The sequence below is a fragment of the Oncorhynchus mykiss genome, chromosome 2 (assembly GCF_013265735.2).
Source record: "Oncorhynchus mykiss isolate Arlee chromosome 2, USDA_OmykA_1.1, whole genome shotgun sequence".
Taxonomy (NCBI): Eukaryota; Metazoa; Chordata; class Actinopteri; order Salmoniformes; family Salmonidae; genus Oncorhynchus; species Oncorhynchus mykiss.
The window spans coordinates 18,901,672-18,962,619 of NC_048566.1; the positions used below are offsets into that span (position 1 = coordinate 18,901,672).

At 44.6% G+C, this 60,948-nt stretch overlaps 4 protein-coding genes across 10 annotated transcripts in view; all 4 read left to right on the forward strand.

Annotated features, from left to right (window-relative positions):
* Positions 1-28,886, forward strand: part of si:dkeyp-69b9.3 (myocardin) — a 57,074-nt gene extending 28,188 nt beyond the window's left edge. For 2 of the 3 annotated variants that reach the window (XM_036940756.1, XM_036940751.1), the window contains exons 6-15: positions 19,618-19,743; positions 19,861-20,048; positions 20,665-20,805; positions 24,280-24,448; positions 24,605-24,776; positions 24,935-25,079; positions 25,273-25,917; positions 27,619-27,762; positions 27,886-27,940; positions 28,058-28,886. In XM_036940756.1, the coding sequence (XP_036796651.1) occupies positions 19,618-19,743; positions 19,861-20,048; positions 20,665-20,805; positions 24,280-24,448; positions 24,605-24,776; positions 24,935-25,079; positions 25,273-25,917; positions 27,619-27,762; positions 27,886-27,940; positions 28,058-28,485 (2,213 nt within the window). In that variant the 3' untranslated portion in view covers positions 28,486-28,886. The remainder of the gene's footprint in view (positions 1-19,617; positions 19,744-19,860; positions 20,049-20,664; positions 20,806-24,279; positions 24,449-24,604; positions 24,777-24,934; positions 25,080-25,272; positions 25,918-27,618; positions 27,763-27,885; positions 27,941-28,057) is intronic. The other variant, XM_036940757.1, reaches the window with a different exon arrangement.
* A 3,652-nt stretch (positions 28,887-32,538) lies between these two features.
* On the forward strand, positions 32,539-37,732 carry LOC110514612 (L-rhamnose-binding lectin CSL2). 2 transcript variants are annotated; one of them, XM_036940783.1, is made up of 9 exons: positions 32,539-32,716; positions 33,374-33,409; positions 33,807-33,860; positions 33,944-34,079; positions 34,358-34,467; positions 34,604-34,648; positions 36,759-36,897; positions 37,094-37,221; positions 37,308-37,732. In XM_036940783.1, exons 1-8 carry the CDS (start codon positions 32,686-32,688, stop codon positions 37,197-37,199), a joined length of 657 nt encoding a protein of 218 aa, XP_036796678.1. In that variant the 5' UTR covers positions 32,539-32,685; the 3' UTR covers positions 37,200-37,221; positions 37,308-37,732. The 2 variants fall into 2 exon arrangements, with proteins under 2 accessions (XP_036796678.1, XP_036796685.1); XM_036940790.1 differs by lacking the exon at positions 33,374-33,409.
* Positions 37,733-44,806: 7,074 nt separating this feature from the next.
* On the forward strand, positions 44,807-50,481 carry LOC110508936 (L-rhamnose-binding lectin CSL2-like). Of its 2 annotated transcripts, none has more exons than XM_036940776.1 (10): positions 44,807-45,001; positions 46,393-46,495; positions 46,823-46,858; positions 47,038-47,091; positions 47,175-47,310; positions 47,532-47,641; positions 47,778-47,822; positions 49,757-49,895; positions 50,000-50,107; positions 50,195-50,481. In XM_036940776.1, the coding sequence occupies exons 2-9, from the start codon at positions 46,465-46,467 to the stop codon at positions 50,103-50,105; spliced, it is 657 nt and encodes a 218-aa protein (XP_036796671.1). In that variant the 5' UTR covers positions 44,807-45,001; positions 46,393-46,464; the 3' UTR covers positions 50,106-50,107; positions 50,195-50,481. The 2 variants fall into 2 exon arrangements, with proteins under 2 accessions (XP_036796671.1, XP_036796664.1); XM_036940769.1 differs by having other exon boundaries at positions 44,808-45,001; positions 50,000-50,127.
* Positions 50,482-54,393: 3,912 nt separating this feature from the next.
* Positions 54,394-59,724, forward strand: LOC110517769 (L-rhamnose-binding lectin CSL2-like). Of its 3 annotated transcripts, none has more exons than XM_036940762.1 (10): positions 54,394-54,517; positions 55,475-55,577; positions 55,905-55,940; positions 56,120-56,173; positions 56,257-56,392; positions 56,614-56,723; positions 56,860-56,904; positions 58,842-58,980; positions 59,117-59,244; positions 59,308-59,595. In XM_036940762.1, exons 2-9 carry the CDS (start codon positions 55,547-55,549, stop codon positions 59,220-59,222), a joined length of 657 nt encoding a protein of 218 aa, XP_036796657.1. In that variant the 5' UTR covers positions 54,394-54,517; positions 55,475-55,546; the 3' UTR covers positions 59,223-59,244; positions 59,308-59,595. The 3 variants fall into 3 exon arrangements, with proteins under 3 accessions (XP_036796657.1, XP_036796660.1, XP_036796662.1); XM_036940765.1 differs by having other exon boundaries at positions 59,117-59,224; XM_036940767.1 differs by lacking the exon at positions 54,394-54,517 and adding an exon at positions 54,784-54,832 and having other exon boundaries at positions 59,308-59,724.
* Positions 59,725-60,948: the final 1,224 nt, after the last annotated feature.

Sequence of the window (60,948 nt, forward strand, 5' to 3'; positions counted from 1 at the left end):
TCTCTATCCTCTCCTTCTCTCTTCTGCTCTCTATCCTCTCCTCCTCTCTCTTCTCCTCTCTATCTGCTCCTCTTCTCTCTTCTGCTCTCTATCCTCTCCTCCTCTCTCATCTCTCTATCCTGTCCTCCTCTCTCTTCTCTTCTCTATCCTCTCCTTCTCTATTCTGCTCTCTATCCTCTCCTCCTCACTCGTCGGCTCTCTATCCTCTCCTCCCCTCTCTTCTTCTCTCTATCCTCTCCTCTTCTCTCTTCTCCTATCCTCCTCTCTCTTCTCCTGTATATCCAGTCCTCCTCTCTCTTCTCTCTCTATCCTCTCCTCCTCTCTCATCTCTCTATCCTCTCCTCCTCTCTCTTCTACTCTCTATCCTCTCTTCCTCTCTCTTCTCCTCTAAATCCATCCTCTCCTCATCTCTCTTCTTCTCTCTATCCTCTTCTCCTCTCTCTTCTGCTCTCTCTTCTCATATCCTCCTCTCTCTTCTCCCTTCCATCCTCTCCTCCTCTCTCTTCTACTCTCTATCCTCTCCTCCTCTCTCTTCTACTCTCTATCCTCTCCCCCTCTCTCTTCTTCTCTCTATCCTCTCCTCCTCTCTCTTCTACTCTCTATCCTCTCCTCCTCTCTCTTCTTCTCTCTAACCTCTCCTCCCCTATCTTCTTCTCTCTATCCTCACCTCCTGTCTCTTCTCCTCTCTCTCCTCTCCTCCTGTCTCTTCTACTCTCTATCCTCTCCTCCTCTCTCTTCTACTCTCTATCTTCTCCTCCTCTCTCTTCTACTCTCTATCCTCTCCTCCTCTCTCTTCTACTCTCTATCCTCTCCTCCTCTCTCTTCTACTCTCTATCCTCTCCTCCTCTGTCTTCTACTCTCTATCCTCTCCTCCTGTCTCTTCTACTCTCTATCCTATCCTCCTCTCTCTTCTACTCTCTATCTTCTCCTCCTCTCTCTTCTACTCTCTATCCTCTCCTCCTCTCTCTTCTACTCTCTGTCCTCTCCTCCTCTCTCTTCTCCCCTCCATCCTCTCCTCCTCTCTCTTCTTCTCTCTATCCTCTTCTCCTCTCTCTTCTCCCCTCTCTTCTCATATCCTCCTCTCTCTTCTCCCTTCCATCCTCTCCTCCTCTCTCTTTTACTCTCTATCCTGTCCTCCTCTCTCTTCGGCTCTCTATCCTCTCCTCCTCTCTCTTCTTCTCTCTATCCTCTCCTCCTCACTCTTCTTCTCTCTATCCTCTCCTCCTCTCTCTTCTGCTCTCTATCCTTTCCTTCTCTCTCTTCTACTCTCTATCCCCTCCTTCTCTCTCTTCTACTCTCTATCCTCTCTTCCTCGCTCTTCTTCTCTCTATCCTCTCCTCCTCTCTCTTCTTCTCTCTATCCTCTCCTCATCTCTCTTCTACTCTCTATCCTCTCCTCCTCTCTCTTCTCTCTATCCTCTCCTCCGCTCTTCTGCTCTCTATCCTCTCCTCCTCTCTCTTCTACTCTCTATCCTCTCCTCCTCTCTCATCTGCTCCATATCCTCTCCTCCTCTCTCTTCTACTCTCCATCCTCTCCTCCTGTCTCTTCTACTCTCTATCCTCTCCTCCTCTCTCTTCTACTCTCTATATTCTCCTCCTCTCTCTTCTACTCTCTATCCTCTCATATCTCTTCTACTTTATATCCTCTCCTCCTATCTCCTCTTCTCTCTATCCTCTCCTCCATCTCCTCTCCTCATCTCTCTTCTTCTCTCAATCCTCTCCTCCTCTCTCTTCTACTCTCTATCCTCTCATCCTCTTTCCTTTCTCCTCTATCCTCTCCTCCTCTCTCTTCTTCTCTCTATCCTCTCCTCCTCTCTCTTCTACTCTCTATCCTCTCCTCCTCTCTCTTCTTCTCTTTATCCTCTCCTCCTCTCTCTTCTACTCTCTATCCTCTCCTCCTCTCTCTTCTTCTCTCTAACCTCTCCTCCCCTCTCTTCTCCTCTCACTCCTCTCCCCCTCTCTCTTCTACTCTCTAACCTCTCCTCCCCTCTCCTCTTCTCTCTATCCTCTCCTCCTCTGTCTTCTACTCTCTATCCTCTCCTCCTGTCTCTTCTACTCTCTATCCTCTCCTCCTCTCTCTTCTACTCTCTATCTTCTCCTCCTCCCTCTTCTACTCTCTGTCCTCTCCTCCCCTCTCCTCTTCTCTCTATCCTCTCCTCCTCTGTCTTCTACTCTCTATCCTCTCCTCCTGTCTCTTCTACTCTCTATCCTCTCCTCCTCTCTCTTCTACTCTCTATCTTCTCCTCCTCCCTCTTCTACTCTCTGTCCTCTCCTCCTCTCTCTTCTACTCTCTATCCTCTCCTCCTCTCTCTTCTCCTCTCTATCCTCTCCTCCTCTCTCATCACTCTATCCTGTCCTCCTCTCTCTTCTCCTCTCTATCCTCTCCTTCTCTCTTCTGCTCTCTATCCTCTCCTCCTCTCTCTTCTCCTCTCTATCTGCTCCTCTTCTCTCTTCTGCTCTCTATCCTCTCCTCCTCTCTCATCTCTCTATCCTGTCCTCCTCTCTCTTCTCTTCTCTATCCTCTCCTTCTCTATTCTGCTCTCTATCCTCTCCTCCTCTCTCGTCTGCTCTCTATCCTCTCCTCCCCTCTCTTCTTCTCTCTATCCTCTCCTCTTCTCTCTTCTCCTATCCTCCTCTCTCTTCTCCTGTATATCCAGTCCTCCTCTCTCTTCTCTCTCTATCCTCTCCTCCTCTCTCATCTCTCTATCCTCTCCTCCTCTCTCTTCTACTCTCTATCCTCTCCTCCTCTCTCTTCTCCTCTAAATCCATCCTCTCCTCATCTCTCTTCTTCTCTCTATCCTCTTCTCCTCTCTCTTCTGCTCTCTCTTCTCATATCCTCCTCTCTCTTCTCCCTTCCATCCTCTCCTCCTCTCTCTTCTACTCTCTATCCTCTCCTCCTCTCTCTTCTACTCTCTATCCTCTCCCCCTCTCTCTTCTTCTCTCTCTCCTCTCCTCCTCTCTCTTCTACTCTCTATCCTCTCCTCCTCTCTCTTCTTCTCTCTAACCTCTCCTCCCCTATCTTCTTCTCTCTATCCTCACCTCCTGTCTCTTCTCCTCTCTCTCCTCTCCCCCTCTCTCTTCTACTCTCTAACCTCTCCTCCCCTCTCTTCTTCTCTCTATCCTCTCCTCCTCTGTCTTCTACTCTCTATCCTCTCCTCCTGTCTCTTCTACTCTCTATCCTCTCCTCCTCTCTCTTCTACTCTCTATCTTCTCCTCCTCTCTCTTCTACTCTCTATCCTCTCCTCCTCTCTCTTCTACTCTCTATCCTCTCCTCCTCTGTCTTCTACTCTCTATCCTCTCCTCCTGTCTCTTCTACTCTCTATCCTATCCTCCTCTCTCTTCTACTCTCTATCTTCTCCTCCTCTCTCTTCTACTCTCTATCCTCTCCTCCTCTCTCTTCTACTCTCTGTCCTCTCCTCCTCTCTCTTCTCCCCTCCATCCTCTCCTCCTCTCTCTTCTTCTCTCTATCCTCTTCTCCTCTCTCTTCTCCCCTCTCTTCTCATATCCTCCTCTCTCTTCTCCCTTCCATCCTCTCCTCCTCTCTCTTTTACTCTCTATCCTGTCCTCCTCTCTCTTCGGCTCTCTATCCTCTCCTCCTCTCTCTTCTTCTCTCTATCCTCTCCTCCTCACTCTTCTTCTCTCTATCCTCTCCTCCTCTCTCTTCTGCTCTCTATCCTTTCCTTCTCTCTCTTCTACTCTCTATCCCCTCCTTCTCTCTCTTCTACTCTCTATCCTCTCTTCCTCGCTCTTCTTCTCTCTATCCTCTCCTCCTCTCTCTTCTTCTCTCTATCCTCTCCTCATCTCTCTTCTACTCTCTATCCTCTCCTCCTCTCTCTTCTCTCTATCCTCTCCTCCGCTCTTCTGCTCTCTATCCTCTCCTCCTCTCTCTTCTACTCTCTATCCTCTCCTCCTCTCTCATCTGCTCCATATCCTCTCCTCCTCTCTCTTCTACTCTCCATCCTCTCCTCCTGTCTCTTCTACTCTGTATCCTCTCCTCCTCTCTCTTCTACTCTCTATATTCTCCTCCTCTCTCTTCTACTCTCTATCCTCTCCTATCTCTTCTACTTTATATCCTCTCCTCCTATCTCTTCTTCTCTCTATCCTCTCCTCCATCTCCTCTCCTCATCTCTCTTCTTCTCTCAATCCTCTCCTCCTCTCTCTTCTACTCTCTATCCTCTCATCCTCTTTCCTTTCTCCTCTATCCTCTCCTCCTCTCTCTTCTTCTCTCTATCCTCTCCTCCTCTCTCTTCTACTCTCTATCCTCTCCTCCTCTCTCTTCTTCTCTTTATCCTCTCCTCCTCTCTCTTCTACTCTCTATCCTCTCCTCCTCTCTCTTCTTCTCTCTAACCTCTCCTCCCCTCTCTTCTTCTCTCTATCCTCTCCACCTCTCTCTTCTCCTCTCACTCCTCTCCCCCTCTCTCTTCTACTCTCTAACCTCTCCTCCTCTCCTCTTCTCTCTATCCTCTCCTCCTCTGTCTTCTACTCTCTATCCTCTCCTCCTGTCTCTTCTACTCTCTATCCTCTCCTCCTCTCTCTTCTACTCTCTATCTTCTCCTCCTCCCTCTTCTACTCTCTGTCCTCTCCTCCTCTCTCTTCTACTCTCTATCCTCTCCTCCTCTCTCTTCTTCTCTCTATCCTCTCCTCCTCTCTCTTCTACTCTCTATCCTCTCCTCCTCTCTCTTCTACTCTCTATCCTCTCCTCCTCTCTCTTCTACTCTCTATCCTCTCCTCTCTCTTCTACTTTATATCCTCTCCTCCTCTCTCTTCTTCTCTCTATCCTCTCCTCCCTCTCCTCTCCTCTTCTCTCTTCTTCTCTCTATACTCTCTATCCTCTCCTCCTCTCTCTTCTACTCTCTATATTCTCCTCCTCTCTCTTCTACTCTCTATCCTCTCCTATCTCTTCTACTTTATATCCTCTCCTCCTATCTCTTCTTCTCTCTATCCTCTCCTCCATCTCCTCTCCTCATCTCTCTTCTTCTCTCAATCCTCTCCTCCTCTCTCTTCTACTCTCTATCCTCTCATCCTCTTTCCTTTCTCCTCTATCCTCTCCTCCTCTCTCTTCTTCTCTCTATCCTCTCCTCCTCTCTCTTCTACTCTCTATCCTCTCCTCCTCTCTCTTCTTCTCTTTATCCTCTCCTCCTCTCTCTTCTACTCTCTATCCTCTCCTCCTCTCTCTTCTTCTCTCTAACCTCTCCTCCCCTCTCTTCTTCTCTCTATCCTCTCCACCTCTCTCTTCTCCTCTCACTCCTCTCCCCCTCTCTCTTCTACTCTCTAACCTCTCCTCCCCTCTCCTCTTCTCTCTATCCTCTCCTCCTCTGTCTTCTACTCTCTATCCTCTCCTCCTGTCTCTTCTACTCTCTATCCTCTCCTCCTCTCTCTTCTACTCTCTATCTTCTCCTCCTCCCTCTTCTACTCTCTGTCCTCTCCTCCTCTCTCTTCTACTCTCTATCCTCTCCTCCTCTCTCTTCTTCTCTCTATCCTCTCCTCCTCTCTCTTCTACTCTCTATCCTCTCCTCTCTCTTCTACTCTCTATCCTCTCCTCCTCTCTCTTCTACTCTCTATCCTCTCCTCTCTCTTCTACTTTATATCCTCTCCTCCTCTCTCTTCTTCTCTCTATCCTCTCCTCCCTCTCCTCTCCTCTTCTCTCTTCTTCTCTCTATACTCTCCTCATCTCTCTTCTACTCTCTATCCTCTCCTCTTTCCTTTCTCCTCTATCCTCTCCTCCTCTCTCTTCTGCTCTCTATCCTCTCCTCCCCTCTCTTCTTCTCTCTATCCTCTCCTCCTGTCTCTTCTTCTCTCTATCCCCTCCTCCTCTCTCTTCTACTCTCTATCCTCTCCTCCTCTCTCTTCTTCTCTCTTTCCTATCCTCCTCTCTCTTCTACTCTCTATCCTCTCCTCCTCTTTCCTTTCTCCTCTATCCTCTCCTCCTCTCTCCTCCTCTCTCTCCTCTGTACTCTCTCCTCTCTCTTCTATTATCCTCCCCTCTCTCTTCTTGTCCTACTCTCTCTTCTACTCTCTATCCTCTCCTCCTCTCTCGTCTACACTCTATCCTCTCCTCCAGTCTCTTCTCCTGTCAGCTTCTCTCTTCTCCTCTCTATCATCTCCTCCGCTCTCTTATTATATCCTGTCCTCCTCCCTTTTCTACTCTCTATCCTCTCCTCCTCTCTCTTCTCCTCTCTATCCTCTCCTCCTCTCTCTTCTACTCTCTAGCCTGTCCTCCTCTCTCTTCTACTCTATCCTCTCCTCCTCTCTCCTCTCCTCTCTAACCTCTCCTCCTCTTTCTCTACTGTATCCTCTCCTCTTCTCTCTTCTCCTCTAAATCCAGCCCTCCTCTCTATTATCTCTATCCTCTCCTCCTCTCTCTTGTACTCTCTATCCTCTCCTCCTCTCTCTTCTCCTCTCTATCCTCTCCTCCTCTCTCATCTCTCTATCCTCTCCTCCTCTCTATTCTCCTCTCTATCCTCTCCTCTCTTCTGCTCTCTATTCTCTCCTCGACTCTCTTCTCCTCTCTATCTGCTCCTCTTCTCTCTTCTGCTCTCTATCCTCTCCTCCTCTCTATCCTCTCCTCCTCTCTCATCTCTCTATCCTGTTCTCCTCTCTCTTCTCCTCTCTATCCTCTCCTTCTCTATTCTGCTCTCTATCCTCTCCTCCTCTCTCGTCTGCTCTCTATCCTCTCCTCCCCTCTCTTCTTCTCTCTATCCTCTCATCTTCTCTCTTCTCCTATCCTCCTTTCTCTTCTCCTGTATCTCCTGTCCTCCTCTCTCTTCTCTCTCTATCCTCTCCTCCTCTCTCATCTCTCTACCCTCTCCTCCTCTCTCTTCTACTCTCTATCCTCGCCTCCTCTCTCTTCTCCCCTACATCCTCTCCTCCTCTCTCTTCTTCTCTCTATCCTCTTCTCCTCTCTCTTCTCCTCTCTCTTCTCATATCCTCCTCTCTCTTCTCCCTTCCATCCTCTCCTCCTCTCTCTTTTACTCTCTATCCTGTCCTCCTCTCTCTTCGGCTCTCTATCCTCTCCTCCTCTCTCTTCTTCTCTCTATCCCATCCTTCTCTCTCTTCTACTCTCTATCCTCTCCTCTTTGCTCTTCTTCTCTCTATCCTCTCCTCCTCTCTCTTATTCTCTCTATCCTCTCCTCCTCTCTCTTCTACTCTCTATCCTCTCCTCCTCTCTCTTCTCTCTGTCCTCTCCTCCTCTCTCTTATTCTCTCTATCCTCTCCTCCTCTCTCTTCTACTCTCTATCCTCTCCTCCTCTCTCTCCTCTCTGTCCTCTCCTCCTCTCTTCTGCTCTCTATCCTCTCCTCCTCTCTCTTCTACTCTCTATCCTCTCCTCCTCTCTCATCTGCTCCATATCCTCTCCTCCTCTCTCTTCTACTCTCCATCCTCTCCTCCTGTCTCTTCTACTCTCTATCATCTCCTCCTCTCTCTTCTACTCGCTATCTTCTCCTCCTCTCTCTTCTACTCTCTATCCTCTCCTCCTCTCTCTTCTACTCTCTATCCTTTCCTCTCTCATCTACTTTATATCCTCTCCTCCTCTCTCTTCTTCTCTCTATCCTCTCCTCCATCTCCTCTCCTCATCTCTCTTCTTCTCTCTATCCTCTCCTCCTCTCTCTTCTACTCTCTATCCTCTCCTCCTCTTTCCTTTCTCCCCTATCCTCTCCTCCTCTTTCCTTTCTCCTCTATCCTCTCCTCCTCTCTCTTCTTCTCTCTATCCTCTCCTCCTCTCTCCTCTCCTCTCTATCAAAGCCTCCTCTCTCCTCTCCTCTCTAACCTCTCCTCCTCTCTCTCTCTACTGTATCCTCTCCTCCTCGCTCTTCTTCTCTCTTCTCCTATCCTCCTCTCTCTTCTCCTGTATCTCCAGTCCTCCTCTCTCTTCTCTCTCTATCCTCTACTCCTCTGTACTCTCTCCTCTCTCTTCTATTATCCTTCCCTCTCTCTTCTTGTCCTACTCTCTCTTCTACTCTCTATCCTCTCCTCCTCTCTCTTCTACTCTCTATCCTCTCCTCCAGTCTCTTCTCCTGTCAGCTTCTCTCTTCTCCTCTCTATCATCTCCTCCACTCTCTTATTCTATCCTGTCCTCCTCCCTTTTCTACTCTCTATCCTCTCCTCCTCTCTCTTCTCCTCTCTATCCTCTCCTTCTCTCTCTCCTCTACTCTCTATCCTGTCCTCCTCTCTCTTCCACTCTCCATCCTCTCCTCCTCTCTCCTCTCCTCTCTCTCTACTGTATCCTCTCCTCCTCGCTCTTCTTCTCTCTATCCTCTCCTCCTCTCTCCTCTGCTCTCTATCCTCTCCTCTTCTCACTACTCATCTTTATCCTCTCCTCTCTCTTCTCCTCTCTATCCTCTCCTCCTCTCTCTTCTATTCTCTAGCCTGTCCTCCTCTCTCTTCTACTCTATCCTCTCCTCCTCTCTCCTCTCCTCTCTAACCTCTCCTCCTATTTCTCTACTGTATCCTCTCCTCCTCTCTCTTCTCCTCTAAATCCAGCCCTCCTCTCTATTATCTCTATCCTCTCCTCCTCTCTCTTGTACTCTCTATCCTCTCCTCCTCTCTCATCTCTCTATCCTCTCCTCCTCTCTCTTCTCCTCTCTATCCTCTCCTCTCTTCTGCTCTCTATTCTCTCCTCCTCTCTCTTCTCCTCTCTATCTGCTCCTCTTCTCTCTTCTGCTCTCTATCCTCCTCTCTCTTCTTCTCTCTTTCCTATCCTCCTCTCTCTTCTACTCTCTATCCTCTCCTCCTCTTTCCTTTCTCCTCTATCCTCTCCTCCTCTCTCCTCCTCTCTCTCCTCTGTACTCTCTCCTCTCTCTTCTATTATCTTCCCCTCTCTCTTCTTGTCCTACTCTCTCTTCTACTCTCTATCCTCTCCTCCTCTCTCGTCTACACTCTATCCTCTCCTCCAGTCTCTTCTCCTGTCAGCTTCTCTCTTCTCCTCTCTATCATCTCCTCCGCTCTCTTATTATATCCTGTCCTCCTCCCTTTTCTACTCTCTATCCTCTCCTCCTCTCTCTTCTCCTCTCTATCCTCTCCTCCTCTCTCTTCTACTCTCTAGCCTGTCCTCCTCTCTCTTCTACTCTATCCTCTCCTCCTCTCTCCTCTCCTCTCTAACCTCTCCTCCTCTTTCTCTACTGTATCCTCTCCTCTTCTCTCTTCTCCTCTAAATCCAGCCCTCCTCTCTATTATCTCTATCCTCTCCTCCTCTCTCTTGTACTCTCTATCCTCATCCTCCTCTCTCTTCTCCTCTCTATCCTCTCCTCCTCTCTCATCTCTCTATCCTCTCCTCCTCTCTATTCTCCTCTCTATCCTCTCCTCTCTTCTGCTCTCTATTCTCTCCTCGACTCTCTTCTCCTCTCTATCTGCTCCTCTTCTCTCTTCTGCTCTCTATCCTCTCTCCTCTCTATCCTCTCCTCCTCTCTCATCTCTCTATCCTGTTCTCCTCTCTCTTCTCCTCTCTATCCTCTCCTTCTCTATTCTGCTCTCTATCCTCTCCTCCTCTCTCGTCTGCTCTCTATCCTCTCCTCCCCTCTCTTCTTCTCTCTATCCTCTCATCTTCTCTCTTCTCCTATCCTCCTTTCTCTTCTCCTGTATCTCCTGTCCTCCTCTCTCTTCTCTCTCTATCCTCTCCTCCTCTCTCATCTCTCTACCCTCTCCTCCTCTCTCTTCTACTCTCTATCCTCGCCTCCTCTCTCTTCTCCCCTACATCCTCTCCTCCTCTCTCTTCTTCTCTCTATCCTCTTCTCCTCTCTCTTCTCCTCTCTCTTCTCATATCCTCCTCTCTCTTCTCCCTTCCATCCTCTCCTCCTCTCTCTTTTACTCTCTATCCTGTCCTCCTCTCTCTTCGGCTCTCTATCCTCTCCTCCTCTCTCTTCTTCTCTCTATCCCATCCTTCTCTCTCTTCTACTCTCTATCCTCTCCTCTTTGCTCTTCTTCTCTCTATCCTCTCCTCCTCTCTCTTATTCTCTCTATCCTCTCCTCCTCTCTCTTCTACTCTCTATCCTCTCCTCCTCTCTCTTCTCTCTGTCCTCTCCTCCTCTCTCTTATTCTCTCTATCCTCTCCTCCTCTCTCTTCTACTCTCTATCCTCTCCTCCTCTCTCTCCTCTCTGTCCTCTCCTCCTCTCTTCTGCTCTCTATCCTCTCCTCCTCTCTCTTCTACTCTCTATCCTCTCCTCCTCTCTCATCTGCTCCATATCCTCTCCTCCTCTCTCTTCTACTCTCCATCCTCTCCTCCTGTCTCTTCTACTCTCTATCATCTCCTCCTCTCTCTTCTACTCGCTATCTTCTCCTCCTCTCTCTTCTACTCTCTATCCTCTCCTCCTCTCTCTTCTACTCTCTATCCTCTCCTCCTCTCTCTTCTACTCTCTATCCTTTCCTCTCTCATCTACTTTATATCCTCTCCTCCTCTCTCTTCTTCTCTCTATCCTCTCCTCCATCTCCTCTCCTCATCTCTCTTCTTCTCTCTATCCTCTCCTCCTCTCTCTTCTACTCTCTATCCTCTCCTCCTCTTTCCTTTCTCCCCTATCCTCTCCTCCTCTTTCCTTTCTCCTCTATCCTCTCCTCCTCTCTCTTCTTCTCTCTATCCTCTCCTCCTCTCTCCTCTCCTCTCTATCAAAGCCTCCTCTCTCCTCTCCTCTCTAACCTCTCCTCCTCTCTCTCTCTACTGTATCCTCTCCTCCTCGCTCTTCTTCTCTCTTCTCCTATCCTCCTCTCTCTTCTCCTGTATCTCCAGTCCTCCTCTCTCTTCTCTCTCTATCCTCTACTCCTCTGTACTCTCTCCTCTCTCTTCTATTATCCTTCCCTCTCTCTTCTTGTCCTACTCTCTCTTCTACTCTCTATCCTCTCCTCCTCTCTCTTCTACTCTCTATCCTCTCCTCCAGTCTCTTCTCCTGTCAGCTTCTCTCTTCTCCTCTCTATCATCTCCTCCACTCTCTTATTCTATCCTGTCCTCCTCCCTTTTCTACTCTCTATCCTCTCCTCCTCTCTCTTCTCCTCTCTATCCTCTCCTTCTCTCTCTCCTCTACTCTCTATCCTGTCCTCCTCTCTCTTCCACTCTCCATCCTCTCCTCCTCTCTCCTCTCCTCTCTCTCTACTGTATCCTCTCCTCCTCGCTCTTCTTCTCTCTATCCTCTCCTCCTCTCTCCTCTGCTCTCTATCCTCTCCTCCTCTCTCCTCTCCTCTCTAACCTCTCCTCCTCTTTCTCTACTGTATCCTCTCCTCTTCTCTCTTCTCCTCTAAATCCAGCCCTCCTCTCTATTATCTCTATCCTCTCCTCCTCTCTCTTGTACTCTCTATCCTCTCCTCCTCTCTCTTCTCCTCTCTATCCTCTCCTCCTCTCTCATCTCTCTATCCTCTCCTCCTCTCTATTCTCCTCTCTATCCTCTCCTCTCTTCTGCTCTCTATTCTCTCCTCGACTCTCTTCTCCTCTCTATCTGCTCCTCTTCTCTCTTCTGATCTCTATCCTCTCCTCCTCTCTATCCTCTCCTCCTCTCTCATCTCTCTATCCTGTTCTCCTCTCTCTTCTCCTCTCTATCCTCTCCTTCTCTATTCTGCTCTCTATCCTCTCCTCCTCTCTCGTCTGCTCTCTATCCTCTCCTCCCCTCTCTTCTTCTCTCTATCCTCTCATCTTCTCTCTTCTCCTATCCTCCTTTCTCTTCTCCTGTATCTCCTGTCCTCCTCTCTCTTCTCTCTCTATCCTCTCCTCCTCTCTCATCTCTCTACCCTCTCCTCCTCTCTCTTCTACTCTCTATCCTCGCCTCCTCTCTCTTCTCCCCTACATCCTCTCCTCCTCTCTCTTCTTCTCTCTATCCTCTTCTCCTCTCTCTTCTCCTCTCTCTTCTCATATCCTCCTCTCTCTTCTCCCTTCCATCCTCTCCTCCTCTCTCTTTTACTCTCTATCCTGTCCTCCTCTCTCTTCGGCTCTCTATCCTCTCCTCCTCTCTCTTCTTCTCTCTATCCCATCCTTCTCTCTCTTCTACTCTCTATCCTCTCCTCTTTGCTCTTCTTCTCTCTATCCTCTCCTCCTCTCTCTTATTCTCTCTATCCTCTCCTCCTCTCTCTTCTACTCTCTATCCTCTCCTCCTCTCTCTTCTCTCTGTCCTCTCCTCCTCTCTCTTATTCTCTCTATCCTCTCCTCCTCTCTCTTCTACTCTCTATCCTCTCCTCCTCTCTCTCCTCTCTGTCCTCTCCTCCTCTCTTCTGCTCTCTATCCTCTCCTCCTCTCTCTTCTACTCTCTATCCTCTCCTCCTCTCTCATCTGCTCCATATCCTCTCCTCCTCTCTCTTCTACTCTCCATCCTCTCCTCCTGTCTCTTCTACTCTCTATCATCTCCTCCTCTCTCTTCTACTCGCTATCTTCTCCTCCTCTCTCTTCTACTCTCTATCCTCTCCTCCTCTCTCTTCTACTCTCTATCCTCTCCTCCTCTCTCTTCTACTCTCTATCCTTTCCTCTCTCATCTACTTTATATCCTCTCCTCCTCTCTCTTCTTCTCTCTATCCTCTCCTCCATCTCCTCTCCTCATCTCTCTTCTTCTCTCTATCCTCTCCTCCTCTCTCTTCTACTCTCTATCCTCTCCTCCTCTTTCCTTTCTCCCCTATCCTCTCCTCCTCTTTCCTTTCTCCTCTATCCTCTCCTCCTCTCTCTTCTTCTCTCTATCCTCTCCTCCTCTCTCCTCTCCTCTCTATCAAAGCCTCCTCTCTCCTCTCCTCTCTAACCTCTCCTCCTCTCTCTCTCTACTGTATCCTCTCCTCCTCGCTCTTCTTCTCTCTTCTCCTATCCTCCTCTCTCTTCTCCTGTATCTCCAGTCCTCCTCTCTCTTCTCTCTCTATCCTCTACTCCTCTGTACTCTCTCCTCTCTCTTCTATTATCCTTCCCTCTCTCTTCTTGTCCTACTCTCTCTTCTACTCTCTATCCTCTCCTCCTCTCTCTTCTACTCTCTATCCTCTCCTCCAGTGTCTTCTCCTGTCAGCTTCTCTCTTCTCCTCTCTATCATCTCCTCCACTCTCTTATTCTATCCTGTCCTCCTCCCTTTTCTACTCTCTATCCTCTCCTCCTCTCTCTTCTCCTCTCTATCCTCTCCTTCTCTCTCTCCTCTACTCTCTATCCTGTCCTCCTCTCTCTTCCACTCTCCATCCTCTCCTCCTCTCTCCTCTCCTCTCTCTCTACTGTATCCTCTCCTCCTCGCTCTTCTTCTCTCTATCCTCTCCTCCTCTCTCCTCTGCTCTCTATCCTCTCCTCTTCTCACTACTCATCTTTATCCTCTCCTCTCTCTTCTCCTCTCTATCCTCTCCTCCTCTCTCTTCTATTCTCTAGCCTGTCCTCCTCTCTCTTCTACTCTATCCTCTCCTCCTCTCTCCTCTCCTCTCTAACCTCTCCTCCTATTTCTCTACTGTATCCTCTCCTCCTCTCTCTTCTCCTCTAAATCCAGCCCTCCTCTCTATTATCTCTATCCTCTCCTCCTCTCTCTTGTACTCTCTATCCTCTCCTCCTCTCTCATCTCTCTATCCTCTCCTCCTCTCTCCTCTCCTCTCTATCCTCTCCTCTCTTCTGCTCTCTATTCTCTCCTCCTCTCTCTTCTCCTCTCTATCTGCTCCTCTTCTCTCTTCTGCTCTCTATCCTCTCCTCCTCTCTATCCTCTCCTCCTCTCTCATCTCTCTATCCTGTTCTCCTCTCTCTTCTCTCCTTCTCTATTCTGCTCTCTATCCTCTCCTCCTCTCTCGTCTGCTCTCTATCCTCTCCTCCCCTCTCTTCTTCTCTCTATCCTCTCATCTTCTCTCTTCTCCTATCCTCCTCTCTTTTCTCCTGTATATCCAGTCCTCCTCTCTCTTCTCTCTCTATCCTCTCCTCCTCTCTCATCTCTCTATCCTCTCCTTCTCTCTCTTCTACTCTCTATCCTCTCCTCCTCTCTCTTCTCCCCTACATCCTCTCCTCCTCTCTCTTCTTCTCTCTATCCTCTTCTCCTCTCTCTTCTCCTCTCTCTTCTCATATCCTCCTCTCTCTTCTCCCTTCCATCCTCTCCTCGTCTCTCTTTTACTCTCTATCCTGTCCTCCTCTCTCTTCGGCTCTCTATCCTCTCCTCCTCTCTCTTCTTCTCTCTATCCCATCCTTCTCTCTCTTCTACTCTCTATCCTCTCCTCCTTGCTCTTCTTCTCTCTATCCTCTCCTCCTCTCTCTTATTCTCTCTATCCTCTCCTCCTCTCTCTTCTACTCTCTATCCTCTCCTCCTCTCTCTTCTCTCTGTCCTCTCCTCCTCTCTTCTGCTCTCTATCCTCTCCTCCTCTCTCTTCTACTCTCTATCCTCTCCTCCTCTCTCATCTGCTCCATATCCTCTCCTCCTCTCTCTTCTCCTCTCTATCCTCTCCTCCTGTCTCTCCTCTACTCTCTATCCTGTCCTCCTCTCTCTTCCACTCTCCATCCTCTCCTCCTCTCTCTTCTCCTCTCTAACCTCTCCTCCTCTCTCTCTACTGTATCCTCTCCTCCTCGCTCTTCTTCTCTCTATCCTGTCCTCCTCTCTCCTCTGCTCTCTATCCTCTCCTCTTCTCACTACTCATCTTTATCCTCTCCTCTCTCTTCTCCTCTCTATCCTCTCCTCCTCTCTCTTCTACTCTCTAGCCTGTCCTCCTCTCTCTTCTACTCTATCCTCTCCTCCTCTCTCCTCTCCTCTCTAACCTCTCCTCCTCTTTCTCTACTGTATCCTCTCCTCCTCTCTCTTCTCCTCTAAATCCAGCCCTCCTCTCTATTATCTCTATCCTCTCCTCCTCTCTCTTGTACTCTCTATCCTCTCCTCCTCTCTCTTCTCCTCTCTATCCTCTCCTCCTCTCTCATCTCTCTATCCTCTCCTCCTCTCTCTTCTCCTCTCTATCATCTCCTCTCTTCTGCTCTCTATTCTCTCCTCTCTCTTCTCCTCTCTATCTGCTCCTCTTCTCTCTTCTGCTCTCTATCCTCTTCTCCTCTCTATCCTCTCCTCCTCTCTCATCTCTCTATCCTGTTCTCCTCTCTCTTCTCCTCTCTATCCTCTCCTTCTCTATTCTGCTCTCTATCCTCTCCTCCTCTCTCGTCTGCTCTCTATCCTCTCCTCCCCTCTCTTCTTCTCTCTATCCTCTCATCTTCTCTCTTCTCCTATCCTCCTCTCTCTTCTCCTGTATATCCAGTCCTCCTCTCTGTTCTCTCTCTATCCTCTCCTCCTCTCTCATCTCTCTATCCTCTCCTCCTCTCTCTTCTACTCTCTATCCTCTCCTCCTCTCTCTTCTCCCCTACATCCTCTCCTCCTCTCTCTTCTTCTCTCTATCCTCTTCTCCTCTCTCTTCTCCTCTCTCTTCTCATATCCTCCTCTCTCTTCTCCCTTCCATCCTCTCCTCCTCTCTCTTTTACTCTCTATCCTGTCCTCCTCTCTCTTCGGCTCTCTATCCTCTCCTCCTCTCTCTTCTTCTCTCTATCCCATCCTTCTCTCTCTTCTACTCTCTATCCTCTCCTCCTTGCTCTTCTTCTCTCTATCCTCTCCTCCTCTCTCTTATTCTCTCTATCCTCTCCTCCTCTCTCTTCTACTCTCTATCCTCTCCTCCTCTCTCTTCTCTCTGTCCTCTCCTCCTCTCTTCTGCTCTCTATCCTCTCCTCCTCTCTCTTCTACTCTCTATCCTCTCCTCCTCTCTCATCTGCTCCATATCCTCTACTCCTCTCTCTTCTACTCTCCATCCTCTCCTCCTGTCTCTTCTACTCTCTATTATCTCCTCCTCTCTCTTCTACTCTCGATCTTCTCCTCCTCTCTCTTCTACTCTCTATCCTCTCCTCCTCTCTCTTCTACTCTCTATCATCTCCTCCTCTCTCTCTACTCTCGATCTTCTCCTCCTCTCTCTTCTACTCTCTATCCTCTCCTCCTCTCTCTTCTACTCTCTATCCTCTCCTCCTCTCTCTTCTACTCTCTATCCTCTCCTCTCTCATCTACTTTATATCCTCTCCTCCTCTCTCTTCTTCTCTCTATCATCTCCTCCATCTCCTCTCCTCATCTCTCTTCTTCTCTCTATCCTCTCCTCCTCTCTCTTCTACTCTCTATCCTCTCCTCCATCTCCTCTCCTCATCTCTCTTCTTCTCTCTATCCTCTCCTCCTCTCTCTTCTACTCTCTATCCTCTCCTCCTCTTTCCTTTCTCCTCTATCCTCTCCTCCTCTCTCTTCTTCTCCATATCCTCTCCTCCTCTCTCTTCTACTCTCCATCCTCTCCTCCTGTCTCTTCTACTCTCTATCATCTCCTCCTCTCTCTTCTACTCTCGATCTTCTCCTCCTCTCTCTTCTACTCTCTATCCTCTCCTCCTCTCTCTTCTTCTCCATATCCTCTCCTCCTCTCTCTTCTACTCTCCATCCTCTCCTCCTGTCTCTTCTACTCTCTATCATCTCCTCCTCTCTCTCTACTCTCGATCTTCTCCTCCTCTCTCTTCTACTCTCTATCCTCTCCTCCTCTCTCTTCTACTCTCTATCCTCTCCTCCTCTCTCTTCTACTCTCTATCCTCTCCTCTCTCATCTACTTTATATCCTCTCCTCCTCTCTCTTCTTCTCTCTATCATCTCCTCCATCTCCTCTCCTCATCTCTCTTCTTCTCTCTATCCTCTCCTCCTCTCTCTTCTACTCTCTATCCTCTCCTCCTCTTTCCTTTCTCCTCTATCCTCTCCTCCTCTCTCTTCTTCTCTCTATCCTCTCCTCCTCTCTCTTCTACTCTCTATCCTTTCCTCCTCTCTCTTCTACTCTCTATCCTCTCCTCCTCTCTCTTTTACTCTCTATCCTGTCCTCCTCTCTCTTCGGCTCTCTATCCTCTCCTCCTCTCTCTTCTTCTCTCTATCCCATCCTTCTCTCTCTTCTACTCTCTATCCTCTCCTCCTTGCTCTTCTTCTCTCTATCCTCTCCTCCTCTCTCTTTTTCTCTCTATCCTCTCCTCCTCTCTCTTCTACTCTCGATCTTCTCCTCCTCTCTCTTCTACTCTCTATCCTCTCCTCCTCTCTCTTCTACTCTCTATCCTCTCCTCCTCTCTCTTCTACTCTCTATCCTCTCCTCTCTCATCTACTTCATATCCTCTCCTCCTCTCTCTTCTCTCTATCCTCTCCTCCATCTCCTCTCCTCATCTCTCTTCTTCTCTCTATCCTCTCCTCCTCTCTCTTCTACTCTCTATCCTCTCCTCCTCTTTCCTTTCTCCTCTATCCTCTCCTCCTCTCTCTTCTACTCTCTATCCTCTCCTCCTCTCTCTTCTTCTCTCTAACCTCTCCTCCCCTCTCTTCTTCTCTCTATCCTCCCCTCCTCTCTCTTCTCCTCTCTCTCCTCTCCCCCTCTCTCTTCTACTCTCTAACCTCTTCTCCCCTCTCTTCTTCTCTCTATCCTCTCCTCCTCTGTCTTCTACTCTCTATCATCTCCTCCTGTCTCTTCTACTCTCTATCCTCTCCTCCTCTCTCTTCTACTCTCTATTTTCTCCTCCTCTCTCTTCTTCTCTCTATCCTCTCCTCTTCTCGCTTCTACTCTCTATCCTCTCCTCCTCTCTCTTTTTCTCTCTATCCTCTCCCCCTCTCTCTTCTACTCTCTAACCTCTCCTCCCCTCTCTTTTTCTCTCTATCCTCTCCTCCTCTGTCTTCTACTCTCTATCCTCTCCTCCTCTGTCTCCTACTCTCTATCCTCTCCTCCTGTCTCTTCTACTCTCTATCTTCTCCTCCTCTCTCTTCTACTCTCTATCCTCTCCTCTTCTCTCTTCTACTCTCTATCCTCTCCTCCTCTCTCTTCTTCTCTCTATCCTCTCCTCCTCTCTCTTCTACTCTCTATCCTCTCCTCCTCTCTCTTCTACTCTCTATCCTCTCCTCCTCTCTCTTCTACTCTCTATCCTCTCCTCTCTCTTCTACTTTATATCCTCTCCTCCTCTCTCTTCTTCTCTCTATCCTCTCCTCCCTCTCCTCTCATCCTCTCTCTTCTTCTCTCTATCCTCTCCTCCTCTCTCTTCTACTCTCTATCCTCTCCTCCTCTTTCCTTTCTCCTCTATCCTCTCCTCCTCTCTCTTATTCTCTCTATCCTCTCCTCCTCTCTCTTCTACTCTCTATCCTCTCCTCCTCTCTCTTCTTCTCTCTATCCTCTTCTTCTCTCTCTTCTACTCTCTATGCTCTCCTCCTCTCTCTTCTACTCTCTATCCTCTCCTCCTCTCTCTTATTCGTTCTATCCTCTCCTCCTCTCTCTTCTACTCTCTATCCTCTCCTCCTTTCTCTTCTTCTCTCTATCCTCTCCTCCTCTCTCTTCTACTCTCTATCCTCTCTTCCTCTCTGTTCTGCTCTCTATCCACTCCTCCCCTCTCTTCTACTATCTAACCTCTCGTCCTCTCTCTTCCTCTCTCAAACCTCTCCTCCCCTCTCTTCTTCTCTCTATCCTCTCCTCCTGTCTCTTCTTCTCTCTATCCCCTCCTCCTCTCTCTTCTACTCTCTATCCTCTCCTCCTCTCTCTTCTTCTCTCTATCCTCTCCTCCTCTCTCTTCTACTCTCTATCCTCTCCTCCTCTTTCCTTTCTCCTCTATCCTCTTCTCCTCTCTCTCCTTCTCTCTATCCTCTTCTTCTCTCTCTTCTACTCTCTATCCTCTCCTCCTCTCTCTTCTTCTCTCTATCCTCTCCTCCTCTCTCTTCTACTCTCTATCCTCTCCTCCTCTCTCTTCTGCTCTTTATCATCTCCTCCCCTCTCTTATACTCTCTAACCTCTCCTCCTCTCTCTTCTTCTCCTTAACATCTCCTCCCCTCTCTTCTTCTCTCTATCCTCTCCTCCTGTCTCTTCTTCTCTCTATCCTCTCCTCTTCTCTCTTCTACTCTCTATCCTCTCCTCCTCTCTCTTCTTCTCTCTATCCTCTCCTCCTCTCTCTTCTTCTCTCTATCCTCTCCTCCTCTCTCTTCTCCTCTCGAACCTCTCCTCCTGTCTCTTCTTCTCTCTATCCTCTCCTCCTGTCTCTTCTTCTCTCTATCCTCTCCTCTTCTCTCTTCTACTCTCTATCCTCTCCTCCTCTCTCTTCTTCTCTCTATCCTCTCCTCTTCTCTCTTCTACTCTCTATCCTCTCCTCCTCTCTCTTCTTCTCTCTATCCTCTCCTCCTCTCTCTTCTACTCTCTATCCTCTCCTCCTGTCTCTTCTTCTCTCTAACCTCTCCTCCCCTCTCTTCTTCTCTCTATCCTCTCCTCCTCTCTCTTCTACTCTCTAACCTCTCCTCCTCTCTCTTCTTCTCTCTATCCTCTCCTCCTCTCTCTTCTACTCTCTATCCTCTCCTCCTCTCTCTTCTGCTCTCTATCCTCTCCTCTCCTCCCCTCTCTTCTACTCTCTAACCTCTCCTCCTCTCTCTTCTCCCCTCTATCTTCTCCTCCTCTCTCTTCTTCTCTCTATCCTCTTTATCTCATTGTCCATTGTGTTTAAAATACCACTATGATTGTTGCATTTCTAGTTGTGTTTTTCATTTATTTGTCTCCAGGGGTATGTGGTTCCTTTAAGGCAGACGCTTTGGGTACCCCTGCTGGGTTGAACTGTGATTGAGTGCCCACAGCAACACAGTTATGCAGTTATGCATTCGCAAACACAAATCTGCTCTCAACTCCTGTTACTTCTCTCTCTGACAGATAGGATTTTGTTGCTTCTCTCTCTAATAGACAGGAGTGTATGTGGGACTGGAAGGCAGAAGAAGGCTCGGCTGGCTAACAACCTTACAGAGCAGGTCCAGCATCGTCCCGAACCTCTGGACCTACTGCACAAACACATACTGCCTCCAGAGAACCGTGAGTTAACGCACACGCAAGAAAGAACTATAGATGTTTTCAAACAGTTCAGATGTCATTACTAATTAACCTGTTCCTCCTCCCTTGCCTTCCTCCTCCCCCCCCCTCTTCCCTTAGGCCCCGTCTCCTTCCCTCTCTCCTCAGATGTCTTCCAAGATGACATCTCTTCCTGCTCTTCCTCCGAGCAACTCGGGGTCCTCCAATCACCAGCCTTCTCCTCGTCGCCAGGGTTCTCAGACGACCAATCACTGAGTGACCTGTCGCCTGGGGTCTTGCCCCTTACCCATAGTCCCGCCCATGTTCAGGTGAAATCACCTTCCCCTAAATCCTAACCTCAACCATCAAGTGAGATTACCTTCCCCTAAATCCTAACCTCAAACATCAGGTGAGATTACCTTTCCCTAAATCCTAACCTCAACCATCAAGTGAGATTACCTTTCCCTAAATCCTAACCTCAACCATCAAGTGAGATTACCTTTCCCTAAATCCTAACTTCAACCATCAAGTGAGATTACCTTCCCCTAAATCCTAACTTCAACCATCAAGTGAGATTACCTTCCCCTAAATCCTAACTTCAACCATCAAGTGAGATTACCTTTCCCTAAATCCTAACCTCAAACATCAAGTGAGATTACCTTTCCCTAAATCCTAACCTCAACCATCAAGTGAGATTACCTTTCCCTAAATCCTAACCTCAACCATCAAGTGAGATTACCTTTCCCTAAATCCTAACCTCAACCATCAAGTGAGATTACCTTTCCCTAAATCCTAACCTCAACCATCAAGTGAGATTACCTTTCCCTAAATCCTAACCTCAACCATCAACACGGGAAACACAAAACTGACTTTAGAATTGCAAGTCATGTTTGGATCAGATCCTTTGCTATTACCTGTTTATATTTCTGTCCTGCTTTCCTCCAGTCTATCTTGGCATTGCTCCCAGCAACCGAGGGCATCAGCCAGCCAATGAGCATGACCGTGGGCGACTCCAACTCCATGGCAACGACCGGGAGACCAAAGGGGATGTATCTGACCTCCCATGCCACGCCCCTGCTGCCAAAGGTATTGGTACAGGGCTACTCAGAAATAGACCAAACACACATCCAGAACAATGTGTAAATGCATCTGTAAAAAGCATTCAAGAAACTAAGAATGAATTCATTGAAGCATTAACAATGGATTGATTGATTTATTGATTGATTGGTGGTAAAGTCAATCAAAAATAATCCCATGCATATACGGTATTACAGTATTACAGTATTACAGCATTACAGTATTACAGTATTACAGTATTACAGCATTACAGTATTACAGTATTACAGTATTACAGAATTACAGCATTACAGTAGTACAGTATTACGGTATTACAGTATTACGGTATTACAGTATTACAGCATTACAGTATTACAGTATTACGGTATTACAGTATTACAGTATTACAGCATTACAGTATTACAGTATTACAGCATTACAGTATTACAGTATTACAGTATTACAGTATTACAGCATTACAGTATTACAGTATTACAGTATTACGGTATTACGGTATTACGGTATTACAGCATTACAGTATTACAGTATTACGGTATTACAGTATTACAGTATTACAGCATTACAGTATTACAGTATTACAGTATTACAGCATTACAGTATTACGGCATTACGGTATTACATTATTACAGTATTACAGCATTACATTATTACAGTATTACGGTATTACGGTATTACAGTATTACAGTATTACAGCATTACGGTATTACAGTATTACAGTATTACAGTATTACGGTATTACAGTATTACGGTATTACAGTATTACAGTATTAAGGTATTACAGTATTACAGTATTATGGTATTACAGTATTACAGTATTAAGGTATTACAGTATTACAGTATTACGTTATTACGGTATTGCAGCATTACGTTATTACGGTATTGCAGCATTACGGTATTACGGTATTACAGTATTGCAGCATTACGGTATTACAGTATTACAGTATTACGGTATTACAGTATTACGGTATTACGGTATTACAGTATTACAGCATTACGGTATTACAGTATTACGGTATTACGGTATTACAGTATTACAGCATTACGGTATTACAGTATTACAGTATTACGGTATTACAGTATTACAGTATTACGGTATTACAGTATTACAGTATTACGGTATTACGGTATTGCAGCATTACGGTATTACGGTATTACAGTATTAAGGTATTACAGTATTACGGTATTACGGTATTGCAGCATTACGGTATTACAGTATTACAGCATTACGGTATTACAGTATTACAGTATTACGGTATTACGGTATTACAGTATTACGGTATTACAGTATTACAGAATTGCAGCATTACGGTATTACGGTATTACAGTATTACAGTATTACGGTATTATGGTATTACAGTATTACGGTATTACAGTATTACAGTATTGCAGCATTACGGTATTACAGTATTACAGTATTACGGTATTGCAGCATTACAGTATTACAGTATTACGGTATTGCGGTATTACGGTATTACAGTATTACAGCATTACAGTATTACAGTATTACGGTATTACAGTATTACAGTATTACGGTATTCCGGTATTACAGTATTACAGTATTACGGCATTACGGTATTACGGTATTACGGTATTACGGTATTACAGTATTACGGTATTACGGTATTACAGTATTACGGTATTACGGTATTACAGTATTACAGTATTACAGTATTACGGTATTACGGTATTACAGCATTACAGATGTTAATGCGTTGTCTGCATAGAGAGACAGACATGTTCGACTGTGAGGGTCAGATACAGTATATCAGTCTCTTCTTCTCCCGGTGTCTGATAGGTATTCAACCACATAGCATAATGTACACACTCACTCTGGTGTTCCGCATTTATTAGTGTCGACAGTCACTACCAACGGAACTATGCCCTATGGATTTAGACACCCACACACACACACACACACACACACCTGCTAGATGTCACAGCTGACTGGACACACTGTCAGTTGTCACGGTTTCAAACATGCGTTTAATGCCAGGATTCAGCTAGGATACTGACTGTTCAACCTGAAAGGATCACTCACATATGTTACATGACATATTGTACAGTCGTGGCCAAAAGTTTTGAGAATGACACAAATATAAATGTTCACGAAGTCTGCAGCCTCAGTTTGTATGATGGCAATTTGCATATACTCCAGAATGTTATGAAGAGTGATTTGCCATGCAAATGAACTGAATCCCCCAAAAACATTTCCACTGAATTTCAGCCCTGCCACAAAAGGACCAGCTGACATCATGACAGTGATTCTCTCATTAACACAGGTGTGAGTGTTGACGAGGACAAGGCTGGAGATCACTCTGTCATGCTGTTTGAGTTCGAATAACAGACTGGAAGCTTCAAAAGGAGGGTGGTGCTTGGAATCATTGTTCTTCCTCTGTCAAACATGGTTACCTGCAAGGAAACACATGCCGTCATCATGGCTTTGCACAAAAAGGACTTCACAGGCAAGGATATTGCTGCCAGTAAGATTGCACCTAAATCAACCATTTATCGGATCATCAAGAACTTCAAGGAGAGTGGTTCAATTTTTGTGAAGAAGGCTTTAGGGCGCCCAAGAAAGTCCAGCAAGCACCAGGACCGTCTCCTAAAGTTTATTCAGCTGTGGGATCGGGGCACCACCAGTACAGAGCTTGCTCAGGAATGGCAGCAGGCAGGTGTGAGTGCATCTGCACACACAGTGAGGCAAAGATTTTTGGAGGATGGCCTGGTGTCAAGAAGGGCAGCAAAGAAGCCACTTCTCTCCAGGAAAAACCTTTCCAGCATGATGGAGCACCTTGCCATAAGGCAAAAGTGATAACTAAGTGGCTCGGGGAACAAAACATCGATATTTTGGGTCCATGACCAGGAAACTCACCAGACCTTAATCCCATTGAGACGGGTGGACAAATAACAACCCACAAATTCTGACAAACTCCAAGCATTGATTATGCAAGAATGGGCTGCCATCAGTGGCCCAGAAGTTAATTGACAGCATGCCAGGGCGGATTGCAGAGGTCTTGAAAAAGAAGGGTCAACACTGCAAACATTGACTCTTTGCATCAACTTCATGTAATTGTCAATAAAAGCCTTTGACACTTATGAAATGCTTGTAATTATACTTCAGTATTCCGTAGTAACATCTGACAAAAATATCTAAAGACACTGAAGCAGCAAACTTTGTGAAAATTAATATATTTGTCATTCTCAAAACCTTTGGCCACGACTGTATACATCCTGCTGTTAACTTTGCCTTAGGAACTCATAACATGGTAGTAATTTCAGAACTGGCTGTACTAATCAGAACTGATCTGATCTCTCTCAGGTTATAATGTTTATGTATTTTGACAATGCTTGAATAATACATTTCTAATAAAAATATGGGATATGAGAAATATTACTTTCATTCATTCTCTGTCTTCCCCTCTCCCCCTTCCTCCCTCCCCATCCCCTTCCCCCTCTCCCCCTTCCTTTCTCCACCTTTCTCAGACAGCCCGGTCTCTCACACCTCCCTCCGACTCTTCCTCCCTTACTGCCTCCCTTAATTTCTCTCGCCCCCCCCGCCCGCGGAAACCACGGGATTCACAGCCCAAGATGAGGAAACTCAAATACCATCAGTACATTCCCCCCGACCAGAGAGGGACGGCCGGGACTGCCGGTAATAGTCTTTATACTTTAAAAATCATGATTATCTTTTATGTATATTTTACCTTTCATACAATACTTGCAGCCCAATGTGCTTTACATGATACATGTTGTCAAAATGAGTCCACTAAATAGCAGGGAAGTTGATCATTATTAACATTCTGCTCAGGGGGAGGGGCCAGTCAGAGGAGCCCCACCCCAGCCCAGCTCTTAGACCCCGCCTACTCCAGCCTCCTGCAGCAACAGCAGGTGTTCCTCCAGCTGCAGATCCTCCAGAACCAACAACAACAACAGCAGAACCAGCAGCAACAGGACCAGCAGCAGCTCACCGTCACACCCAGGTAGTTAGCACTACATACACCAAACCTCCCTCCCCCTGGGCCTTCTCTCAAGAACTGTGGTTTCATTCAGATGTTGTACTGTTCGTCAGACCATTTAAAGTTGGTTAACCATTACATGAGCTCTGGCAACTAGCATGAATGTTTTGTTTTTATCAAAGTGGAGACACCAACCAAATGGTGAGGTTCTCTGGAGCCATGCACCAAAACCCTCAGCCTGTATCCAAGGCAACAAACCACACCTCTGTGGACACAAGTCCCTCCAACAAGTCTGAGATCCTCCCACCTAACCTGGTCGACCTCACGGTAATATGGGCAGGACAATCACTTGAACATTTGAATGTTTATAGCACTTCTCACTTCCTATTTATCTGTACCTTCTCTTCCTTCTTTTGTCCTTGCTTGCTTCTCTTCATTCTCGGACCTCTTTCTCTCATCCCTCTCTATTTGCTGTCCCTGACACTCTCCTCTGTCACACCCCGTCCTCCTTCTCTCCCAGGTGTCTGAGTTGCGACAGCAGCTGCGTGAGAGAGGTCTTCCTGTCTCCGGCACCAAGCCCACCCTCCTCCAGAGGCTACGCCCTTTCCAGCTGCCCCACCTGTGTTTGACCCCTATGCCCCTCTGCCAGCTGGGTACCAGCCAGGAACCCCTTACCCCCACCTCCTTGCTCACCCCCAGCCACTACCCCAGCTCCAGCCCCAGCTCTGGAACTGACTCCCCCACCAACAGCCCTAACCCTCAGGTCTACATCCAGTCCACTGGAATTCTGAGCGGGGTCCCAAACGGAATTGTTAATGGCATTCCGAATGGTAATCCTAATGGAATAGGGGTCAGTGTGGTGGGGGAGCAGTGTGGCTTCCTGGCCGCTGCGTTAACCCCATCGTCGACACCTAGCCCCGGTCTCCCCCCATGCTCCTCTTTGCCACTGTCGACTGGCGCCTTCTGGCAGTCGGAACAGGAGCAGCAGGAGTTGAGCCTGGAGCTGGAGATGAGGGATAGGATGAGGAGCAGGCCCAGGGAGAGGCTATCTCCTCCTCTGTCTCTATCCTGTGGGGGTTCCCTCCATCCCTTCCTGCAACAGGATCCAGGATTGCCCAGAGGGACACCAGAGAGAGAAGGACAGACAGAGATCCTGTTTACACAGGTAAACTAACACGCCTGACTCAGACAGACAGACCAGTCTCTCCTATACCTGACAGACAGAAAGATACACCAGTCTCTCCTATATTTGACTCAGACAGACAGATACACCATAGTCTCTCATATACCTAACATATAGACAGATACACCATATTCTATCCTATACCTGACAGACAGACAGATACACCATATTATATCCTATACCTGACAGACAGACAGATACACCATATTCTATCCTATACCTGACTCAGACAGACAGATACACCATATTCTATCCTATACCTGACTCAGACAGACAGATACACCATATTCTATCCTATACCTGACTCAGACAGACAGATACACCATATTCTATCCTATACCTGACAGACAGACAGATACACCATATTTTATCCTATACCTGACTCAGACAGACAGATACACCATAGTCTCTCCTATACCTGACAGACAGACCGATACACCATAGTCTATCCTATACCTGACTCAGACAGACAGATACACCATAGTCTATCCTATACCTGACTCAGACAGACAGATACACCATAGTCTCTCCTATATCTGACAGACAGACCGATACACCATAGTCTATCCTATACCTGACTCAGACAGACAGATACACCATAGTCTATCCTATACCTGACTCAGTCAGACAGACCAGTCTCTCCTATACCTGACAGACAGAAAGATACACCATAGTCTATCCTATATTTGACTCAGACAGACAGATACACCATAGTCTCTCCTATACCTGACAGACAGACAGATACACCATAGTCTATCCTATACCTGACTCAGTCAGACAGACCAGTCTCTCCTATACCTGACAGACAGAAAGATACACCATAGTCTCTCCTATATCTGACAGACAGACCGATACACCATAGTCTATCCTATACCTGACTCAGACAGACAGATACACCATAGTCTATCCTATACCTGACTCAGTCAGACAGACCAGTCTCTCCTATACCTGACAGACAGAAAGATACACCATAGTCTATCCTATATTTGACTCAGACAGACAGATACACCATAGTCTCTCATATACCTGACAGACAGACAGATACACCATAGTCTCTCATATGCCTGACAGACAGACAGAAACACCATAGTCTATCCTATACCTGACTCAGACAGACAGATACACCATAGTCTATCCTATACCTGACTTAGACAGACAGATACACCATAGTCTATCCTATACCTGACTCAGACAGACAGATACACCATAGTCTATCCTATACCTGACTCAGACAGAGAGATACACCATAGTCTATCCTATACCTGACTTAGACAGACAGATACACCATAGTCTATCCTATACCTGACTCAGACAGACAGATACACCATAGTCTATCCTATACCTGGCTCAGACAGGAGAGACTCAGACATACAAATACACCATAGTCTCTCCTGTATCTGACTCAGACAGACAGATACACCAGTGTCTTCTATATCTGACTCAGACAGACAGAGTCTCTCATATACCCAACATATAGACAGATACACCATAGTCTCTCCTATACTTGACTCATCTCACCCCAACAAACTTCACGCAAGTACACAACCATATCATCCACAAGATTTAGCTGAGACAGTGCAACACATCACTGTGATTGTATCTTACCATTTACAATATTCACCGTTAAATACTGTATAGCTTCATACAGTATGTACAATTTAACCTCCTCCACTGTCCAATCAGGTGTTCTGCTGCCAGCCGTGGGACGTGATTGGCCAGGACTTTGAGCTGCCCATGCAGATCACAGCCAGTCCCATTCAAGCCCCACCCAGCGTCCGCAGTCTGGAGGAGGAGCTGCAGGAGGCCATTAACAGAGTACTGGTCAGTGTATGTGTGTGTGTTTGTGTGTGTAAATCAGAGTCACTGCTGACATTCATTGCATTTTGTAAAAGGTGACCCTGTCAAGTAAACCCTTGGGTGATTTCCCTGTCTCTGTCCTGCCCTCCTTAGATGGACCCCAGTCAGTCTATAGAGGACATTCTGGAGGAACCTACCACCTGTGTGGGTGAGTGGATAGCTCTCTGGCCTCTTAATGACAATTTATGGTTCTGTAGTCACCAAGACTGGTCATGGAAAGTTACAGGCTTTTGTTTGTTTTTATTGCCTTCCCCCTCTCTTCTAGACTCCCACTCCTCCTCTGTCTCAGACCTCCAATCCCCTGTCACTATCCTCCCTGGCCCCTCCCCTCCTCCCCAAACAGACCAGTCCCAGCCTTTCCGTTGTCATTCAAAGGATGACAACTTCCTATCCTCTCCTCTCTGCTCCTCCCTCCTGTTGGAGCTCCCGCCGTCGCCTTCAACGATGGTTCCCCGCCAAGCCGCCCCAACCCCTCTCCCTCCCTTCATCTGTACTTCTCCCCTGCCTCCCACTGTGACCTCACGGAAGAGGCGGGCTCAGGCAACCTTTGACCCTGCTGATTGGTTGGAGTCGCTAGCCTCTGGACTCCGCCCTCTCAGTCCTCCATCTGCCCCATTCGTTGAGACCGACTTTGGCCTCAATTTGGATCTGAACGTCAACCGAGCGTTGGATCTCATGGTGGAGCAGTGGTGAAGGTCTTAGGTGGACTGAGTGTCAGTGTGTGTGTGTGTGTGTGTGTGTGTGTGTGTGTGTTCGTTAGTTGGACTTCAACATACACCTCCCAAACAATGGGAACAGATTTGTGAATGTCCATCCATCAGTCTATCCATCCATCCCCTCTGTCCACTCTGTGAGTGAGTAGTCTGTTTGAGAGAGGTGACTGCAGGTCTGTACCCCACGCAATGTTGAGAGACAGATACTACTACACTGGAAGAGATGAAAAAAGACTGAGTTGCATTGGTGGAACAATAACTGGCAGAGGGAATCACACGCACACGCACACACACACACACACACACACACACACACACACACACACACACACACACACACACACACACACACACACACACACACACACACACACACACACACAAACCTTGAGTTGTCCTGTTAAATAAAAAATGGCCAAATACAACAAATGAACAATGCATATTTGGAGTCACACACAATCCAACACATTGTTTACAGTGGGAAACAAAGAAACCCAGTTGAACAGGGCCCCTACAGTTCCCCCAGCCACAGTCATTAAGTCCGAGTCATTCATAAAGGCCATTAAAGCCAGACTGGGGAGACAGACAGGGCACACAGCTTGTCCATGTCTCCAGACCTTTCCCTAGTGCCAGACACAAAGTCGACATGCTGAGAGAGAGAGCTGGCAGACACCACACAACCCTTACAGGGAAGTGTATGTGTGTCACTGTGTGTATGTGTGTGTTTGTGCACGCCTGGCTGCTTCTGTTTGTGTCGGTGTTAATACACACACACACCCCATTGTATATTTATCTGAATTGTTGCAAAGATACTTGTAGCTCCTTGTTTGTGTAGACTAAGTGTGCAATGTCTCTGAGTATTGATTTTGTATGGTTGATCTGTGAGAGAGAGAGAGAGAGAGAGAGAGAGAGAGAGAGAGAGAGAAGAGAGAGAGAGAGTGAGAGAAGAGAGAGAGAAGAGAGACTGCTTCCACATTTCGTGCCTATTTTAATTGTGGTCTCAACACTAGTCAGTTGCTGTAATATATAACACTGTGAGTGGGTCACTAAAACCTGATGAACCACTATGTTCAATTCATTGCTTGCCTTTCTTTTATTTAAGAGAAAAAAACTGGTAAACATCCTATTAAGCCAAGAGATAAATAGCAATCACTCTGAGAGGCTTCAGAGCCTGCAACACGACCATATTACCAGAGTGTATGTTCTCATCAGCGAATGAGAACAGGTGGCCACTGTTTTATGAGGACCTCCCACAGTGTTTGGAGGAAACAGCTTGGTGCTCTACACACTGTAAGGGCCACAGTCACTGTTTACACCTGTTGTTATGGAGATAAAAAGGTCAAATAACGGTTATGCGCAGAATAACAATGGCAATTCATTTCATGAAACAATTTCATGATTTTAGCTTAGATTTTTTCGGTGCTTTATCCCATATTGTAAAAACAGGTAGAATTTGGAAATACATCTGTCCTAAAGAGAGGCTGTTCTGATTGCAGGAAGTGACACAGGTGTTCCCTGAGACCACAATCTCTCTCTTGGCCAGTTCCAAATCGACCCCTAGCCCCTACCCCCTAGGCACATGAGGAGGATAGAACTGGATAGATATAATCTATATGGTAATAGCTCCACCATTCCCCTGATAGGCTATGTGGAACTTTCCCCATATCGCACACAGCTATCCAGCCTACTAGAAGTTGTGCCCTGGTACGAGGGGCTAGAGGCTAGGGGTCCGCATGGGATTGGCCATATTCATTTTAAATGACCACCAGGGGTGTCCCATCAGAAAAGAGCTGAGGAGGTGAATACTGTACTTCTCCCTAACATGGATCATGATGAAGTTGTCTGTGTTTCCGTGCTATCAGTGATTGACAAGGCAGTCCAAGGGCTTATTCTCAGGGTCAGAACGTTCAGTATTTACAGAGCAGATATGATTCTCGATTCCACATGATGTTCTACCAGATCCAATGGTTCTGAGGTCATGACAGACTTAATTCAGCTGTTGTGATTCAGATTAGTTGTATGGCCTGTCAATTAGTGAAGTATGTGAGCACTGATTATGGCCTGGCCTGAGAGCAACCCACAGCCTCGGTTAGCAGTATGGTGACGGCTCCACCTAGCCTTCCAATAGGCTTAGGGGAACTTCTGCCATATTTCTTCTGCCTATCTGGTTCATGCAGATTAGAAAACCAAAGGGGTGTAGGGGCTAGGGGTTGTTTTTGGACCAGGCCTGTGTTATGTTCATTGGGAGAATACAACACATAGTGTGCTTTCCTAACCTCCTAGCTGACTCGACACCCTTCTTAAAGACCATTGTGTGAACAACAAACTGTGATCTTACTAATGTTCCCCAGAGACATTTATTTATATATATATATGGTTCTGATGTTCCCCACCCAGTCTCTGCATAATAACCACTGCGCTAAGTGCAATATGCTGTACGTGAAGGGCACAGCCATTGGGAAATACCAGGCCCCCATATCTCTGTCTTGTCGTTACTCTAAACAAAATGGTGTAATGGGTCCTCACTCAACAAGATGTTGCATAAAGCTTAGTTCATTTTACGGTTTTCACTGCATCAGGGATAGCATACACAGACGTTTCAGCTTTACAGCCTTCTTCAGTGTGTAGGTACAAATGTATTTGAATTCAAAACAGCACTTGTAGGGAACAACAGATTAGCAGCAGGTGCTTCTAAGTAGGGATACCAATCATCTGCCAAGCTTTCATGTTGAAACATTTCACAAGCAGCTTTCATCGTAGAACTGTAGAAAACCATGTTGAATGGTGACAATCGGACAGACTGACGACCGTGATAATCACAGTGGTCAAACACGTTCTCTGTCTGCTGCACTTAGAGAGAGAGAGAAACGCGGGAGAGTAACATGCTACCTCTTGTGAATGGAGATGCTTTAGGCCTACTGTACTCTGTCTGGTCCTGGACAACCGGTGGTCAAACACGTTCTCTGTCTGCTGCATTTAGGATGATAAGAGAGAGAAACGCGGGAGAGTAACATGCTACCTCTTGTGAATGGAGATGCTTTAGACCTACTGTACTCTGTCTGGTCCTGGACAACCGGTGGTCAAACACGTTCTCTGTCTGCTGCATTTAGGATGATAAGAGAGAGAAACGCGGGAGAGTAACATGCTACCTCTTGTGAATGGAGATGCTTTAGGCCTACTGTACTCTGTCTGGTCCTGGACAACCACTGTGTATGTTGGTTTTCATCTGAATCATTCTCTTCCCCTACATCTGTGCTGATATCACCTGACTTATGTTAGGAGTGTATCACTTTCAGAATCAGTGTAGAGGTTGGTGGGTTGGTTGGGAGAACTGTCTATGCTAGGTTATTCCTGTCTGTCTGTCTGTCTGTCTGTCTGTCTGTCTGTCTGTCTGTCTGTCTGTCTGTCTGTCTGTGTTGTGAAGGTATTTCTTTCCCCCTTGAGGCTTTCTGTAGCCAGAATGAGAGAAAGAGGGATTAGACTAAGACGTTGTCATAATCAAGATCAGGAAGTATCGGAGCCAACTGTTGCCATTGTTTCAGTCAGCTCCATTCATTGGGAGTTCAATTTGGCTTCCAATGCCGATATACTTCCTGCATAATCTTCAGATTGATAACATCACTGTCTAATCTTTCTTCATCTCATCCTAGTACTGTAACCAGATAGTGTGGGGATGACCCAATGGCAATAATACAATCAGTATTTAAATTGATTTATTTATTATGTAACTTATTCAGGCAAAATGTTATCAATACGTGTTCAAATTGTATTGTAAAAAAACATTAAGAAATGAAAAGTCTTAATAGATTTCCCATCCACTGTCTCGTTGTCTTGTGTTTGCCTTTATTACGACAGCATCACTTAACCCAAAACATCTTCCCGTGGCCAACACATCATCAAACACTTGTGGTTTGAGCTGTTGTGAAATGTTTGTTTAGTGGTGCCAAGATGACTGCTAATCTGATGAAGAAGTTTGTGCTCCTGGTTGATGCTTTGCCAACAAGGATCTGTTCTTGACTAGTATCAATAAAGGTTAGTTAAATAAGGTAATGAGGGGGCTTCTTAAGGAAGTAAAAATACCACATAAATATCAAGTGTATTTGTCCAAGTGACCATCTGTAACATCTTACTTGTTACTACTACAACTGAACCAGCTACTACCACACCTGTACCCAGCATCATGCTCCTTGTCAGACTGACTGCGTTCACCTGTGAGTATACTGACTGACTTGTAACAAAATATGTATTTGAGGGCGTTTAAAATATACATTCCAGTATTTTCCAGAAGTTTCTAAATGTATCAGTTTGTATTGAAAGTACTTGAAGTCCAATATAAACAGTATGACCCAGGTCTAGTATACAGCATCCTGTGTCAAATCAAATCAAATCACATTTTATTCGTCACATGGGCCAAATACAACAGGTGTAGTAGACCTTACAATGAAATACTTACTTACAAGCCCTTAACCAACAATGCTTTAAGATGTTTTAAGAAGAAGTGTTAAGTAAAAAATAGAAAATAGAAAATAAAAGTAACAAATAATTAAACAGCAGCAGTAAAATAACAAGCGAGGCTATATACAGGGGGTAAAGGTACAGAGTCGAGGTAATTGAGGTAATATGTACATGTAAGTAGAGTTAAAGTGACTATGCATAGATTATAAACAGAGAGAAGCAGCAGCATAAAAGGGGGGTCTAGGTAGCCCTATCTGAGGACTAGGTGATGTCTGTCTATACGCAGTACCATACTATATACTGTACATCATTTATATACTTACTGTATATGCTGTACACTACTCTTCTGTAAAGAATTGCGATGAGACTGACCAAGGTTAGAAAAGCTGAACTAGCTGTGTGATGTGTTTCAGTGCTGGCTGCAGTTAGCTGTACACTACCAGCTGCAGGTACACAGTTCTTAGTTAAACCCAACCAGTTTGTGTGTGTGGGTGGTTGTGTGTGTGGGTGGTTGTCTATGTGTGTGTGTGTGGGTGGTTGTCTATGTTTGTGTGTGTGGGTGGTTGTGTGTGTGGGTGGTTGTCTATGTTTGTGTGTGTGGGTGGTTGTGTGTGGGGTGGTTGTCTATGTTTGTGTGTGTGGGTGGTTGTTTGTGTGGGTGGTTGTGTGTGTGGGTGGTTGTGTGTGTGGGTGGTTGTCTATGTTTGTGTGTGTGGGTGGTTGTGTGTGTGGGTGGTTGTCTATGTGTGTGTGTGTGGGTGGTTGTCTATGTTTGTGTGTGTGGGTGGTTGTGTGTGTGCGCGCATCCACATCTATAACGTTATGGTAATTATGTTTCTCACTCAGCGACGAGAGTGGTCACCTGTGACAATGGAGAAAACGTCCAGTTCCTGATCTGTGGTAAGAACACACACATTCTATCCTGATGGTCTCTCCATAGTGCTGTCTGTTTCTTTACATGTTGAGTTTTCTTGCACTGCTAGATTCTGGAGTGATCTTCATTGAGAGAGCTCTGTATGGAAGGACTGACGGAACCACCTGCAGAGAAGGACGACTTGCCAACCAGCTGACCAACACACAGTGTTCACAGACGGGCACCCTGGAGGTCCTCTCACAGAGGTACTCAGTCAGTGTTTATTTGATAAAGACAGGCACCCTGGAGGTCCTCTCACAGAGGTACTCAGTCAGTGTTTATTTGATAAAGACCGGCTGGGATTCAGGGGCACGTTGTTGAAAAGCACATTGCAGTATCAATGTGCCTTTTTAAAGCCAATTTTCCTGATGTTCACAGTAAACACTGCAAATGTGTGCTTTAAATGTCAAGCGCTGCATGCTTGTTGACACCGCGTTTGATTAAATCCCAGCCATAACTCATCTTACCTCCTGATATCCCCCAGGTGCAATGGGAAACAGGTGTGTGAAGTGAACACTGAAGTCTTCCGTACTTCTGACCCCTGTGTTGGAATCTACAAATACCTGGATACCACCTACACCTGCAGCCCAGCAAGTCAGTCTGTTTCTATGTATAATAATACAAAATACTACACCAGGCTAATGTCTGCTATGAAAATGTATGTGTTTTATTTATGTCTGCCCAGCAGTGGCCAGTGTGGTGTGTAATTCCTGTTTGTTTGTCTTGGCAGCACGCAGCATCACGTGTGAAGGCTCTGATGTTCAACTAGAATGTGGTAAGGCTCTGATGTTCAACTAGAATGTGGTAAGGCTCTGATGTTCAACTAGAATGTGGTAAGGCTCTGATGTTCAACTAGAATGTGGTAAGGCTCTGATGTTCAACTAGAATGTGGTAAGGCTCTGATGTTCAACTAGAATGTGGTAAGGCTCTGATGTTCAACTAGAATGTGGTAAGGCTCTGATGTTCAACTAGAATGTGGTAAGGCTCTGATGCTCAACTAGAATGTGGTAAGGCTCTGATGTTCAACTAGAATGTGGTAAGGCTCTGATGTTCTACTAGAATGTGGTAAGGCTCTGATGCTCAACTAGAATGTGGTAAGGCTCTGATGTTCAACTAGAATGTGGTAAGGCTCTGATGTTCAACTAGAATGTGGTAAGGCTCTGATGTTCAACTAGAATGTGGTAAGGCTCTGATGTTCAACTAGAATGTGGTAAGGCTCTGATGCTCTACTAGAATGTGGTAAGGCTCTAATGTTCTAGAATGTGGTAAGCGTGTCAACACTCCTCATACAATATATTCTCCTCTCATATAATGATTATATATACACTGCTCAAAAAAATAAAGGGATCACTTAAACATCACAATGTAACTCCAAGTCAATCACACTTCTGTGAAATCAAACTGTCCACTTAGGAAGCAACACTGATTGACAAATGTCACATGCTGTTGGAATAGACAACAGGTGGAAATTATTGCCAATTAGCAAGACACCCCCAATAAAGGAGTGGTTCTGCAGGTGGTGACCACAGACAACTTCTCAGTTCCTATGCTTCCTGGCTGATGTTTTGATCACTTTTGAATGCTGGCGGTGCTTTCACTCTAGTGGTAGCATGAGACTGAGTCTACAACCCACACAAGTGGCTCAGGTAGTGCAGCTCATCCAGGATGGGACATCAATGCGAGCTGTGGCAAGAAGGTTTGCTGTGTCTGTCAGCGTAGTGTCCAGAGCATGGAGGCGCTACCAGGAGACAGGCCAGTACACCAGGAGACATGGAGGAGGCCGTAGGAGGGCAACAACCCAGCAGCAGGACCGCTACCTCCGCCTTTGTGCATGGAGGAGCAGGAGGAGCATTGCCAGAGCCCTGCAAAATGACCTCCAGCAGGCCACAAATGTGCATGTGTCTGCTCAAATGGTCAGAAACAGACTCCATGAGGGTGGTATGAGGGCCCGACGTCCACAGGTGGGGTCTGTGCTTACAGCCCAACACCGTGCAGGACGTTTGGCATTTGCCAGAGAACACCAAGATTGGCAAATTCGCCACTGGCGCCCTGTGCTCTTCACAGATGACAGCAGGTTCACACTGAGCACGTGACAGAATCTGGAGACGCTGTGGAGAACGTTCTGCTGCCTGCAACATCCTCCAGCATGACCGGTTTGGCGGTGGGTCAGTCATGGTGTGGGGTGGCATTTCTTTGGGGGGCTGCACAGCCCTCCATGTGCTTGCCAGAGGTAGCCTGACTGCCATTAGGTACCGAGATGAGATCCTCAGACCCCTTGTGAGACCATATGCTGGTGTGGTTGGGTTCCTCCTAATGCAAGACAATGCTAGACCTCATGTGGATGGGATGTGTCAGCAGTGCCTGCAAGAGGAAGGCATTGATGCACCACAGACTGTCCAGGAGTTGGCGGATGCTTTAGTCCAGGTCTGGGAGGAGATCCCTCAGGAGACCATCCGCCACCTCATCAGGAGCATGCCCAGGCGTTGTAGGGAGGTCAAACAGGCACGTGGAGGCCACACACACTACTGAGCCTCATTTTGACTTGTTTTAAGGACATTACATCAAAGTTGGATCAGCCTGTAGTGTGGTTTTCCACTTTTGAGTGTGATTCCAAATCCAGACCTCCATGGGTTGATAAATGTGATTTCCATTCATGATTTTTGTGATTTTGTTGTTAGCACATTCAACTATGTAAAGAAAAAGGTATTTAATAAGAATATTTCATTCATTCAGATCTAGGATGTGTTATTTTAGTGTTCCCTTTATTTTTTTGAGCAGTGTATATTATATAATAGCATAGTAGAGCAGTATTATATATAGTTTATATTACCATCACTAGAACACACCAGACATCCAGTCTTACCTCTCCTCCTTATCTCCTTCAGATGAAGGAACGATCCAGATCTACAGTGCCAACTATGGCCGCCGTGACCAGCTAGTGTGTTCTTTTAAACGGCCCGCTAACCAACTAGCCAACACCAACTGCCTCAGCCAATCCATAACCACCAGTAAGGTGGCAGAGAGGTATTGTACCTGCAGTATGTACTATTACAAATGCATGACTGTAGTGTTAACCTGTACTGTAGAAACATGACTGTAGTGTTAACCTGTACTGTAGAAACATGACTAGTGTTAACCTGTACTGTAGAAACATGACTAGTGTTAACCTGGACTGTAGAAACATGACTGTAGTGTTAACCTGTTCCTGTCGTTGACACAGGTGTAATGGTAAGATCAAGTGTGACGTCCCGGCGTCCAACTCTCTGTATGGAGATCCATGTGTTGGAACCTACAAGTACCTGGAAGTGGCGTACACCTGTGGCTAAATGTTAGGGACGCATGCATACGGTAATAAACACACACACACACACACACGACTGGGAAGTAGAACACTGGGAAGTAGAACACTGGGGCTGACCGTTTTTGTCTTGCAGGAGATCTTCTCTGAGGAACAAAGACCAGAGAGACTACTTGGATATCTTCCTCTTCATTGGGTGGATTTGTATTTCTTTCCCGTCTTCTCTCCTCTGAAGTCTCAATTGAGTGTAAAATCTATGTAAATTCAAAATGTGTAAATCCCATTGATTGTGTATTTCATGAGGCATAACTTGTGTAATAAAATCATAATGAGGCCCCTCTTGTGCTGCAGCAATGCACGGTCAGGAGGAAGCATGGAGAAATTAAACATTAACCCCAAAAATAAACTATTCTTCAAATAACACTGACATAATACTTTGCATTTTGTGTACTAAAGTATTTCTTCAAAACAATGTTGATTTTCTGAACTGAGGTGGTTGGTCTGATTTTCACTAAGAACTGTGGTGGTTGGTCTGAATTAATCTAAGCAGCATAAAGACAAGACTTGGTCTTTTGTTCAATATTATGAAACATGTCCTTACACACTAAATACTTTATTTGAATCCACAAATGATACTACACCAAGAAAAATTAAAACATTTGAAGGTCTTGGATACATGGTTTGTTTGGGGCAAACAACACGAGTACCAGTCTTCATATTTTAATAACCTAAAACGCAATACACTGCAGTTGCTTAGTTTTGGCTTAAATCAACTCGAAAGTAAGGCAAGACTTAAATGGCTGTCTAGTAATGGTCAACAAGCAACTTGACAGAGCTTGAAGAATTTAATGTGCAAGTTTTGTACAGTCCAGGTGTGCTGTTAGACCCAGAAAGGTTCACAGCTGTAGTCACTGACAAAGGTGATTCTAACATGTGACTCGGGGGTTTGAATACTTATCTAAATTAGATTTCTATATTGCATTTTCAATACATTGGCAAAAAAATTATTAAATGTGTAGATGGGTGAGAATTATTTCGTCATCCATTTTGAATTCAGGCTGTAACAAAGTGGAGTAAGTCGAGGTGTATGAATGCTTTCTGAAGGCACTCTACACACAGACCTGAGTTATTGTAGTATGACACTACCTCACTGTCCAACCCAGCAGCATGAACAGAAGAGAAAGAAAATGTTCAACTCTTTCCAGTTGTCCATTAAGAATTTACCAGGACCTGGCGTCCAAAGAAGATGCTAGTCTACACATACAAAAAAAGCAGTGGGGTGCTCATATTTACAGTAGTCAAAAATCAATGATAAACTGGGTGGTTCGAGCCCTGAAAGCTGATTGGCTGACAGCCATGGTATATCAGACCGTATGACAACATTTATTTTTACTGCTATAACTATGTTGGTAATTAGTTTATAATAGCAGTAAGGCACCTCGGGAGTTTGTGATTTATGGCCAATATACCACGGCTAAGGGCTGTGTTCAGGCACTGTCGCACATAAGAACAGCCCTTAGCCGTGGTATATTGGCCATATACTACACCTCAGGCCTTATTGCTCAAATCTACAGTACCATTCAAAAGGTTGGACTCAAGGGTATTTATTTGTACTATTTTTCAACATTGTAGAATAACAGTGAAGATATCAAAACTATGAAATAACACACATTGAATCATGTAACCAAAAAAGTTTTACATTAAATATATTTTAGATTCTTCAAAAGTAGCCTTCCTTTGCCTTGACAGGGTTGCACACTTGGGATTCTCTCAACCGGCTTCATCTGGAATGCTTTTCCAACAGTCTTCCCTCCACAAAACCTGGGGTATACCAACAAAGTCAAAACACAGGGATATTGGAGGGTAAATTATTATTCAATGTAAACAGGCAAACATTTCATGCATCTCCTTCAACTCACAAAAGGAAACGGTATACCAAGAACATTAGAGATGGTGATAAATCAACATTTTGTAACAGAGGACAATTACTGTGAAAGTGGGTGTTCATCTGAATCAGTGAAAGCTCTTCCCCTAAATCTCTTCTGATATCACTTGATTTATGTGAGGAGAATATTAACTTAACTGACTTGACTAGTTAAATAAAGGTTCAAAAATAAAAAATGAGAGAGAGGGATTAGACGGAGATGTCATGAACGAGCCCCGTAAGTATCGGAGCCAACTGTTTCCATTGTTTCGGTCAGCTCCATTCATTGGGAGTTCAATTTGGCTTCCAATGCCGATATACTTCCTGGATAATCTTCAATTTGATGACTTCACTGTCTAATCCTTCTTAATCTCATTCTAGCTGTGTAACCAGAAAGTTTGGGGACAACCCAAAGGCAAAAATACAATCTGTTTTCCATTTGAATCATTGATTGATTTATGTAACTTAAATCAGGCAAAATGTGACTGATCCATGTTCAAATTGTATTGTAAAAAAACATTAAGAAATTAAGTCTTAATAGATTTCCCATCCACTGTGTCATTGTCTTGTGTCTGATCAGGGTCTTCCAGTAAATGTCCTTAATGGAGGTGATTTTGACAGCAAATTGAAATCATTGATAAGGAAAAGGGGATCATAAATTGCAACCGATGAAAGCTACATTGCTCAGGAGAAGAGAATATTAACGTAATCATTTGCTCATTCTCCATTAGTCGCAATGTGACTGGTAATACAAAAAGTTAATAACATTTCAATGTAGCTTCCACACACACATACATTACTCCAACTAAAACTCACCCAGGTAAGTAGATAATCTAAGTTTAGAGTTGATCATGAGGTTGATGCCAGAGGATTTATTTTGGTGAGTTCAAGAGTAAGAATACTTACTAAGTCACAAAATCTGAACCCAAATTCAATATCGCATCCAAAACTATTTACAGTAATATGTTAATCAAATATTCATTGATATTGATAACGCTGAAACATTTATCAATAAAATATATTTCTAAAGCACTTTTTACGTCAGCTGATGTCACAAAGTGCTATGCCACAAGCAGAACAGTTGAAACTGGAGCAGCAGCACGACCAGGTGGACAGCCAGGAGTCATCAGGCCAGGTAGTCCTGAGGCATGCTTCTAGGGCTCAGGTCCTCTTGAGAGAGGAGTGAAAGAGAGACTAAGAAATTAATGACTGAAAGTAGCCTATACCATTTTATACAGGGGTTTTCAAACTTTGTGCCCAAGGACCCCCACTCAGGCAAACCGGCAACCCAGGGATCCCCATCATACTGTATATTTTGACCTCCCCACAGTTCATTGGAACAGGAAGTATACACTTGAACAGCCATATAGCTAGAAGGGTAAAGTAGAAAATGTTGCTTTTATGAAGCAAATTTTCTGCAATTCTACACATTTTCTCATTGAGCAGAGAAAATGTTGCAGTTTTAAAGATAATATCCTGCAATTCTATGCATTCTGCCATGGCTAATGCTGTGTTCCTCTGCTCAAGCATAACACAATCAAGAAGCATGTGCCCTGAATGCCTGTTTTTTGTATTTCTGATTCGCCCTGACCGTGGAGCTTTCATTGGATTGTTCCTTCTCAAAGATGGTATTATTCAAAATATATTAAGTTCAATATTGTTTCTGAATTCTTTCTATCTGGTTTTGGTCGTTTAAGTTGACAAACTGTTTTTCCATCCGGAAAATGACCATTTAAAAATGTCCCACCTACGAATTTGACAGAATAACCACAACAACAAAAAAAGGCTCCCCTTGTAATTAGCCCCAATGACAAATTTCTTCCAAACTAAAAGGATAGTTTGAGATTTTGGCAATGAGGCTATTTATTTACTTCCCCAGAGTTGGATGAACAGGAACAGCTAGCATGCTAATTGTTCCTGTAGACTTCCAGTTATAACACTAGTTGACTCGTAAAATTACCTCGAAATCAAATAGGTCAAATTAAATTTGTCACATACACATTTAGCAGATGTTATTGCAGATGTAGCGAAATGCTTGTGTTTCTAGCTCCAACAGTGCAGTCAAATCTAACAAGTAATATCTAACAATACCCACAATCTAAAGTAAGGAATGGAAGGAATGGAATTAAGAATATAGAAATATTTGGACGAGCAATGTCAGAGCGGCATAGACTAAGATACAGTAGAATAGGATAGAATACAGTATACACGCACACACACAAGATGAGTAATGCAAAACGTCAAACAATATTAAAGTGGCTAATATTCCAATTATTAAAGTGGCCAGTGATTTCAAGTCTATGTATATAGGGCAGCAGCCTCTAATGTGCTAGTGATGGCTATTTAACAGTCTGATGGCCTTGAGACGGGTGGTTGTTGTCCTTGATGATTGTTTTGGTCTTCCTGTGACATCGGGTGCTGTAGGTGGCCTGGAGGGCAGGTAGTTTGACCCCGGTGATGCGTTGGGCAGACCTCACCACCCTGACTCCAATGACTCCAATTTTGTTAGACTTCTTCTTCGCTTGTGCTGTACAGTTTATGATCATTGCAATAAATAATACTAAGTTCACCTTTTTAACATGTAGCATTTTACTATCCCTTGGTTGATGAGAAGCCTTCACTGGTCTTGGTGGCTCTACTACCATTGCTTATTCCCCGCCACTCGTTCCTTCCAATTTTCTCAACACCTCCAGATAGGAGACTGGACACCCCTTACCCTTGCCACCTCATTCTCCAAGAATTCAGGCACATGTTCCCCTCCACATTTGCAGCCTTTCCCTTCATCTAGTATACGATATTCTTCCCTTCTGCACACACTTGACAGATCTTTTACATTCATGACACTGAAGAGGCTTGTGCACAAAAGCTCTTACAGGGTATCTCATGAATCCTAACTTTATATGAGAAGGGAGAGACTCTTCATCAAAGAACAGTAGCAGGGATGAAGTGAACTTCTTTTCTCCGTCCACCATAGAGGTCAATCGGCGTGCACCAACAACTCCATTGATGTCTTCCGTTATATCTTCTGCCTTTATTTCTTGCTCCACCCAATAAATAACCCCCTTGATAGGCTCCCTGCTACGAAAATCCATGCAGGAAACATTCCGATTATATCTTTTTGAGTCTTAACACCAGTGGAGATTTTAGCATGTAAATCTTAGTGAAGCAAAAATGATTATTTCTTAAAGTGGGTGCATTCCAGTAAAGCAACTACACAACAACACTAAACAATACATGAACTGCCCTATAACGGTGACAAACGGTGCCCACAAACTGTTAGAGCCTACATAAAGCTGTCCCAACAGCAGAGTCCCAACACCTTACCACTGTTACACCTGGCTTTCAGCAGAGCCTTGTAGGGCAGTGAAACAGTTAATTCAGCCTAATTTAGTGCCTTTAAAAAAAACAAGCGCCATCACTACTATCAGTAGCACTGTCAGAGCTGTTCAAAACAATTTAGTAAAGAAGCACACACCGGCCAGGAACAATGTGTTTACAATACCACGTTGGTGAAAATAGACCAAATTATTAGGGTGAGGCACATGGGCTACTAACAGCTTACTACACAACATACACTTAGTATTACTTTCTTAGCTACAAGATAGATATCTCTCTGGCATCCTACAGTACATAATTTATGAAGCAGCATAAGACATTTTTGGACTCACTTGTTGTGATATGCTTGAACAGGAAAGTGGCGCGGCAGTCCTTGTGGACAAATTTTGTCATCAAAGAGAAAGATGACAGATTTACAATTCTGAGTTGAATGACCGTTCAAAATATATTTTCCCAGTTTGAGCTGTTTATTCCCGACTTCCCAGCTGCAATGCTTGCAGTTAGTCACTGTCACCAATTCCTTACAAACCACTCATTGTTGAATTTGCTATCTCCAAATTGTTGTGTAATGTTTATGTCCAATGAGCACCGATATGTTGTATCTATATTTCTCTTCATTATTTCACAATTAAGATTGTGAAAGTAAGATGTTGACATGATCAGTCCAATCAAAGATACTGTACCGACTAACCATTGGCTGAAATGTTGGATGTCTACCCTTTCTAAGGACTTAAGCTTGGCTATTGTGTAGGGACCCCATGAGTGACAGAACACTGAGTCAATCACGGCATTAATGCTCCTATTTTCTGCTGTCTAGCCCCACCACCACAGAAAGCACTTAGCTAGGCTGAAACACCTGCATTTTGGAGTTGCCTTACTCAAAAAAACGAGACCATGGCTGCATTCCAAACACTTAAAAGACATACCCTATCCCCCAGCCCTCAAATTACGTGGGCAGTTCTGATGAGGTATCATGACGTCTGACGAGTATACACTTGCAGGGCAAAGGGCGAGGGAGGAAGGAATGATTTTTAAATGGACCGCCTCTGCCCGGAAATTCTTCAGCTGTTCATCCCGCAATGATTGTGTTTTCAGCCACCGGTAGCTTGTGGGTGCTTTATATGATTGCATGTCTACTTATATTAACTACATAATTATTAATATACACCTACTGTATGATAGCTTGCAAATTAATTTGCTAACTAACATTAGCCTGCTTAGCTACTTCTGAAGGAGGAAAATGTTTTATTTCTACAATTTCCAAAAGCTAACCAAACAAAAACTTGTGTTTGTGCATTAGTAGCACAATTTCTAACTTAATTACATTAGTTTTTACTTACACTTGTATGTTGACTCCATATTGACGTTGAGGTTAAGTTCAGGCTTAAGTTTAGGTTCAGTTTACAAATTGAATTATGGGGCTTTTCAGGCTCCGAAGTGAACATAATTGTACACTCGCAAACTCCATTAAAAAACGAGGGCTGAGGGGCTAGCGTTGCAAACTCCATTAAAAAACGAGGGCTGAGGGGCTAGCGTTGCAAACTCCATTAAAAAACGAGGGCTGAGGGGCTAGCGTAGCAAACGTCCCTTGCTTGGCTAATCATTTGGACCAAAGACAAACAAAGCAGCGGGGATTCCCCCAAGAGCCGAGGGCTGTCTACTTTGAGTTTGAACCACAGCCCATGTTTGTATGCAGCTTTATTAACTCAATATATATATTTTTACATTGTTTCAAACTGACATGTGACACGTATTAATGCCAAAATAACATGCAAAACAGGCAAGCCCCCCCAAAAAAATATTTATACATTTGTTGCTAAAAATGTTGGTCTCAGAGCCCCACCTGCCCTGAATGACGGGTCGCCACTGCTTAACACACACTTCTTCTGCTCCGCAGACATAAACAAAAAGAAGACCACTTCTTGTGACTCACCGACTCCACACTTTCTTCCAACACATTCCAGATTTTCCTGGAGACATTGAACGGATTTTCCAAGTAGCATTCATCCAAAACCCTGACTAGGACCAAAAACGAGTCTAGTGGTTCCCTATTTTCCAACATAGCTTTACTTTTATTGTTTACCTTTTTCTTCGCCACTGTAACCCACTCATTCTCACTTTCTGTACTATTAGCTTCACTCGACTCACTAGTAGTGTCAAACAAAACCCCAGTTTCCTCCATCTTCTGACAGTAATTCTCCCATTTCATTGAACAACAAAAGGTTGCTAACCCTCTTTTAGGATTTGACAAATTAGGTAAATATTACCATACCAATAAAGTTTGATTGGTTGATTACGGGCCCAGTGATGTAAGCATGGTGTGTACAATTCTCCATCCGACCAAATTTGGGGCACCCAGCTCAATGCCGGGAGGCGGCCTAGTTCAAAACGGAGGCAATCAACGCTTACCGGGTTCACCCGGGGCGCAGGCCAGGGGCATTAATAGAATTCCCGTAAAGCAAAATCGTCCCACGGCTGAATGTAATTGGGGACGTCTGCCATAGGATATATAATCATTAATACCTGAACAAGCTTCTTTCAGAGACGCAGGAGAAACAAGCCAGCTCAGGGTGAGATAAGCAAACAATACAAACAACTTGAAACAATCAAAGTGTACACGTGTAATTGGTCCAATAAAGAAACAACAAAGGACATAGCAAATGGCGTAAATTATGTTAATCTATGGTAACTGGCGATTGTACTATTGAAATGAAAAACCAATATAACGCTGTCTTGCGATTCAATCACATATGGTGTAGTCATCTATGTGAATATGGGAAGACCTGCGCATGAAAACTTTGTTAAATTCAGTGCTTAATTGGTAACTTGGTGGGTGCCGGAACAAAAAGTGATCGCGAGAAGAGGGGGTGACCTGGGAAACTCTGCGGTACCGGAACGCATGAAGGAATATCACTTTTGTAATAAATCATTGTATGCATATCAACGCATTGCAGCCTGGTCTCAGACTATACGTAGTAAAAGTACACCCAGAACTCTCAGTTTAGCATGATTCAGTATGGTTACTTATTAAGACAAAAACGTAAGCATGGTGGTTGGTCAGGGTGGGTGTATAAGGCAAATTTCTAGCAACCCAAAGGTGACGAGTTTGAAACAACATTGACACTTTAGCTAATAAAATTTTTCAACTACTGGCTACTTTTTAGCTACTTTGCAACTACTTAGCATGTTAGCTAACGCATCCCTTAACCCTTTTAGCTAACCTTAACCCCTTAGCTCCTAAACGTAACCCCTAGGCTAAGCTAACGTTATCAAGCTATATGACGTTAGCTGCCTACCTCCTACCTAGAATTGTAACATTTTATTACTTTTGCAAATTTGTAACATAATATGAATTTTAATTTGTAATGTTTCATACAAAATGGTTGGATGTTCTCAAATTAATACATACCGTATGAAATGTGACTTATCATACTAAATGGAGTGTTATGGATTTAATTATATAATAATACAAAATGTTCTGAGAACAGATTGTGTGTGTGTATAGTGGCATAGAGTAGAACTACACACACGGGAACTTTTTTTGTAGCCTAGGGTCTGGGAAAAATGTGGCCTTTTATATAAATACATTGAATGCAATTCTGCATAATTTGACATGACTGACTTTGGCAGAATCTTTAATAGTGCATAAATGATCGCAATGACAGGCTACTTTGACACTGACAAACTGACTGAGCTCAATAAAAACCACCTTGTTTTGAATCCATCAATAGCCTTGGCCTAGGTGTGTGGAGACACATATATCGTAGGCTACAATATGAGGACGAAGTTAGTCTAGAGATGGTGTTTTGGCACAACATGTCGGACATCCCCGGCGAGAGTACAGCGCATCATTCGGCAAGTCAGTGACACTGGAAATAGTTACCAGTATCACTGACTCACCCAATGATGAGTAGTACTCTCACTGGAGATGTATCAATAAATGTTAGGTGTATTTGTCCAGGTGACCATCTGTAACATCTTACGTGTTACTACTACAACTGAACCAGCTACTACCACACCTGTACCCAGCATCATGCTCCTTGTCAGACTGACTGCGTTCACCTGTGAGTATACTGACTGACTTGTAACAAAATATGTATTTGACGGTGTTTAAAATATACATTCCAGTATTTTCCAGATGTTTCTATATCAGTTTGTATTGAAAGTAATTGAAGTCCAATATCAACAGTATGACCCAGGTCTAATATACAGCATCCTGTATTATCTGAGGACTAGGTGATGTCCCATGTCTGTCTATACGCAGTACCATACTATATACTGTACATTATTTATATACTTACTGTATATGCTGTACACTACTCTTCTGTAAAGAATTGCGATGAGACTGACCAAGGTTAGAAAAGCTGAACTAGCTGTGTGATGTGTTTCAGTGCTGGCTGCAGTTTGCTGTACACTACCAGCTGCAGGTACATAGTTCTTAGTTAAACCCGACCAGTTTGTGTGGGTGGTTGTTTATGTTTGTGTGTGTGGGTGGTTGTCTATGTTTGTGTGTGTGGGGTGGTTGTCTATGTTTGTGTGTGTGGGTGGTTGTGTGTGTGCGCGCATCCACATCTATAACGTTATGGTAATTATGTTTCTCACTCAGTGACGAGAGTGGTCACCTGTGACAATGGAGAAAACGTCCAGTTCCTGATCTGTGGTAAGAACACACACATTCCATCCTGATGGTCTCTCCATAGTGCTGTCTGTTTCTTTACATGTTGAGTTTTCTTGCCCTGCTAGATTCTGGAGTGATCTTCATTGAGAGAGCTCTGTATGGAAGGACTGACGGAACCACCTGCAGAGAAGGACGACCTGCCAACCAGCTGACCAACACACAGTGTTCACAGACGGGCACCCTGGAGGTCCTCTCACAGAGGTACTCAGTCAGTGTTTATTTGATAAAGACCGGCTGGGATTCAGGGGCACGTTGTTGAAAAGCACATTGCAGTATCAATGTGCCTTTTTAAAGCCAATTTTCCTGATGTTCACAGTAAACACTGCAAATGTGTGCTTTAAATGTCAAGCGCTGCATGCTTGTTGACACCGCGTTTGATTAAATCCCAGCCATAACTCATCTTACCTCCTGATATCCCCCAGGTGCAATGGGAAACAGGTGTGTGAAGTGAACACTGAAGTCTTCCGTACTTCTGACCCCTGTGTTGGAATCTACAAATACCTGGATACCACCTACACCTGCAGCCCAGCAAGTCAGTCTGTTTCTATGTATAATAATACAAAATACTACACCAGGCTAATGTCTGCTATGAAAATGTATGTATTTTATTTATGTCTGCCCAGCAGTGGCCAGTGTGGTGTGTAATTCCTGTTTGTTTGTCTTGGCAGCACGCAGCATCACGTGTGAAGGCTCTGATGTTCAACTAGAATGTGGTAAGGCTCTGATGTTCAACTAGAATGTGGTAAGGCTCTGATGTTCAACTAGAATGTGGTAAGGCTCTGATGTTCAACTAGAATGTGGTAAGGCTCTGATGTTCAACTAGAATGTGGTAAGGCTCTGATGTTCAACTAGAATGTGGTAAGGCTCTGATGTTCAACTAGAATGTGGTAAGGCTCTGATGCTCTACTAGAATGTGGTAAGGCTCTAATGTTCTAGAATGTGGTAAGCGTGTCAACACTCTCCTATACAATATATTCTCCTCTCATATGATGACTATATATACTTTGCTCAAAAAAATAAAGGGATCACTTAAACATCACAATGTAACTCCAAGTCAATCACACTTCTGTGAAATCAAACTGTCCACTTAGGAAGCAACACTGATTGACAAATGTCACATGCTGTTGGAATAGACAACAGGTGGAAATTATTGCCAATTAGCAAGACACCCCCAATAAAGGAGTGGTTCTGCAGGTGGTGACCACAGACCACTTCTCAGTTCCTATGCTTCCTGGCTGATGTTTTGATCACTTGAATGCTGGTGGTGCTTTCACTCTAGTGGTAGCATGAGACTGAGTCTACAACCCACACAAGTGGCTCAGGTAGTGCAGCTCATCCAGGATGGGACATCAATGTGAGCTGTGGCAAGAAGGTTTGCTGTGTTTGTCAGCGTAGTGTCCAGAGAATGGAGGCACTACCAGGAGACAGGCCAGTACATCAGGAGACATGGAGGAGGCCGTAGGAGGGCAACAACCCAGCAGCAGGACCGCTACCTCCGCCTTTGTGCAAGGAGGAGCAGGAGAAGCACTGCCAGAGCCCTGCAAAATGACCTCCATCAGGCCACAAATGTGCATGTGTCTGCTCAAATGGTCAGAAACAGACTCCATGAGGGTGGTATGAGGGCCCGACGTCCACAGGTGGGGTCTGTGCTTACAGCCCAACACCGTGCAGGACGTTTTGGCATTTGCCAGAGAACACCAAGATTGGCAAATTCGCCACTGGCGCCCTGTGCTCTTCACAGATGACAGCAGGTTCACACTGAGCACGTGACAGAATCTGGAGACGCCGTGGAGAACGTTCTGCTGCCTGCAACATCCTCCAGCATGACCGGTTTGGCGGTGGGTCAGTCATGGTGTGGGGTGGCATTTCTTTGGGGGGCTGCACAGCCCTCCATGTGCTTGCCAGAGGTAGCCGGACTGCCATTAGGTACCGAGATGAGATCCTCAGACCCCTTGTGAGACCATATGCTGGTGTGGTTGGCCCTGGGTTCCTCCTAATGCAAGGCAATGCTAGACCTCATGTGGCTGGGATGTGTCAGCAGTGCCTGCAAGAGGAAGGCATTGATGCTATGGACTGGCCCGCCCGTTCCCCAGACCTGAATCCAATTGAGCACATCTGGGACATCATGTCTCGCTCCATCCACAAACGCCACGTTGCACCACAGACTGTCCAGGAGTTGGCGGATGCATTAGTCCAGGTCTGGGAGGAGATCCCTCAGGAGACCATCCGCCACCTCATCAGGAGCATGCCCAGGTGTTGTAGGGAGGTCAAACAGGCACGTGGAGGCCACACACACTACTGAGCCTCCATTTTGACTAAAGGACATTACATCAAAGTTGGATCAGCCTGTAGTGTGGTTTTCCACTTTTGAGTGTGATTCCAAATCCAGAACTCCATGGGTTGATAAATGTGATTTCCATTCATGATTTTGTTGTTAGCACATTCAACTATGTAAAGAAAAAGGTATTTAATAAGAATATTTCATTCATTCAGATCTAAGATGTGTTATTTTAGTGTTCCCTTTATTTTTTTGAGCAGTGTATATTATATAATAGCATAGTAGAGCAGTATTATATATAGTTTATATTATCATCACTAGAACACACCAAAGACATCCAGTCTTACCTCTCCTCCTCATCTCCCTCAGATGAAGGAACGATCCAGATCTACAGTGCCAACTATGGCCGCCGTGACCAGCTAGTGTGTTCCTTTAAACGGCCCGCTAACCAACTAGCCAACACCAACTGCCTCAGCCAATCCATAACCACCAGTAAGGTGGCAGAGAGGTATTGTACCTGCAGTATGTACTATTACAAATGCATGACTGTAGTGTTAACCTGGACTGTAGAAACATGACTGTAGTGTTAACCTGTTCCTGTCGTTGACACAGGTGTAATGGTAAGATCCAGTGTGACGTCCCGGCGTCCAACTCTCTGTATGGAGATCCATGTGTTGGAACCTACAAGTACCTAGAAGTGGCGTACACCTGTGGCTAAATGTTAGGGACGCATGCATACGGTAATACACACACACACACACACGACTGGGAAGTAGAACACTGGGGCTGACCGTTTTTGTCTTGCAGGAGATCTTCTCTGAGGAACAAAGACCAGAGAGACTACTTGGATATCTTCCTCTTCATTGGATGGATTTGTATTTCTTTCCCGTCTTCTCTCCTCTGAAGTCTCAATTGAGTGTAAAATCTATGTAAATTCAAAATTGGTAAATCTCATTGTGTATTTCATGAGGCATAACTTGTGTAATAAAATCATAATGAGGCCCCTCTTGTGCTGCAGCAATGCACGGTCAGGAGGAAGCATGGAGAAATTAAACATTAACCCCAAAAATAAACTATTCTTCAAATAACACTGACATAATACTTTGCATTTTGTGTACTAAAGTATTTATTCAAAACAATGTTGATTTTCTGAACTTAAAAAAAAATAAAAAATATTTTACCTTTATTTAACCAGGTAGGCTAGTTGAGAACAAGTTCTCATTTACAATTGCGACCTGGCCAAGATAAAGCAAAGCAGTTCGACAGATACAACGACACAGAGTTACACATGGAGTAAAACAAACATACAGTCAATAATGCAGTATAAACAAGTCCATATACAATGTGAGCAAATGAGGTGAGAAGGGAGGTAAAGGCAAAGAAGGCCATGGTGGCAAGGTAAATACAATATAGCAAGTAAAACACTGGAATGGTAGTTTTGCAATGGAAGAATGTGCAAAGTAGAAATAAAAATAATGGGGTGCAAAGGAGCTAAATAAATAAAATATAGTTGGGAAAGAGGTAGTTGTTTGGGCTAAATTATAGGTGGGCTATGTACAGGTGCAGTAATCTGTGAGCTGCTCTGACAGTTGGTGCTTAAAGCTAGTGAGGGAGATAAGTGTTTCCAGTTTCAGAGATTTTTGTAGTTCGTTCCAGTCATTGGTAGCAGAGAACTGGAAAGAGAGGCGGCCAAAGAAAGAATTGGTTTTGGGGGTGACTAGAGAGATATACCTGCTGGAGCGTGTGCTACAGGTGGGAGATGCTATGGTGACCAGCGAGCTGAGATAAGGGGGGACTTTACCTAGCAGGGTCTTGTAGATGACATGGAGCCAGTGGGTTTGGCGACGAGTATGAAGCGAGGGCCAGCCAACAAGAGCGTACAGGTCGCAATGGTGGGTAGTATATGGGGCTTTGGTGACAAAACGGATTGCACTGTGATAGACTGCATCCAATTTGTTGAGTAGGGTATTGGAGGCTATTTTGTAAATGACATCGCCAAAGTCGGATTGGTAGGATGGTCAGTTTTACAAGGGTATGTTTGGCAGCATGAGTGAAGGATGCTTTGTTGCGAAATAGGAAGCCAATTCTAGATTTAACTTTGGATTGGAGATGTTTGATATGGGTCTGGAAGGAGAGTTTACAGTCTAACCAGACACCTAAGTAGTTGTCCACGTATTCTAAGTCAGAGCCGTCCAGAGTAGTGATGTTGGACAGGCGGGTAGGTGCAGGTAGCGATCGGTTGAAGAGCATGCATTTAGTTTTACTTGTATTTAAGAGCAATTGGAGGCCACGGAAGGAGAGTTGTATGGCATTGAAGCTTGCCTGGAGGGTTGTTAACACAGTGTCCAAAGAAGGGCCGGAAGTATACAGAATGGTGTCGTCTGCGTAGAGGTGGATCAGAGACTCACCAGCAGCAAGAGCGACCTCATTGATGTATACAGAGAAGAGAGTCGGTCCAAGAATTGAACCCTGTGGCACCCCCATAGAGACTGCCAGAGGTCCGGACAACAGACCCTCCGATTTGACACACTGAACTCTATCAGAGAAGTAGTTGGTGCACCAGGCGAGGCAATCATTTGAGAAACCAAGGCTGTTGAGTCTGCCGATGAGGATGTGGTGATTGACAGAGTCGAAAGCCTTGGCCAGAACAATGAATACGGCTGCACAGTAATGTTTCTTATCGATGGCGGTTAAGATATCATTTAGGACCTTGAGCGTGGCTGAGGTGCACCCATGACCAGCTCTGAAACCAGATTGCATAGCAGAGAAGGTATGGTGAGATTCGAAATGGTCGGTAATCTGTTTGTTGACTTGGCTTTCGAAGACCTTAGAAAGGCATGGTAGGATAGATATAGGTAGATATAACTGAGGTGGTTGGTCTGATTTTCACTAAGAACTGTGGTGGTTGGTCTGAATTAAACTAAGCAGCATAAAGACAAGACTTGGTCTTTTGTTCAATATTATGAAACATGTCCTTACACACTAAATACTTTATTTGAATCCACAAATGATATTACACCAAGAAGGATTAAAACATTTGAAGGTCTTGGATACATGGTTTGTTTGGGGCAAACAACACGAGTACCAGTCTTCATATTTTAATAACCTAAAACGCAATATACACTGCAGCTGCTTAGTTTTGGCTTAAATCAACTCGAAAGTAAGGCAAGACTTAAATGGCTGTCTAGTAATGGTCAACAAGCAACTTGACAGAGCTTGAAGAATTTAATGTGCAAGTTTTGTACAGTCCAGGTGTGCTGTTAGACCCAGAAAGGTTCACAGCTGTAATCACTGACAAAGGTGATTCTAACATGTGACTCGGGGGTTTGAATACTTATCTAAATGAGATTTCTATATTGCATTTTCAATACATTTGCAAAAAATGTATTAAATGTGTAGATGGGTGAGAATTATTTCGTCATCCATTTTGAATTCAGGCTGTAACACAAAGTGGAGTAAGTCGAGGTGTATGAATGCTTTCTGAAGGCACTCTACACACAGACCTGAGTTATTGTAGTATCTGACACTACCTCACTGTCCAACCCAGCAGCATGAACAGAAGAGAAAGAAAATGTCCAACTCTTTCCAGTTGTCCATTAAGAATTTACCAGGACCTGGCGTCCAAAGAAGATGCTAGTCTACACATACAAAAAAGCAGTGGGGTGCTCATATTTACAGTAGTCAAAAATCAATGATAAACTGGGTGGTTCGAGCCCTGAAAGCTGATTGGCTGACAGCCATGGCATATCAGACCGTATGACAACATTTATTTTTACTGCTATAACTATGTTGGTAATTAGTTTATAATAGCAGTAAGGCACCTCGGGAGTTTGTGATATATGGCCAATATACCACGGCTAAGGGCTGTGTTCAGGCACTGTCGCACATAAGAACAGCCCTTAGCCGTGGTATATTGGCCATATACTACACCTCAGGCCTTATTGCTCAAATCTACAGTACCATTCAAAAGGATGGACATCTACTCAAGGGTATTTATTTGTACTATTTTCAACATTGTAGAATAATAGTGAAGATATCAAAACTATGAAATAACACACATGGAATCATGTAACCAAAAAAGTTTTACATTAAATATATTTTAGATTCTTCAAAAGTAGCCTTCCTTTGCCTTGACAGGGTTGCACACTTGGGATTCTCTCAACCGGCTTCATCTGGAATGCTTTTCCAACAGTCTTCCCTCCACAAAACCTGGGGTATACCAACAAAGCCAAAACACAGGGATATTGGAGGGTAAATTATTATTCAATGTAAACAGGCAAACATTTCATGCATCTCCTTCAACTCACAAAAGGAAACGGTATACCAAGAACATTAGAGATGGTGATAAATCAACATTTTGTAACAGAGGACAATTACTGTGAAAGTGGGTGTTCATCTGAATCAGTGAAAGCTCTTCCCCTAAATCTCTTCTGATATCACTTGATTTGTGTGAGGAGAATATTAACTTAACTGACTTGACTAGTTAAATAAAGGTTCAAAAATAAAAAATGAGAGAGAGGGATTAGACGGAGATGTCATGAACGAGACCCATAAGTATCGGAGCCAACTGTTTCCATTGTTTCGGTCAGCTCCATTCATTGGGAGTTCAATTTGGCTTCCAATGCCGATATACTTCCTGGATAATCTTCAATTTGATGACTTCACTGTCTAATCCTTCTTAATCTCATTCTAGCTGTGTAACCAGAAAGTTTGGGGACAACCCAAAGGCAAAAATACAATCTGTTTTCCATTTGAATCATTGATTGATTCATGTAACTTAAACTTGCTAACCCTCTTTTTGGATTTGACAAATTAGGTAAATATTACCATACCAATAAAGTTTGATTGGTTGATTACGGACCCAGTGATGTAAGCATGGTGTGTAAAATTCTCCATCCGACCAAATTTGGGGCACCCAGCTCAATGCCGGGAGGCGGCCTAGTTCAAAACGGAGGCAATCAACGCTTACCGGGTTCACCCGGGGCGCAGGCCAGGGGCATTAATAGAATTCCCGTAAAGCAAAATCGTCCCACGGCTGAATGTAATTGGGGACGTCTGCCATAGGATATATAATCATTAATACCTGAACAAGCTCCTTTCAGAGATGCAGGAGAAACAAGCCAGCTCAGGGTGAGATAAGCAAACAATACAAACAACTTGAAACAATCAAAGTGTACACGTGTAATTGGTCCAATAAAGAAACAACAAAGGACTTAGCAAATGGCGTAAATTATGTTAATCTATGGTAACTGGCGATTGTACTATTGAAATGAAAAACCAATATAACGCTGTCTTGCGATTCAATCACATATGGTGTAGTCATCTATGTGAATATGGGAAGACCTGCGCATGAAAACTTTGTTAAATTCAGTGCTTAATTGGTAACTTGGTAGGTGCCGGAACAAAAAGTGAGCGCGAGAAGGGGGTGACCTGGGGAATTCTGAGGTACCGGAACGCATGAAGGAATATCACTTTTGTAATAAATCATTGTATGCATATCATCGCATTGCAGCCTGGTCTCAGACTATACGTAGCATCATTCGGCAAGTCAGTGACACTGAAAATAGTTACCAGTATCACTGACTCACCCAATGATGAGTAGTACTCTCACTGGAGATGTCTGACATGTTCCTGCCAAAAGACCATATCTCTCGTTTTTACATTTTACATTGTAAAAAATGAAATTCTGGGAGAGGTACTGAATCTGGCTAAAAAGGTTCCCAACGATAGTCTAAAACAGGAAGGTGCCAGCCGGCTAAAATTAAGCACTGGTTAATTAGATTGTCTCCCGTGGAGAATTAACCAAACTGTTTACTGAAACTGTATTACGTGACATGTTCACAGGTAGATTGACACCCAGAGAAAATAAAACCCAACGATAACTAAAATGGGCTTCATGCTGTGGTGATTGCGTAACGGAAGGACGGCACCATCACACAGTACATGTGGTTTGAGCTGGCGTGAGATTTTAGTTCTGTGTTGCCGAGTTGACTGCTAATCTGCTGTGCTTTGTGTTCCTGGTTGATGCGTTGCAAACAAGGATCTGTTCTTGGCAAGTATCAATAAATGTTAGGTGTATTTGTCCAGGTGACCATCTGTAACATCTTACGTGTTACTACTACAACTGAACCAGCTACTACCACACCTGTACCCAGCATCATGCTCCTTGTCAGACTGACTGCGTTCACCTGTGAGTATACTGACTGACTTGTAACAAAATATGTATTTGAGGGCGTTTAAAATATACATTCCAGTATTTTCCAGATGTTTCTATATCAGTTTGTATTGAAAGTAATTGAAGTCCAATATCAACAGTATGACCCAGGTCTAATATACAGCATCCTGTATTATCTGAGGACTAGGTGATGTCCCATGTCTGTCTATACGCAGTACCATACTATATACTGTACATTATTTATATACTTACTGTATATGCTGTACACTACTCTTCTGTAAAGAATTGCGATGAGACTGACCAAGGTTAGAAAAGCTGAACTAGCTGTGTGATGTGTTTCAGTGCTGGCTGCAGTTTGCTGTACACTACCAGCTGCAGGTACATAGTTCTTAGTTAAACCCGACCAGTTTGTGTGGGTGGTTGTTTATGTTTGTGTGTGTGGGTGGTTGTCTATGTTTGTGTGTGTGGGGTGGTTGTCTATGTTTGTGTGTGTGGGTGGTTGTGTGTGTGCGCGCATCCACATCTATAACGTTATGGTAATTATGTTTCTCACTCAGTGACGAGAGTGGTCACCTGTGACAATGGAGAAAACGTCCAGTTCCTGATCTGTGGTAAGAACACACACATTCCATCCTGATGGTCTCTCCATAGTGCTGTCTGTTTCTTTACATGTTGAGTTTTCTTGCCCTGCTAGATTCTGGAGTGATCTTCATTGAGAGAGCTCTGTATGGAAGGACTGACGGAACCACCTGCAGAGAAGGACGACCTGCCAACCAGCTGACCAACACACAGTGTTCACAGACGGGCACCCTGGAGGTCCTCTCACAGAGGTACTCAGTCAGTGTTTATTTGATAAAGACCGGCTGGGATTCAGGGGCACGTTGTTGAAAAGCACATTGCAGTATCAATGTGCCTTTTTAAAGCCAATTTTCCTGATGTTCACAGTAAACACTGCAAATGTGTGCTTTAAATGTCAAGCGCTGCATGCTTGTTGACACCGCGTTTGATTAAATCCCAGCCATAACTCATCTTACCTCCTGATATCCCCCAGGTGCAATGGGAAACAGGTGTGTGAAGTGAACACTGAAGTCTTCCGTACTTCTGACCCCTGTGTTGGAATCTACAAATACCTGGATACCACCTACACCTGCAGCCCAGCAAGTCAGTCTGTTTCTATGTATATTAATACAAAATACTACACCAGGCTAATGTCTGCTATGAAAATGTATGTATTTTATTTATGTCTGCCCAGCAGTGGGCAGTGTGGTGTGTAATTCCTGTTTGTTTGTCTTGGCAGCACGCAGCATCACGTGTGAAGGCTCTGATGCTCAACTAGAATGTGGTAAGGCTCTGATGTTCAACTAGAATGTGGTAAGGCTCTGATGTTCAACTAGAATGTGGTAAGGCTCTGATGTTCTATTAGAATGTGGTAAGGCTCTGATGCTCTATTAGAATGTGGTAAGGCTCTGATGCTCTATTAGAATGTGGTAAGGCTCTAATGCTCTATTAGAATGTGGTAAGGCTCTGATGTTCAACTAGAATGTGGTAAGGCTCTGATGTTCAACTAGAATGTGGTAAGGCTCTGATGTTCAACTAGAATGTGGTAAGGCTCTGATGTTCAACTAGAATGTGGTAAGGCTCTAATGTTCTAGAATGTGGTAAGCGTGTCAACACTCCTCATACAATATATTCTCCTCTCATATAATGATTATATATACACTGCTCAAAAAAATAAAGGGATCACTTAAACATCACAATGTAACTCCAAGTCAATCACACTTCTGTGAAATCAAACTGTCCACTTAGGAAGCAACACTGATTGACAAATGTCACATGCTGTTGGAATAGACAACAGGTGGAAATTATTGCCAATTAGCGAGACACCCCCCAATAAAGGAGTGGTTCTGCAGGTGGTGACCACAGACCACTTCTCAGTTCCTATGCTTCCTGGCTGATGTTTTGATCACTTTTGAATGCTGGCGGTGCTTTCACTCTAGTGGTAGCATGAGACTGAGTCTACAACCCACACAAGTGGCTCAGGTAGTGCAGCTCATCCAGGATGGGACATCAATGCGAGCTGTGGCAAGAAGGTTTGCTGTGTCTGTCAGCGTAGTGTCCAGAGCATGGAGGCTCTACCAGGAGACAGGCCAGTACATCAGGAGACATGGAGGAGGCAGTAGGAGGGCAACAACCCAGCAGCAGGAACGCTACCTCCGCCTTTGTGCATGGAGGAGCAGGAGGAGCACTGCCAGAGCCCTGCAAAATGACCTCCAGCAGGCCACAAATGTGCATGTGTCTGCTCAAATGGTCAGAAACAGACTCCATGAGGGTGGTATGAGGGCCCGACGTCCACAGGTGGGGTCTGTGCTTACAGCCCAACACCGTGCAGGACGTTTGGCATTTGCCAGAGAACACCAAGATTGGCAAATTCGCCACTGGCGCCCTGTGCTCTTCACAGATGACAGCAGGTTCACACTGAGCACGTGACAGAATCTGGAGACGCCGTGGAGAACGTTCTGCTGCCTGCAACATCCTCCAGCATGACCGGTTTGGCGGTGGGTCAGTCATGGTGTGGGGTGGCATTTCTTTGGGGGGCTGCACAGCCCTCCATGTGCTTGCCAGAGGTAGCCTGACTGCCATTAGGTACCGAGATGAGATCCTCAGACCCCTTGTGAGACCATATGCTGGTGTGGTTGGGTTCCTCCTAATGCAAGACAATGCTAGACCTCATGTGGCTGGGATGTGTCAGCAGTGCCTGCAAGAGGAAGGCATTGATGCACCACAGACTGTCCAGGAGTTGGCGGATGCTTTAGTCCAGGTCTGGGAGGAGATCCCTCAGGAGACCATCCGCCACCTCATCAGGAGCATGCCCAGGCGTTGTAGGGAGGTCAAACAGGCACGTGGAGGCCACACACACTACTGAGCCTCATTTTGACTTGTTTTAAGGACATTACATCAAAGTTGGATCAGCCTGTAGTGTGGTTTTCCACTTTTGAGTGTGATTCCAAATCCAGACCTCCATGGGTTGATAAATGTGATTTCCATTCATGATTTTTGTGATTTTGTTGTTAGCACATTCAACTATGTAAAGAAAAAGGTATTTAATAAGAATATTTCATTCATTCAGATCTAGGATGTGTTATTTTAGTGTTCCCTTTATTTTTTTGAGCAGTGTATATTATATAATAGCATAGTAGAGCAGTATTATATATAGTTTATATTACCATCACTAGAACACACCAGACATCCAGTCTTACCTCTCCTCCTTATCTCCTTCAGATGAAGGAACGATCCAGATCTACAGTGCCAACTATGGCCGCCGTGACCAGCTAGTGTGTTCTTTTAAACGGCCCGCTAACCAACTAGCCAACACCAACTGCCTCAGCCAATCCATAACCACCAGTAAGGTGGCAGTGAGGTATTGTACCTGCAGTATGTACTATTACAAATGCATGACTGTAGTGTTAACCTGTACTGTAGAAACATGACTGTAGTGTTAACCTGGACTGTAGAAACATGACTGTAGTGTTAACCTGTTCCTGTCGTTGACACAGGTGTAATGGTAAGATCCAGTGTGACGTCCCGGCGTCCAACTCTCTGTATGGAGATCCATGTGTTGGAACCTACAAGTACCTGGAAGTGGCGTACACCTGTGGCTAAATGTTAGGGACGCATTCATACGGTAATACACACACACACACGACTGGGAAGTAGAACACTGGGGCTGACCGTTTTTGTCTTGCAGGAGATCTTCTCTGAGGAACAAAGACCAGAGAGACTACTTGGATATCTTCCTCTTCATTGGATGGATTTGTATTTCTTTCCCGTCTTCTCTCCTCTGAAGTCTCAATTGAGTGTAAAATCTATGTAAATTCAAAATTGGTAAATCCCATTGATTGTGTATTTCATGAGGCATAACTTGTGTAATAAAATCATGAGGCCCCTCTTGTGCTGCAGCAATGCACGGTCAGGAGGAAGCATGGAGAAATTAAACATTAACCCCAAAAATAAACTATTCTTCAAATAACACTGACATAATACTTTGCATTTTGTGTACTAAAGTATTTCTTCAAAACAATGTTGATTTTCTGAACTGAGGTGGTTGGTCTGATTTTCACTAAGAACTGTGGTGGTTGGTCTGAATTAATCTAAGCAGCATAAAGACAAGACTTGGTCTTTTGTTCAATATTATGAAACATGTCCTTACACAATAAATACTTTATTTGAATCCACAAATGATACTACACCAAGAAAAATTAAAACATTTGAAGGTCTTGGATACATGGTTTGTTTGGGGCAAACAACACGAGTACCAGTCTTCATATTTTAATAACCTAAAACGCAATACACTGCAGTTGCTTAGTTTTGGCTTAAATCAACTCGAAAGTAAGGCAAGACTTAAATGGCTGTCTAGTAATGGTCAACAAGCAACTTGACAGAGCTTGAAGAATTTAATGTGCAAGTTTTGTACAGTCCAGGTGTGCTGTTAGACCCAGAAAGGTTCACAGCTGTAATCACTGACAAAGGTGATTCTAACATGTGACTCGGGGGTTTGAATACTTATCTAAATGAGATTTCTATATTGCATTTTCAATACATTGGCAAAAAAATTATTAAATGTGTAGATGGGTGAGAATTATTTCGTCATCCATTTTGAATTCAGGCTGTAACAAAGTGGAGTAAGTCGAGGTGTATGAATGCTTTCTGAAGGCACTCTACACACAGACCTGAGTTATTGTAGTATCTGACACTACCTCACTGCCCAACCCAGCAGCATGAACAGAAGAGAAAGAAAATGTTCAACTCTTTCCAGTTGTCCATTAAGAATTTACCAGGACCTGGCGTCCAAAGAAGATGCTAGTCTACACATACAAAAAAAGCAGTGGGGTGCTCATATTTACAGTAGTCAAAAATCAATGATAAACTGGGTGGTTCAAGCCCTGAAAGCTGATTGGCTGACAGCCATGGTATATCAGACCGTATGACAACATTTATTTTTACTGCTATAACTATGTTGGTAATTAGTTTATAATAGCAGTAAGGCACCTCGGGAGTTTGATTTATGGCCAATATACCACGGCTAAGGGCTGTGTTCAGGCACTGTCGCACATAAGAACAGCCCTTAGCCGTGGTATATTGGCCATATACTACACCTCAGGCCTTATTGCTCAAATCTACAGTACCATTCAAAAGGTTGGACTCAAGGGTATTTATTTGTACTATTTTTCAACATTGTAGAATAACAGTGAAGATATCAAAACTATGAAATAACACACATTGAATCATGTAACCAAAAAAGTTTTACATTAAATATATTTTAGATTCTTCAAAAGTAGCCTTCCTTTGCCTTGACAGGGTTGCACACTTGGGATTCTCTCAACCGGCT

Excerpts from the sequence above, each read along its gene's own strand:
- LOC110517769 (XM_036940762.1), top strand. The coding sequence starts at position 55,547 with ATGCTCCTTGTCAGACTGACTGCGTTCACCT. Across the intron at positions 55,941-56,119 it reads CTGTACACTACCAGCTGCAG|TGACGAGAGTGGTCACCTGT; the intron begins GTACATAGTTCT and ends TTTCTCACTCAG. Across the intron at positions 56,393-56,613 it reads CTGGAGGTCCTCTCACAGAG|GTGCAATGGGAAACAGGTGT; the intron begins GTACTCAGTCAG and ends GATATCCCCCAG.
- LOC110508936 (XM_036940776.1), top strand. The coding sequence starts at position 46,465 with ATGCTCCTTGTCAGACTGACTGCGTTCACCT. Across the intron at positions 46,859-47,037 it reads CTGTACACTACCAGCTGCAG|TGACGAGAGTGGTCACCTGT; the intron begins GTACATAGTTCT and ends TTTCTCACTCAG. Across the intron at positions 47,092-47,174 it reads CGTCCAGTTCCTGATCTGTG|ATTCTGGAGTGATCTTCATT; the intron begins GTAAGAACACAC and ends TTGCCCTGCTAG.
- LOC110514612 (XM_036940783.1), top strand. The coding sequence starts at position 32,686 with ATGCTCCTTGTCAGACTGACTGCGTTCACCT. Across the intron at positions 33,861-33,943 it reads CGTCCAGTTCCTGATCTGTG|ATTCTGGAGTGATCTTCATT; the intron begins GTAAGAACACAC and ends TTGCACTGCTAG. Across the intron at positions 34,080-34,357 it reads CTGGAGGTCCTCTCACAGAG|GTGCAATGGGAAACAGGTGT; the intron begins GTACTCAGTCAG and ends GATATCCCCCAG.